Source organism: Lottia gigantea (assembly GCF_000327385.1).
Source record: "Lottia gigantea unplaced genomic scaffold LOTGIsca_139, whole genome shotgun sequence".
NCBI lineage: Eukaryota > Metazoa > Mollusca > Gastropoda > Lottiidae > Lottia > Lottia gigantea.
This window is the reverse complement of record NW_008707601.1, coordinates 185,475-257,563: the sequence shown is the minus strand read 5'-3', so window position 1 is coordinate 257,563 and position 72,089 is coordinate 185,475. Positions and strand designations below refer to the sequence as shown.

At 33.3% G+C, this 72,089-nt stretch overlaps 1 protein-coding gene across 1 annotated transcript; it reads left to right on the top strand.

Moving 5' to 3' along the window:
* Positions 1-30,542: 30,542 nt before the first annotated feature.
* Positions 30,543-71,086, top strand: LOTGIDRAFT_200317 (hypothetical protein; the record flags this gene model as incomplete). The annotated part of the gene is made up of 5 exons (XM_009049561.1): positions 30,543-31,148; positions 36,104-36,170; positions 37,231-37,336; positions 52,924-53,210; positions 70,988-71,086. Coding segments are annotated over exons 1-5 (729 nt in total), but the record flags the coding sequence as incomplete, so codon positions are not given.
* Between the last annotated feature and the right edge of the window lie 1,003 nt (positions 71,087-72,089).

The following is a 72,089-nucleotide window of genomic DNA, read 5'->3' as shown; positions in this document are numbered from 1 at the left end:
TTCCTCGTGTTTTCTGTCGATGACTTGAGCGGTTGGAATCTATACACCCTGTTGGCCGCAGTTGCAGAGATTACACTTTGCATCGCCAGACGCCCTGAGCCTGGGTTCTCCATGTCATGAGATTTGGAAATGAAGATTTATTTTATATTTTTTTTAAATCTCTGAGGCCAGATTCCAGATCGGAGTAGAAAAACATGCTTACAATAACCATGATCAAAAGGTTCTGAATTATATTCTACCGGATAAGTTTTATTCTATACTTTTTCCAATGCGTTTCCCGAATCTAAATCGAAAATAAAACGATTTTCAACCCTAAATACTATCCAGGAACATATTTCCGATGTGTCAAAGTACACTAGGGGGCGTCTTTACCTTCCAGCTAGAGGGCGCTATAGATAATCATAATGATGATAAGACAATACCTAGATAATTTCTTTTCTGAGAAAGATTCGAACTCTTGACACCTTTTATGCTGATATAATTAGGGTCTATCATTAACTTGTTATCTATAATATGTCACACATTGCAAATTGGTTAAATTGAAAGCTAGAAATGTCTGAAGCTAATATTTTACGATGTTGTGGCAGTTTGAAAACATGATTTCAATTTTTAAAGCATTGTACCCCTTTTTCAGTTTTGATTTCTTTTCATTATCCAATATTCTTATTAATGGGAACCACAGTATTTTTGATATAATTACTTTTAATTCATTATTTTACAATTTTAGTGATGGGCAACCAAAATACACAGAAGACCTAAAAGCATCGTCAAATTTGTGTTATTAAATCACAGAAGTGCTGTGCTAATAGAACTCTATCAAATCTCTTTTAATAAAGAAGTCTTCAATTCAGAGCTTGGCCTTCGATCGACAAAATTAATTTTCAAGCACAAAAACATTGACTTCATTCCACCAACGTTGATCCTATGATTCGGGTATAACAATTCCTGTTTTCGCCTGGCGGAATTAACGTCCAATGGTTCATTTTTACGAGGTGAGGATCCCAGTTGATCAAGTTACCAACATTTAAAATCAAATTAAAATTTTACACCTGAATTAATCTCAAGTAGAGAGTGTTATACAGCCGAACCTAACAACCGTGACGTCATAGATTGGTTTGTTTATATTGACAATTGGCTAATAACTACCTTGTAGCGACACCTATTGACAAGAAAACCACGGGATAACAAAATGGCGGCTATTTCTTGACAACGTCTTGACCATACTTGCTTGCCTCCACCCCTCGACAGATCTTTTGTTCGTCTGCTGTATGTTTATTGTTGGGCCCTTCTTGACACGTACCCTCGTTACTCATTCAACCTGTTAGTGTATATCTCGGGGCAAGTAAGGGTGGTTTCTACCTGTTGTGTTCATGTTTGCCCCTAAACCGCCCCTATCCACATGGCATCTCATCCTTCAGTGCCCCTGAACATTACCTCACACCCCACGATATCACATTGCTCCGGGCACCAACAGGGTTTCCTTACCTTCAAAAAATTACGAAAATTTTATCATGAAATATGAAAGTCATGGCCTCTTTTAATCCACGTAGAGTTGTTTTAGTTGTTTTGAATCAATATCTACCATTATCTGATTTGTCTATTTCATTTGAAATTAGACCGATGTTGGAATAAGTGAGTCATCGGAAACAGTAAAGTAAGGCATGGGTATCCCTCGGCGATTCGAATCCTTCGTACTCTTATCGACAAACAGACGACAATCATACCTGGTAGCGAAAAACCATCTACAAATATAATTTTCAATTAAAAACAAACGCCTTTATCTGATACACCACGCAGAATCAAAAACTTGGGAAATATCTGAAACTGTAAGATAGGGTCGATTGTTACGAAGATACGGGTTTATATATTAATGGTTACAGTTATATGCTATGTTCTGACGTTGTGCTCGAGAACGACGGGAGAAACACGTCGAAACATTGTATAAAACTTTAACCAGTAATTGTTGTTCAATAAAGCTGTGCCAATATATCGTACTAACGAATACTAAATGCCATTTCAGGATCGATTGTTTTGAAAGACATGCTGAGACGTTTTACAACCATCTTCAATATATTCTCACCCCCGCCCTACATACACTGACATCATCGCCGTGAGGTACAAACGTCTCGGGTTCGAACCCAACTGCACACAATTCCCTGCCTTCTGACACCCCAACCCAGTCCAGTGACACCCCAACCCCCTTTTTTAATGAGATAAATGAATTAATTGTAGTTCGTTTAATTAAGCGTGAAGAAACTTGAGTCTAATTACCCCCTCGTACTTCTGACAACTCTAAAGACAGGTAAAGAAGTTGAAACATGTTTTTTAGTTGATGTCCCGGAAACAATGCCTATCGTCAGTGATTGTAGCCCTGCAGTAACAATAATGATCTGATCAATTGTGGTAGAGTTCACGTTCAATGATTATAAGCGGTAATTGGAGGTTTAAAATGATCCAATAATTCATAATATTTGACACTTCAGGAGAGAGTAAATAAATAAAGAAATAAATCAAAAAATGAATGCAAAACTTAAATGAACAAAAAAATTCAAAAATCTTTCTGTAAGTCTAATGTTCTGATCTGTATGTATTAAACCGGGACCTGCTTTAATCAGACCAAGTCTACCGGCCAATTTACTCAAATTGCATGAAACCGTTCGTCTCCCTTACCTTACCCCTAATAGTAGAATAAACCCTCCGCCCTCCCTTTCTCTAAACCCCATCAGGAAGTAAAATCTAAAAATCCAATATTATCATTTTTATCATATTTTAACAATAGTAGAACGATATTGCTTTTTCAAAAGGAGATATCGCATCACTTGATGTTGAAGCGGAAAATTGGAAAGTTGTAAATGGATTATTTATGAAATTTTAACCAATTGTGAGATAGGACAGGTACTTTATGGACAAGAATTATTTTTAAAAGGTTTGAATGAAGCTATATCTAGTTACTGGCTGTAATACGACCTTAAGTTTCCGTTTTGTATGACTTATAGACCGAATAGAAACATACAGTTGATAATACTAGGGGCTTAGGGAGGTGTTTGGGCCCGTGATTTTATTATCCACAATAAATAGCGAGGAATATAAAGGTGTAACTTTGTGTAAACAAGCTCATATTTCAAACTGCTTTTAAATTTATTTTGCATCTCCTTTGTCATTTTTTCAAATATTTTTTCATACAAAGTTTTTACAATATTAAAATGTAAATCATTTTTATGTAAAAATGCAATTGAAAAGACACTTTAGAATAATAATTTCGTTTAAAAAATATTAAATATTTTCGAACAGTAGCTCTTTTTAATAAAAAAAAATGCATTTTCAATGGCATATTTTTGTTAACTGAATGGGTATAAAAGATTATTTCGTTTTGGATTTAATTTGAAATTGCAGAGTTTCAAATAACCTTTGATGTTGTAAAAGTTAATTTTTGAATTTGATTTGGAAGATAAAGAATTTTTTGTGTGTGAAATCGTACCAGTATCCATCAAATACATGTACCGACTTATAAATAAATATTACGAAAGAATCTCTCTCCCCATGCATGGACATCTAATTTTTAATAAGTGTCTGTCTCTCACAGATCCTGAAACAGATGTAAACGTGACATTGAATATTTATTGTGGACAGTTATAGCTTCTTCTTACACCATTCTGATTTTCTGTCTTTGTCTGTGATTCAGATACACTTATAGCTAAAAAATTTGGCCAACCTTCAAAGTTTCTTCGTTAGTGTAAAAAACAAATTGCCACCTTTCAAGAAAAAAAATAATAAAAAAATGTCCAGGTTCTCATGAGAAATCGAAAGTTTGACGATAATTTGTGAGTTTTTGAAACCCATCCAAAACGTAACCATACTTCAAATTTGACACCTTATCAAAACAACTGTAGAGATAGGAAGACCCCACACTGTACCCAAACACACGTGTCATCTCATAACAGGGGACACGACAGTCCACAGGGGGCATGAGACCTTAAAAAATGAATTAATTTTGTCCACTTGTCGCCATGGGTCAGACTTATATAATGTTACTATTTTTTATCGCCTAAAATTAGGATTGGATTGTTAAAGAAGTTGAATGGTTGCGCCTAAAATTAGGACATGATTAACCTTGTTAGTCCTATTCGGACTATTATCGCCGAGGTGTTATGCTCAGTGAAATTATTAGGGTAATGGTTTATAGTATGCTGGCGACATGTGAAATTTGGTCAGTAGGTTACTACATGTCTGCCTTTCTACAATGGCCATCTCCTTTTTTGACTATCAATCCTGGCATAGGTCGAGATAATACCTTCGGATTTTTCAACCCGGTTTCCCCCACTGTCAGTGATGCAGGTAAGAGGGGCTGACATGGAAAAAGCGTCGTTCGAAGGCTGTGCACGTTAAAGATCCCTCGACAGTTGGAAATCGAAAAAGCGCAGGCTAATGCCTCTGTCCTGGCAAAATTTCCCTCATTGCACCCTATATGGCGTTGCCCGTCTTCATTAGCCCACATGGTGCAAACAAGTTGGACGTAAAATTCCATTTATTTCATTGCCTTTTTTGAATAAAGATAAGAATCTGGTCACTAGAGAATAAAATGAAAGACAACTATAAATGAAATGAATTTTCAAGTGAACCAAATTAAAATATTCCATGTCAAGTAATTCATGAATTCGGTAGTAAAAAGTCAGTTCACTATAGTTAATAATGTTTATTTAGAAGTTAAATATGTCCAAGAAAATGTTATTTATTTTTCTAAAGTTTGAAATATTAGTTTACAGTTTAACTAGAAAGTTGTAAATTCACGAATTTTGCTGCGAGGTGGATGATTGATCGGACCAAAGATGTTTCACTACAGACTGAGAATCGGAAACCAGAACTGTCGTCTGCTCGTCTAAAAAATAACATGAGTACTGTATCAATTTCAACAATTTACACCAAAAATCCCGCCAAATCCGTTGGTTTTTGGTCATAATTTCTCTTCCTCTGACGTCTGCCACATTCCCAACTTGTTTTGTTTGTTTTCTTTTGAAATAGACTCAACATTCAAAATGGCGATCAATTCGTACTTTTTTTCTGATAAAATCTTACGTTAAATGACTGAAATTTATTGGAATAAAAAAAACTTTTTTTAGAGTTATTGTTTGGGACAAACTTTTACATTTTGAAATATTGGATAAAAAAAGAAAAAAGAAACGCTAAAGATTGTTTACTACAAGTGTAAGATGTGTCGTTGATAAAATTGTGGGAAACCCTGACAAGTGCAACATAAACATATTTTGGTGGGGTCTGATGTTTTTGATGAGATTTTCATTCCAGATCATGACATAGCAATAAAGAACACCACATATGATTTTTGAATAGTAATAAACTGTGTATCTGTGCCATATAAAAACGATTTCATTCGTTCAGTGGCTGGAAAGTTGTGTATGCAACTGAGTTTGGATCTTGGAGAGTCAGTGGCGTTTCTATGGGGGGACATGCCCTATCCCTCCGCACCCCCAGAAACAGGTTGGCTCTGGTCCCTCCAACCCCCCCCCCCCACCCCATTATTAGTTTTTGTATCATTTTACATAGTAATATAATTGCCTGTTCCCCCACCCCCACCCCCTCCCCCTTAGTAAATTTTGTGGTCTCTACTCGGCCCTTTCACCTAATGTTTCCTAAAATCGCCACTGTGAACAGTCTACAAAGCTTATAACGTTTATTTATTTGTTATCTAAATTGCTGACTATGCATAATTTGCGGAGAGTCCTCATTATAGCATATTTTTGGTTTCTCAACCTAAAATCAATTCAAAGAGCCCTGATAGCAAATCAAGTTTATAGTATCACAAGCAAGAACTTTATATATGGTACTCGTAGACTAAAGGCACGCTATAATATAGAATCATATATTACATGGTTCTCGGGGCTATATGTATCTAGAAATAAGATAGAAGATACAGAGTGTGACTTTATAGATATTAAAAATAATATAAGAAATATGGGAAGTAGTAAAGTTGTAAATATAAGTAATGTATTCTGGAATCATCAGACCAAATCGTAATGTCTGTTTTCAGGAGAGGCTGGTGCCAACACTTCACTCGGTATAATATTGAACTAGCTATAACTGAAACACTCGTACCAGATAGATGTAGTAATTCAAAGCTTCTAAAATTCATACAATAAGCAACCACAATTAAACAATCTTACACGTAGTTAATAATGTTATTCAACGTTGACAATTACAAAATTATAACAGCACTTAACATTTCATCAAATCTCTGTGACCTCTCCAAATCCGGAAGTGATGTTGTTTTGTGAGTTTGACAATGGCTATAAGGTGCAATAGCACACTAAAAACACCAAAGGAATTGAATTCTATGTAAAATTAATTAGGATCTCGATTGTATGCAGAGGCGGAGCCAAGTTTACTTCCAAGAGGGGGCGAAGGTGGTCGAGATATCTGAGATTGCCGATACCTTTAACCTAGTTATGAGATTTTTGCCCGAAAAACTTGCTTTCGGGGCTGCTACTGCCCCCCCCCCCCTTTTCGCCACTAATTGTATGTTGTTCTTTCTCAGAACAATCAGCATGTGATGGTCATAAACTTGTTCTTGATTAATTGTTAATCTGACAGGTCAAAGGTTTCTCATTGTGGACACAGTCTCCTGTTTGTTTGTAGGACTGAGTATTCATGTGTATGTGCACATAACATCTAACCGAAAATGATATGATTTAGTTTAAGGTCGAGGTTCTGTGCATGTTAAAACAGAACCAGACAAGATCACAACATTAACGATTGTGTTCAAATGTAAACTGAATAATTTAAGACAAGAGTCTGTGTATTTCCGGTTTTCAACAAAATTTACGACTTCATGAAAGTTTCAGATCAACGTTTTTCTCTTCTTTTCCCTCTTAAAATGGTCACAAATCATGCGATTTTTTCTTATTTTGTTTGCATCATTTAAGTTTATTCTAACGTTCCTTCCTGCTGCATATTTAATATTTTCTTTGATGACTGTAACTGTGTATGAACTGTTGATTTTAACTCTGTTTTACATGCAACTCTTCGTGTACTTTGTTATGTTCGAAATTCAAACTTAGAATAATACAATATTTTCACTGTTAAAATAGTGCTCAATATATCGATTGTAGAGCGGCATAGAATACCACTGTTAAAATAGTGCTCAATACATCATCTGTAGAGCGAAATAGAAATACCACTGTTAAAATAGTGCTCAATACATCAATTGTAGAGCTATATATATATACCACTGTTAAAATAGTGCTCAATACATCAATTGTAGAGCTATATAGAAACACCACTGTTAAAATAGTGCCCATGTATCAATTGTAGAGAGATATAGAAATACCACTGTTAAAATAGTGCCCATGTATCAATTGTAGAGCGATATAGAAACACCACTGTTAAAATAGTGCCCATGTATAAATTGTAGAGAGATATAGAAATACCACTGTTAAAATAGTGCCCATGTATCAATTGTAGAGAGATATAGAAAAACCACTGTTAAAATAGTGCCCATGTATCAATTGTAGAGAGATATAGAAATACCACTGTTAAAATAGTGCTCAATACATCAATTGTAGAGCTATATATATATACCACTGTTAAAATAGTGCTCAATACATCAATTGTAGAGCTATATAGAAACACCACTGTTAAAATAGTGCCCATGTATCAATTGTAGAGAGATATAGAAATACCACTGTTAAAATAGTGCCCATGTATCAATTGTAGAGAGATATAGAAATACCACTGTTAAAATAGTGCTCAATACATCAATTGTAGAACGATAAATTTAACCTAAATATGTTAATTCATATGAATCGAAAATAGAATTGTTTCTTGTTGTTAAATATTCGCTCGATAACCTGCTGGATGTTGAATCCTTCGAAAGGGACAATAAACTCTCTGTGCTAAGAGATTCCTTGAAAGGAGATTTTGCTAATGCTGCTGTCCCGGCAAAATTTCCCACATTGCAGAGTGCATGGCATTTCCCGCCTTCAATTCAATCAGGTGCAGACAAGCAGGACGTAAAGCTCCATTCATTACAATTTTTGTATAAAATATAGTCAATACTAGATATTTCCTTGGTAATTCTCCAGGATAAATTGGAACTAGTAAAAGATTTTGTCGGTGGATTCCTGGGGATATCAAAGAAATTAAAATTCCCAGATTTTCGGAAATCGACAGAGATGAAGATTCATGGCTCTAAGATCCGAAATCGATTCGTCTTCGTTATTTTTCAATTCAAGGAATAATTCCTGACAATCCGAAACCAAGGAAATAACAGGATACTGGGACTAATCTTCTAATTTTCAGACCGTTTCAGGAATCGAATTGGTCCGCAGAATTACTAGAATTGATCCGCGGAGGAAAATTGGCGGATTGGTACTAAATCTTTGTGTAAATCGAACTTGAAATTGGAAGCTCTGAGAGTTAGGAAAGAAAGTTTGATAGTTAGACTTGAGAGTTTTCCCGGAGGCTCATAACACGGTTTAAAGCTAGGATATGTGCCGATGTACTTTGTAGGTTTTGTTTAGTGGCACTTCTAGAAAGCATTAGGTGAGGGGGGTCGAGCGGGGGCCACAAAATTTTCCAGGGGGTTCACAGGCCATACTTTCACTATGCCAAATGATAATTAAATTATTTTTTTAAGAAACGCTACTGGTTTATCGGCACCTCAGTGCCACTGGTTTTGTGTAATCTGTCAATTTATTTTAAGAAAACTATAAATTAAATTAAATTCAAAAGATAAAGATTACTCTCTGTAATTATCAATTGAAATTAAAAAAATTGACTTCACAATTTTAACAAAAGCTATAGGTTGAACATTGGAACACTGGCATATTTTTGGATTTTATCACGTTTCCTGTTTGTTAGAAGCAGTGCCACATACATCCCTGTTATTTCCAGGGTTCATTTAGATTGGAAAATTTGATTAGCCACTGTTCGCCAAATCCCAGTTTAGTTTTATAAAATATAACAAGGGCAATGTCAATATTTCTAGAATCGAAAACAATTTGTAATATTTTTATTTTGGCTTGTCAAAGAAACAATGGATTGCTAAAGTGGTAATTTCGACTACTATACTGCGATGGGATACCGTTTAAGACATCCTGGTTAATACTGTGCAAGCAGGTAGAGTATAATACAAGGTAGTAAAGGTGTATGTTAAAGTAATTAAAAGTAGGAGTTATTAAGGATGATGAACGAGAGGCTGGTCAGTCTGTCAGGTCGTCAGATAACACCGTTCTACTCAACCAACCGTGAGACAGGCCTTAAAACACCAAAATTACCTTTACATTGGTAGTAATAGGTACTTTGAATACTTTACAGGTATTATAAGCTGTAACAATGTTCTCTTTGCAAGACATATAGAAGCAGGAAGGTAAACACAAGAACACAAGTTATATGGATATACTACTTGCGGTCTAAACGAGCAATCGCGTTTGACAGTTGGTCTTTACGATTAGTAGTAACACCATCATGGTGTCATAAAGTGCTGCTAGCCGTAACGGAACTCGTAACGGACAGAGATAAACCCTGTTCTTCAAATTTACAAGAATTTACGAGGGAAAACGTAACATAATAAAATCCGACTGACCCTAATTTTACAAATTTATCACCAGTTTAATGTTTAATTGGGCAGAAAAATGGCGATATTATTTACTGGACTTGTCCATGTTGGACGTACATCACAGAACGTGCACTGAACATATCTTAAATTGACCAGAAAGAACGTACTTGATGTTTTTATGGGAAACATTTAGGGGTTATTCTAAATTATTTAAGGGTTAAAAAGAAAGCGTTTTGGGCTTGGTATCAGACCATTGAGCATTTTGGTGAGAAAGTAAATAAATAAACAAAGTACTAAGATCCGAACCACAAACGAAATCCAAAACAACACAGTGGCGGAGCGAGGTTTACGTCCGAGTGTGTGTGTGTGTGGGGAGGTTGCCCGAATTTCAAACCAAGTTATGATATTTTTGCCCGAAAAACATGCCTTTGGGGCTGCTCCCCTTTGGCTCCGCCACTGCATAGGCAATACATTTATAGCATTGATGAATTAGTGTATCTAATAGGTTTGGTTTTAATGTAACCACTCTAGGGATTGGCTTAGAAGCATTTATGCGGTTTTCATCCAAATGAGAATTCGGTGAAAATTCATTGCAGAAATTTAAACAAGACACACCACCTTCCCTAGACTATTCTTGGCCTTGGTTATATTTTACAACCCTTCCTGTTCCACTGATACATCAAGATAAAGTCAAGCAAGAGATCCCAGAACAGATGTCGTACAGCTAGCAACAGGTTGAACACTTTTTAAAACACAACTTAACTTTTAAAACTAAGTTTCAACTTGATTGACTTTGACACGCTGACTGATTGCAACAATCGCCGTTTGTCTTTTTGTTACCTTTTATATTATATTACCAATGGCAGACTTTAATTCAGATTTTTTCATGTTTTCTTGCGCTCATGATTTTCCCTCAAATGAACACGTTCGAGTTCCGTTTTTGCAATAAATCCGTTTTTTAAATGTCACCTTTTGTGATACTTTGAATTTGTATTAAATTGAGATGCCCACCGATATCTTCGCTGTATGTCTCTAAATTGCAGAATTCAACTGACATTTCATGTGTATTTGTTCATGAAGAAGAGTACCATTATTTTTAAGCAGATTAAATATCTAAAATAAGATATATAAATAATAAAATATTTCGCATTCAATTTCTCAAAAGGATTCTTGTACTGTGGCTATACGAAAAACAATCAAACCCTTGTTCTTGCTCCGCAACCATTGCTCTCGGTCTGATGTTTTCTATCAGCCCCTGTCCTTTATATATTTCTTTCTGGTAGAAAATCTGTCACTTTTCTGCGTATCGGACACAGATGATGAGTGGTCAACCTTGTCTGGCAACAAATTGACAGGATCGTGACCCTGAGTTAACCCTGACCCCCTCAGGTCACGTCTGGATATGGTAAAGCTATAATCAGCTTTTTGGAACATCGTTGGAATGACAGTTTCAGACTACAGACAGTTTGGAAATGGTATCGATTTTATTTGATTTCTACAAAAAATTGTTCTTATTAATTGTCAAATATTAAATCAAATGCACAATTCTTGAAAGCATTCTTTAATATGGGTTCATCCTTTGGAAACAATTTTCATATTGCCTCCCTGCAATAATCAGAATAAAATGATTCCATAGATTTATACTGGTGATGATTTGGAAATTAAACAGAACCTGACTTGTAAGTACCACAGGCAATATTTTGTATCTCAGTCATAAATGTTGATTTTCCCTGAGAATTTATGACGTGTTCTGGAAGTGGCAGAAGAAATATTTTCAGGATTTCGATGCCATTTGAGCACCATAAACTAGTAGTGTATATAAAATGTTTATAATTGGTATCAGGCTAGTAGAGTTATTGAGGTATAAATAACGTTCTGGGTTGTAACAGTGTCAGTACTGACACAGGCTAGAATTTATCTTCATATCCTTATAAATCATCTGAACTTTTCATTCTAGAGCACCCGAGGTCACTTTTTGAATCGGACTGTTTTGGTCGTATTTTAAACTAAATGTATTCTGGATGCTATATATGTTAATATAACACTTAACGAAAGTAAGAGGCTAAAAGTATGATATATGTTACAAGGAGTTTTTAAGTATCTGCCCACTGGCATAACCTCTTGGTATTAATCTTTCCCGGATTATCCTTAACCCATTTACAGACCAAGGTTGAATTGAATATCGAGGAAGATTTAAGGTCATCAGACTGTCCTGTTATTTTAGATAAGCACCATTTGGTCGATTCAATAAATACCAAGTGACGCCAAGATCGCAACCAAATTGAGCTACAACCCATCCCCTTGCTTCTATATAACTGAAACAACGATATAAATAAATGTCACTGGGTTTCACACGAGGATGTACCTCACACTATAAAGTATATATATATATTGATATCCCCGTTTGTTGACAGAAAATATTAAAGTATTGTTTACACGTGTTATATAAGTCACATGTATTACTGACACCATTAAGCCTGTACTCCACTTCAAACTGTCGACTTTATTCACGCGCTATGTCAAATATTCAAACATATCAAAAAGCAAACCTACTAAAAACTGTTGATTTTTTTATATGTCAAATTGTCCAATTCATGTATATCGATATTCGTACTTGAAATTGTCGACTTCTATCACAAAATCTGTCAAATATTCAAATATATCAAAAAGCAAAACGTACTTAAAATTGTTGATTTTCTTATGCGATATGTCAAATTGTCGAATATATCGATAATCGTACTTGAAACTGTCGACTTCTATCACAAAATCTGTCAAATTATTGAATATATCGATAATCGTACTTTACTAAGACAACTTGATACAAACGATCAAATCGTCAAATAGATATATAATCGTACTTGAAATTGTACATATTCAGACTGTCGACTTTATTCATACTCTTTGTCAAATATCTCGATAATCGTACCTCAACCTATCGGCTTTTATTTATACGATCTGTAAAATTGTCAAATTTCTCGATAATCGTACCTCAACCTATCGACTTTTATTTATACGATCTGTAAAATTGTCAAATTTCTCGATAATCGTACCTCAACCTATCGACTTTAATTATACGATCTGTCAAATTGTCAAATTTCTCGATAATCGTACTAGAAACTATCGACTTTATTCAAACACTCTCTAAAATTGTCAAATACATCGATAATTGTACATTAAACTGTCTATTATATTCAAACAATCGTGTAAATGTTATTCTTGATGTCGACATGAGGTGTGTTGCACATATCGATATATTTTCTTCAAATTGTCGACTTGAACTATGGGGTTACTTGAGAGTTGACTGGGACACAAGAACTCTAAAATAAAACACTGCCTTACTTGCAATCTATTTTGTATCAGCGGAGTAAGACGTAATATTTGTGTCATTCATGTCTCTAGTAAAAATATACATTAAGAGAGGTCAGAGAGAATAATAATTTTAACTCTACCATCGAACCATTGAGTATAATGTATGTATATTTTGTCTATGATAAATGTTAATGTACCAATACACCACGGTTCAATCCACATCATAGAGATATTTCATGGATACCGTACACTTTCTCTATCGTTACTGTCAGTACATATTTCTTTTAGGTCACGAAGTAATCTTTTATGAAGTTGGACAATATCGCGTGTGAGAATTCTCGAGCTTGTTGCCAAAACTTTACTTTACGAAGGGCAGTTTGTTTGTTCTTATCAAATCGCTCACCAGAGAACAACCAAATTCGATACAGACTAGGCTCTTACGGCAATTATTTAAATTCGCTACTACGAACATTATAACAACTTGCTCTGCTATAAGTATTTTCTTAAATATTTGTTTTATGGCCCATACATAAGATTTCAGTTATCGTCCACAAATCAAATTTCAAAATTCCGAACGGGCCAGTGAGTGATTTATTATTCTGTACCGCCAAGCAGCATTGACAAATAAAGGACTGAACCGGAAGTTCCCTAAATAATGTCTTATAAGAATTCTTGTTTATCATCAAAATCAGATGAAATTTGTCCTTTTAAAAGATAGAGAATATTGGAAAAAATTTGTAAATGTGTAGGGCTATTTTTTTTCTTGAACGTTTGATAATGGTGGTAAACCCTGGTGAACGGAACAATGTATTGAATGGAAACTCACCCCTGTTTACACGTGCTGCATTATTCTCTCCATTTTGGTGTCCTGCTCAAAACTTAAATTTTATGTTCTTTATTTCCTATAATATAATTTTATTATAGCAACTGATATTCCTTTTTTATATTTGAACTCATCTCTAAAAAACGAAAATAAACTGGAGCAATCGTTACATTTCAGATTGATGAATGAACACATTGCACTTTTACATCACAATCTCATTCTTACCGGAAGTGGCTTATAATATTTCTGTCTACTATGTTCGAGATTGATGTGATTAGATTATCAAGTCTCATCAATCATTAAAGACAAAAGAACTGTTAAAAGCCAGCTAGACTCACATTGTAGTTGGATTCTAGACCTTGAACTATGGTATGGTCTCGGGCCTTGTATCCTCAAAGCATATGGCAAAGGGGGAGAGGGGGCGGTATACGTGATTGACAAAAGACATTTCGTAAGTGTGGTATATAGTCGTTTCAAACGTAAGACATTTGTATGAAATGTATCCACTACGTTAGCACCTTGACTTGCCTTTGATGCTAGTAATCTTCTGGAGATCTTTAAAATATACAGACGCTTGTTCCGAATGACGAATTCGTCAAATTCAGAAAGATAAGCGTCCACTTGACCTGATTGCATCAAACGCGTCACGATATGATATCATATAGAAAGATGAGTGATGGCGAATTGGGCTGATAATTCTTCAATTCTGGTAGAAACTAAGATTGGATGCCGACGTCGGCCCTATCTAAACTGGAATAAGATAAATTAGTGACAGATTACAAATTATAACAATGTTTCTACCCCCAATATCTTAATACAATCAAAATCTCATTTTAAACCTATTCTTTCGTTTCGTATTTGTTCATAAATTGGCTACTGTACAATCTGTAGATTATTATCTGGAACGAAAGAAATTGTGAAAAATGACTGCATGAAGTTAATCTGTTAAAAATAGTGCTGGTACAAGGTTTCTTTATTTTTTATAAATAGTACAAAAGCAAAATCTGTAAACGCCATTATTGTTCATAGTTACATTTTAAGAATCAAACAAGGCTCGTACTGAAATGAAATATTTTTTGTTTGTGAATTTTCAAGCTTTGACTTAATATACTAAAGCCATGATTCCATCAAAATCAGTAAAAATACCGGGTTAAATAACAAATCAGGCCAGAAAATTCGCTTTGTTTTTTCATATCTCATTGAACTTTGTACAAAAGACATAACAATAAAGATTAGCCAACGAAATATTAATCCAAAACAGTAAAACAGTAGTTTGTTGTCCATTGACTGTTAAATTTGTCCACAAGCATTGTGGTGATGTCCATTTGTGAGCCTTTCATCATTGTAAGCAGTGTTTATGGCTCCCCAGAGCACCGTGAAAATTAGGATGACCATACCGGCATAAAAGGACAAAGCCGGGGCCAGTGGTCATTAAATTCCTGGGAATTGTCAGGAGGTCAAATCTTTTATCTCTAAAACCAATTCCATTCATCTAGCAAACTGTCAGTATCAGGCCAGTAACAACACGTGCATCGACGTGCATCTACTCGTCATTTTTGTCAGCATGCGCTCAAGTGTAAACAAAGGGCTCATCTACATATCGAGTAGAATAACATCACGCGCTTCGATACTCCGGGTATTCTTTTATACTCGAGCTGGGAAGAGTTCTATCAAGTTTGATTAGCTTCCAACATCATCAATGTCGCGGCTTTTGAACTCTGCCGAGTTTCAGTTACAGGAACTGGAATAATCTCCGAGTGGGGTCGATAGTCTATTCTAATACAATTCATTGAAACAGATGCTTGGAATATCACAGGCACCGCTTTTATTCATCCATCCAGTCATTCATTCATTCATGCATGTTTTTCATTCGTCGCTTGAAACCGATTTTATTCGTTCATTCATCCATTCATTCGTTTACCGGAGCAACATTTTTTTTCTTCAATTTCTTTCTTTCACTTAACTCTTTCGTTCATTGCAACCACTTTTAATTTCCATCTTCCATTTGTTTCAGATAGATCCATTCATTCGTTCATTTAAATGTAGATGCATTTTATTCATTCTGATTTGTTTTCAACTCATTCATTCATTCATAAAATTTAGTCAATTTCATTCATTTATTCAGAGGTTTTGTTTTCAACTTATTTAACTGGAAATGTATTTGTTTAGATGGTGGTATATTTTTTCTGAATTTTCTTTTTTACTTCATTCATTATTTCTTCATTTCATTCATCCCAAATTCATTCTCCATCAATTTCGCTTCCATTCCTTTATTCCATTAATTCATTCATTTCCGACGATCTAAATAATTCAGTCAGAGACAGAACGATCGAACAGACTCGGCCACCTGCACGTTAGCATCAAATAGGAAAATAAGCACATAACGTGAGTTGAATGACAAGTTATAGTCACGTGATATATAATTATCCCATCATGCCTCAATGTATCCGGTATAATTATTATATTTAAACAACTCAACACTTCACCAACCCGATATTTACATCGTAATAGTCTTTATTTCTTGTTTAACTCCCTTTTAAACAGGAGTAAAGGGGGTTATTATTCATTTAGACGAATTGAAAGGGATTGAAATACTCGGTTTAATATACTCGTATCCTTTTTTAAAAATTAAAATCACTAGTTTGCAATATGCAAAACATTTCGGGTCAGACAGTTCCTTCAAATTTTCCCATATATCTTTTTATTTAAGGTTTAAACCCAGTGGCGGCGCCAGCCTTCCGAGCCTGGGGGTACAAATAAAGGTAGATTTGTTCAAAATAAATTGGGGGTACAATTGGGGGTGCAATCCACTTTTCTAGGTGGGCAAATGCCCCACCCCTCCCCTGTACCCCCACTGGCGCCGCCATTGTTTAAACCTCTTTATTAAAACAAGTATGTGTATTCCTTTAGACCATAAGGTCTCGTACAAGTTGGGTGTCCTAAATTTTTCCCATTTTGACCCTTTCCCGTAGGGCAGCTTTCCATTTCAACCATTTCTTTTATTCACCCCACCCTTTTTCGCCCATGACCCATTTATCTCCGTTCTACTTCGCCTCTTCCTGTTTTACATAATATGATGAGCAGTAACATGGGAATATTGAAAAGGCCGTTTTGAATTCTAAAAACCTCGTCTGAAGTTGTACGGAACCTTGATCCAAAAATACCAAATGATATGAGTTTAAGTTAGGTTTTTCTTTTGACTGTTACAGGACTTCAATTAACAAATCAGAGAGCAAAATGTTTCGATCAGAACATATCATTATAGTATAGTACAAATAATGTATTAAAATCAAACTGGATATTTTATATCGTAAGATAAGCTTAGAAAGTGGATCAAAAATATCTGAAGACCTTCACGGTTAGAGACAAAAATATCGTGATTTTATTTTAAATTTAGGGTCAACGGCAACAATCTATGAGAATTTTGAAAAATCGGACCTGTTATATTTATCAACCTTCACGACTAGAGACAAAGGTCGTGATTTTTCTTCTGTATTTTTAATAGCAGCTGTGAAACACAAATATCGTTTTTAACAATTGGAATTACATAGTTAAAAATACAAATCAATGTAGTAGACATCATCAACCAGACTGTTATTGTCTTAATCTATCAATTAGATTACTGGGTGTTCGAGATCAATATTCAAACAGATGTTTCGTACAAATTAGGTTACAAGTCGACAACAAAACGAAACAAATGACTTATATTTATGATATGTCGAATCAATACAAACGTCGGTAAGGAGCAGATTTTTGAAGCCCAATGAATAAAATAGTAAGAAGGGGTGCGACAGCCGTAAGGCGGGTCGTAGCAGACGGTCAAGGGATATTACATTTAATAATTTCTGCCCGAGTGAAATTGCGAAATATGATTAGTATTTTATTAGTAGTATTATACAATATTAACTATGATTTTTTAAATAAATTATGACTATTGTAATATACAGGTCTATTAAAGTAGAGCACACTGGTGAAATGTGGTAGTAAAAAACGGAACATCGTAAATTCATCTCAATATAGAATACATGCATACTAAACTAGAAGAAGCATCGGTCGTGGTCACACGTATGGAACACTTATTTTCTGACATGTTTTCCTTAAAGGGACAGTTGTGCCATTGAATTCAGAAGTACTAGAAATGTACGAAAATCACATAATTCCTTTAAAAATACTTCAAACTAGGGATTTTACTCACTATTTCTATATATGTCTTTTCTATATATCACATAGTATATTAAAATGACGAGTCGTTATTTTGACATTCCAACGCAGTTAATTCTGGACACTGTGAATACTATTACTGATTAGCTCAGCTAAAATATTCCAGTTTCTGAGACTAAAGTATGATTGGTCCAAAAAAAAATTGCCTACCTGTTTCTTTAAAACTGACATTTTGTCCTGGAATAAAAATCCTCTTTAAATGAAGTCCTGATCTATCTACATAAAATAATTATAACTTTAGATTTGCCCTAACGATTTTTAAATCATTGTTATGATTTTGTTTGGTGATGGATGTTGATCCAGGTTTGAATTTTGAACTTGCAAATCGGTTATATTTACTTATAAATGATATCAAGATGTTCCTATCTTTCGACAATCCAGTATGAAAATTCCGATCTTAATTTTATAATATGATAAAGAAAAACATTAAATTATATATACAAAGTAAGATTTGTACTTACCCCCCAACCCCCATAGAGAGATAAATCATTAAACAATACCCTAGAGATAAAAATATCTCCAGGATGCCGCCTGATAATACTAGAATAGCACACTGGCAGAAAATGGACGTCGTTTCAAAAAGGGCTTTAAATGAGATTTTCCTATCTTGGCATATATATATATATATGAACCAGGAAAGTAAGATTTTAATTGGCACCATTGATGTCTATAATGACATTTGAAATAGCGACGTCGTTTTCTGTTCTTTTTTATTTCTGGAAATATGGGAACTTTGTTTGTCAAAAGGGAAATCGAATGGTTAAAAAGAACCCTCGTGCAACGGCAAGAAATCAGATTGGTTCAAATAGAAGGTTCAAAGGTCAGAAAACCTGGGTCTACTTCGTCATATTACCCAAATTACAATTTAATTCTATTTAATTTAGATAGAAAATGCAAATCTTTTTAGCAGTCATAATTTTAATCTGTCTGTCATTGACCAAGCACCACAAGCGACCACCTCCTGAATCAGACTTATAAATTCATGTCATTGTACCTGGTGTTTCACCACGGGATACCCATAGTCACTTCGCATCACAAATATATATTTTAAGATAAAAAATGAATTAAAATATAAATTTCTATCTCACATGTTGCGTTGATGAAATAGAAACGATGAAAAGGGGGTTAGATTTCGTTTGAACAAAGCATCCATTGTTGGCTGAACAATGAAGGAGAATGGGAGACAACAATACGGCCGGCTCGGATCGTTTATCGCGAGATGTGATCGGAATAAGATGTAGAGGTTTATGACTAATCCGACTACGTTTAACGATTACAGTTGTTCACGTTAAAATGCGGTAACGGCTGGATGATACGGTCCTGTTCTAATTCTGTATGACTTTTATCAATAATATCTCTTTGACATGAGTTGGATAATGATTCGTGTCCTCTGGGATGTTTAAAATGAAATAAGTTTCAATCCCAATATACCTATTGAGTTGTGATTTGATTCTGAGACTTTACAAAAAGGGGATTTTAAACCAGATACATATTCTTCAAAGTTACTTATTACTTATTTTAATTTCATGAAATCTTTGAAGGGGGAGTTCCCCCTCTCCCCACACAACCAGTCAGAACTCTGGCAGCGGTCAACACAGTTTTGGGGCGATATTATATTTAATTAGTTTTTTTGTGACATAAAAGATGGAATTTGGCGGCTAATATGTAGGCTTATATTCTTGAAAAGTACTCTCAATGCCTGTATAAACTAGCTCAAACTAGAGCTGAGAGCAAGGCGTAAAACTTCCATTTCCCTCGTGCCATATTGTCATAATATATTATCTGAACATCTATATTACACGTCATAATAAACCCTGATAACTTCTCTATATATTTATTTTACAGATATTTCTAATATTTTACTGTTTGATTTTAAGATTAGCCGATTATACGCCAATATACATAGTCACGATTATCATACAGGTCTTTTAAAAAATAATATCACCTATTAACGTCATGATAATCGAGTTTTCATAAAAACCAAGATGGCATCTCGTATATTTCGCGCTTCGTCAAGTCTCGTGAGATTTCGAATAAAAGTATCAATTTCATGACGTCATGACAGACGTGTAAAAAATCTGCACCACACCCAAAAGTTGAGACGCCTGAATAATTGTTTTTGTTTGTTTACAACATGAAGAAATCGTATTTGTCAACAAACTTATCGGCAAGTCGAGTGTCTCGTCGCTATGCTGTTGTTTGCATCTGCTTTACAACATGGTGGTCCTTTGATCTAAGACTGTATAATATTAATGCAGCAGGTTGAAGGGTAGCCTATTTGCATAACGAAATAGGGGATGACGAAACCTTATATTCTTACAATCACTTACTAACCAACTAAAGACGAGCAACCATAATTGTGCACATCCGGGTTCGATTGAAAACATAAACATGAAGAATCCGGGATATTTTTTATTTCAAGTCTGCAATTTTTATTTTTTTTAATACTGTTGGTGTTTATGTTCGAAATTAACCCGGATATGCACTAAATACTTTCCTCGACTGTAAATCTATGATATCCTTATTTCTTGTTTTATAATATAGTGAAAGGGATGGGTGATCTGAAAGGAACACTGTAGAAAATAGGGCATAATATCAAGGATCTTATACTGCATCAACAAAAATGTACATGTGTAAAGAAGGGTTGCGTTTGTAAGGAGATAGAGAGGGTAGATTTGTGCTAAGTTGAAAAGCAATGGTGGGTATCAATTGTAAGAATCCGTCGAAATATAAGAACAAAGATCCAGTCATATACTGCACACCATTATTTACTATTAGACTTATCTTTAAACATCGTGTTGATATACCTCAGCCCCGGGGGACAAACACCAAGTAGCCAGTTCTCAGGTAGGGTGCGAGGACCCTTTTTACTCTAATCCAAACCCTTAAACACCACTTAACGTTAATTCCGTCAGTCTTTGATCCACTGTTCTAATGAGATTATACATCTGTAAACAAGTGACTGGATACTTGAGATCTCAAGTGCACAGTGGTCGAGTAATAAGTATATACAATACGAGAGATAAACAGCTTCTCACCAAGTTGCCTCGTGCTAATCAAATTTTCGCTAAGTGGTCGAATTGTTTTCAACTTGTGGCCTTTGTTTACAAATTAAAACCATTTGATGCCCTTGAAGAGTGTTTTTGTTTGTGTTTTCTCACCAGTGTTCTCCGAAAGGCTCATTGGCGACAAATTTGCTACAAAATAAATTGAGTATCTGCTTTTGATTCCAGTTAAAATTTAAAATCATAAATGTATCGCAGCGAATGAGTTATTGCCTTGAAAGCATCTTAATGATGAATTAATAAAAATTATTTTGACAATTTCAACATTTTATAAGATTGTGGTTGGTGTTCTTCGTTTGAGTATAAATTGACAATAGTTATAAACTGAAAAAAGTTCGAAGCACTCTCACAAAATCGTGCAAATCTGAAGCCAAAAAAGAGCAACCCATTAGACTTCTTTAAGAGCTGGATTAAAATCTATTGTTATTATTCCTAATTATATCATCACCTTTCAATTGTTTTAAAATTCAATGGCCTCGAATCGTTCAGAAGGTATTTAAAGTAATGATTTCACAACAAAGACAAGATAAAAGGTCTTCAGTAGACCCTTGACAAATTATCAATGAACTCCTTAAACTTTTGTTTTAGTGATTAAAACAGGTCAGAGTTTAAAACCTCGAGTTCTAAATCTCTCACCTTTTGTTTTAAGAAATTCGCAGACCGTTTAATCTTTGTCGCACTCGCGCTAAAATTGAAATCCCGGATCAAAACACCCGAATTTTATAGAAATAAAAATATTGACTAATTTCAGAAGAAACCGGATTAAAATATTGAATTTAAGGATTGAGATGGTTTTAATTAAAATTTAACCGATGATTTTAGAGTTATGGTGAGAAAACATTCTGATAAAAATAGAAAAAGTTGTTTCTTTTCGTGTTTTTTTTGTTTTCATGTTTTCTATGATCTAACCAAATTCTAAAGTCAAATTGTATCAAACAGCTTCATAATTAAGGTATATGCTAACCAACGAAATTGACTGTTCAAACATCCCAGAATTCTTAACATCAATTATTGAACATAGCATTTCATTGGTTGGATGTACTTATACCAACAAGAACGTGAGATGCATAACAATTTTTATGATCATGGATGGAATGTGGTAAACAGAAAACAAACAACACGAATCATACAGATTTGAATGAATGAATGAATGAATGATATAGTTTGAATGAATGAATGAATGAATGAATGAATGATATAGTTTGAATGAATGAATGAATGAATGAACTGATTGAATGATTGAATGATTGAATGATTGAATGATTGAATGAATGATATAGTTAGAATGAATGAATGAATGAATGATATAGTTCGGATGAATGAATGAATGAATGAATGAATGAATGAATGAATGAATGAATGAATGAATGAATGAATGAATGAATGAATGATATAGTTTGAATGAATAAATGAATGACGTTCCCACCATGATAATTCTAATTAAAAGTAGTGTGTAAGTACTATGTGAAATATGCTGTAGTGACAGACATGTTATCATGCTGAATGTAACTTGAACCAAAAATATCCATTTCAATAGCGATAAGACTCGACAATACCTCCTTCAAACACTCAATATTATTACCACGTGATATGCCGAGAATTTACGATATTTAAGATAAAAGATGGCGACAGGGGTTATTGATGTTACTATGGTACCACGTGCAGTCTAGCTGACGTGATCTACTCTCTATTGTTTATAATTCAGTGGAATTGGATGGAAACCAGAAAAGTTTGGCATCCTGATAGTCGTCTGACTGGAGAGAATATTGTTAGAAAGTTGAAAAGTTGTGTCTATTTTCTACTAAATCTCTTTAGCAATAAGGAATATATTTTATGTTATAATTTTGAAAAATAAAAAGCTTTAAAAAGAAGGTTGAAAAATAAATGCATTTAAAAAATATAGACCGGAAATAGTCACAAATTACAAAACGTCTCTGAAAAACAGTAATTATATCTGGTTATGAAATCATAAGTATTAATATGCCAACAGAAATAACAACCAATTAAAATATGATGACAAAAACTTAAGTAGATATAACCCATTTGAAAATCATTAAACTGTCTAAATTTCTTAAGTGCTGTTACATCCGTTAGATCGGGTCTTTTTAATCAACAGAATGATATTGCTCATCTCATGCAATAAACCGAGGTCCGTGTGCTACAGGCTGTGCACGTTAAAGATACTTCGACAGTTGGAAATCGAAAAAGAGCAGGCTAATGACCCTGTCCTGGCAAAATTTCCCTCATTGCATCCTGCTTGGCGTTGCCCATCTTCATTAGCCGACATGGTGCAGAAAAGTAGGACGTAAAACTCCATTCGTTTCATTTCATTTCCATCAGCAATAAAAAGGCGCTGACAAAATCCGGATGTAGAACTTAATTTATTTTCTTGCATTTATTTACTAATACAATTTGCAAATGTGAACCTCCCAACATATTCAGTCGTCCAACAAAACCAAGATAAACTAAAATATCATTAATAAAGTCAAAGAGAAAGATATATGAATTCTACAAAATCAGATTAGAGTCTGAGAGAAAGACTGAAAACGAGGACACATATATCATGGGAAAACACGGCAAGATAACAGGGCAGTGTTTGTTTAAATCAGACAAAAAATATTATGAGGTGATAATGGCCAAGTTTGTTTAGATGTGGACGGATATGATATTATCGTGTATGTTAAGAAATATTATACGCTTGTATCAGCTGAAAATAAAAGCTAATCAGATACGTCCATATGTTACAGAGTAGAATAACGCTTCTATCAGAACCGGATCACTTTAACACTTTACTATATCATATCTTTGTTTTTATTTCTCCGTGTTGTTTTCGCACGTCATTATTTTATCTGTAGATTATAATAATATATCATTATCATTATTAGATATGACGTCATCACCGAATTGATGACGTCTTGTGACGTGTACACGAAATTCATTTGCAAAAATTGTAGATTTTTATTAAATGCTTTTATAAAAGTGAATTGGGATTTTTCTGAAATTATTGGAGTTGGGAATTTTAAATCAAAATAGTGCACAGATATCTGACGAGGTCGTGAGATAGTTTTTCCACAAAAGAAATTGCGAATATGTCATAGAAGATGTATCTTTTGATTTTCATACTTGCAACAATTGTGATTTTCTCTGAATATATTGAATAATTTAGAATAAAACAGTACACAGATAGATGTCGAGTTAGTGAATTCGTGCAGTTTCTAGAAAGAAATTGTGAATATGCCACAAGTGTCAAGACAACCTGTTGCCAATCCTCAATTTTGTCACAACTAAAACATTTTTAAATGTCACCAACAATTTGAAAACCGAAGTTCACATGTTGTAACTTTCTTTTCAGAAACTAACAAAAGCGTGGATGTCAACAAGTCATGGTGAAAAGACGAGTTGTACAATTGTTACCATCTTGGATTTGAAAACGTAAAGAAAAAATGGCGACAGACGGGCATTAACAAGTACCTGTCAATGTTTACAGACTGGTGTAAACAAACAAACAACACGGTAGTAAACAACAGCTACGTCACGTGTTAATTTGTTTGTCAACAATGTATCAATATCTGCATGACGTAATAACCACTTACTCCTTGCTCTCGAAGTATCGGTATCCTTAAACTTTTACTACACACAGAATGGGTCAGTTTAATAGGCGTCTAAAACAAACTACGACAGAACTTCGTATTAATATCAAAATATTCTGGGTACCTTTCGATCAAGTGAAAATTTGAAAATGCGTATGTAGAATTTGAAAAGAGAAATTTAGAGAATTATGTACGCTGAATTCTAATTAGAAATCAATCATTGATTATCGATTAGGATCTATTACTATTGTTTCTATAGTTGATATGATAGGATGTATTTATCTCCATTGATTTGAAATCGTTTAAATCTGACCTATATACAGTCTAATCTATAATAGATATTACACAATAAACAATGGATATCAACATGGAAATATTCAGATGACAATGTCAAATAGAAACGCCAAGTATAATTGTATAGCTCTGACAGTCTGAAGAAGGATGCAGTTCATCAAATAAAAAACCTTAGCTAGGTGTACTCTTCAAAAAGAATGTCCATTTGACAAACGTATAAACAGAAAGTCATTTACAATTATAATGTGGATATTACCAACTATGTGGACTCTCTTAATGGATGTAGCTGACCAACCAGAATAAGTATTGCTATGTGTAGTCTCCGTAAAGGATATCTAGTTGACAAACGTATAAACAGAAAATCCTTTACTATGTGGACTCTCTGAATGAATATAGTTCGTTATCAACCAAAACATAGCTATGTGAACTCTCACTAAAGGAAATCTAGTTGACAAACGTAAATGCAGAAAAAAACTAAACGGAATATGCAAATGAGCATTACCAGCTATGTGGACTTGCCAAATGAACATATCCAACTATGAAATTTCTGCTAAGGAATATTATTATATTATAGACTCTTATGCATAGGATGTTTAATTGACGTAAGTGAACTGATTTGAACCTGATAGAAACAGTTCGCAGTATTTATTATTATAGAGTTCTAATTAAAAGAATAACTATAGAAGGTGGATGACATGTATTAAGGGTATTATAAATAGATAAAAAAAAGGGGGGTTAGTGTAGGGGAGGGGTTGTATAATGATAATTGTTTGTTTATAAACTCTGTTATCTAACTTTGTATCATAATTATATACTTATAGACTTCAGTTTACATGTCACTTCACAATGATTTTATCTGTCATTTTTTTCAATTTTTGAAATGTTTCTCGTCATGTTAAACGGGTTGAATTAAAGGGATTGTAAAGAGGTTTTCCTAAATTGATTTGTACCGATTTCAATTTGGCAGTCAATCGTCTTTTAGTCTTGTTATTTCAGAATCCCTTTAGGAAAGGGTTCTATGCTAGGTGGCTCTGGCAGTGGTGGTAAGAATTTGTTCTCTCTTGAGATGAAGTCAAAATTCAAATCGGCAGTATGGACCAATTTATAGGTTATATTTTGAAATATTCATATCATATATATATATATCATTGTATTGTCAATTTGTACTTGATGCTGTTGATTTGTATCATGTGATTATACTTGTTACTTTATTCATTGCCTTTGACCAGAATAGTGCAAACGTTGCAAATAAAGATTATAGATAGAAATACTGCTTAATGTCAAAATTCCATCTACTGAACTTAAAGGGACCAATCATACTTTATTAGAAACTGGTATATTTTAGCTGAGCTAATCAATAATAGTGTCCACAACTCACCGTCAAAATTTGAGCCTTCATATCTATGTGTGTCCAGAATTATCTGCGTTTGAATGTTAAATTGACGACTCGTCAATTAAGATACTCAGTGATACAAAGAAAATACATATATAGAAATAGTGTGTAAAATTCCTTCCTTTTAGAAAGAATTATGCGATTTTCGTACATGTCTTACTGTGCTTCTGAAGACTATTTACACATTTTCAAGACTCAAATCAACCATCCAACATGGCGCATCTGTCCCTTTAATAAATGAAAAAATGATTTCAGTCCATTTATTGTTGAACACTGGGAGTATGGATTTAGTAAGAATAGTTTTTTAATCTGGCACTCCCGCTTTAATTTCAGATAATCCGCCTGCCAGATTCGAAGGTGCTAAATTCACTTAAATTAGTATCATCTCCTTGAAATATCATTATTTTATTTGTGAATGCCAAACCACTCCTTTCCACAACATTTTCAGCAAAAGACCTCACGTTACTCAATAATTGTTAGCTCCAAATCACACAGTCTGTTTCTTGTACATGTAAGGTATACGTTTGATTGGGCCAAACGCCCTCACGGCCGGCCTCCAATCCAAGACAAGATTCGAGTGACAATATTTGACAGCGCACATAATTTCCTCCGAATGCTTTTGTTATTTAATTACTAATAATAGGTATGTCATGGAATTTGTAAACATCATAATTTTATTGACAGCACATCAATGGACCAGCACCTTCAATTATTTAGATAAAACCTAATACTCGCCTTCTGAGCTGTCGATATCAACCCCTTTCCGTCACTAGATACACCTTATTTACCATAGTACTAATTTCAGTCCTATATTTCTTTCAGCCCAATTCAGCCCTAATTTACACTTTTACACTTTGTTTACACCTCTAGTTCATGACAGTCCTTCTTTGCCTCACATAATTATTAATTTTATCACACCCTAAACTTAACCTCCTGTTATATTGGGATCCAACCTTTAACTTAATTTGCACCAGTCCAAATTTTAACCCCCCAATTTCTTTAGGCTCAACTGTAACTCCTTACACTTCCTTACTTTAACCCTTCATTTCAATCAGTCAGATTTCAACCCCCAATTTCAATCATCCCCAAATTAACCTCTAAAGACCTGATTATTATCCAATTATTATATGATACCTATCTATTTATCTCCTCTAGGCCCCTCAATTTGACCTCACCTGACACCCTGATATCCCTGTCAGACTGTGTAAATGATTTACTACAGATATCACTATAACTGTTGTTTTATCAATTATTATTACCTGTATATTCGGTTATTATTGAATTAAAATATAATTAACTACCAATTGGAATTTTTAGAATACTTTTCAATATATATGTTAAGTGAATAAAGGGAGCAAGGGAGACAAAAATAGATTGACGCTATTGTGGATATAATTGCTAAATATATTAATTGAATATCATTGCTGTAAATTGGATGATTTCTTTAACTCTGCATTGGTTCAATAGTTTATATCAAGGCCACCCAACCCCAAGAACACAGTCCCCACCCCCTCCCCTCGTGTTGCATGTATTAATCCATCATCACTCTGTTCTCATTATGCTTTTATTATGCTACCATAGTAAGTTATTAACACCTAGAGTGATAATAGCACATCATTTCCTCGACCTGTGTTTACGGTGTTTATAACTCAATTATATCTTTATGGTATTTACCACTTTACCTCTGATACATGATTTGTCATTGCTGAAATTGTCTCATAGAAATGAAACTGTCGACGAAACTTGAATTTAATAATATGAAGCCAAGATATTGTCAACTGCAGGTCTTTTCTTTTAAAATACAAACGTTCACCAAACGAATTTCTAGAAAAGAACATTTTTTTCTTTATTATTCAGTTCTGATCTTGAGGCATATACCAATTTATAGGTCATTCTTGAGATTTCAAGTCACATATTCATTCAACGAATTTATGTTATTGGACTTCACAATTTCTGTGACCAGGGATATGAGCCGAAGACAATGGTCGTGGTCAAAATTGTCCTGTATTTAATAGAGATTTGGGTGGTTGAAAAGAAACCAGTTAATATTGACAAGCAACCAGTCACTATTCAACAGAAGGCACATGCACAGTCTCATTTTACACCTTATGACTACATAATGAATAGTACAGTCGTATATGAAACTTGAATTATGGAACCTTTGTAATAATATTGTCTATATAAAATATACAATGCTTAATAATCTCGAACTATTGCGTGTTGTTGTACATTGAAAAAACCACATGTAGAAATGGATTTCAGTGTAAAATTCAATACTGGAATAGAAAATTGTATAATTCCACAGAGAGGTCTTGTTAACGGCGGTCAAAGCTACAATAAGTTATCATATTTCTAAAGCGCACGGTACCAAAATTACTTTCATATCATATAACGCATCCCGATCGTGTAAATACACACTGAACGTTATATACGCTATATCAGATTTAATACTCGAAGATCTTAGTGCCTTCCTCTGTTCCATCTTAAACAAAACATTGATATTAAATTACCGGATAAAAGGAAACGTAAAGACAATATTATCTTATGTGTTGTATCGGATGTTCCAATGAGCTTATTAAAATCCTATCATATATCGAGGCTGATATAATACCGGTGTATATAGCGGATTAAACTGCGGTTTTGAAACGCTCTGACCAGTCTCAAGTTAGACCAAACAGCCGCAGGGTTTGTTTTTGTTTAAATTTTGATATGATTTCTGAATTCAGAGACGAGGAGAGAGTGCTTCTTAATATGTGTTCTTTTCCTTAAAATTTTAATAAATCTGAAGAACAAAGAACAGAAAAAAACCTTTAGATGTTTTTTCAAAAATCACCAGAAAATAGTTTTGATATTGCTTGATTTTCATGACAGTCCCAAAGTCACAATTTTGTTTTATCAAATATTTGGTTTTGTCCTTCCAGAAGAGTTCCAAAATGAATTTCAAAACAAAGTAATTCAACTTTTCAACAAGTCTTGATTAAATTCAATAAGGAATGATAATAGTGTATTTGTTAGATGACAAAAACCAGAAAAAAACCTGGTTTGTTCAAGGTCCGGTTGGAAGTCTAGTCTATATTGTGTAGGATTCAAGATATATGGTCTTCTAGATTGTACTGCTTAATTTCCAATATGTGTATTAGCAACTTGTTATAGTAATAATAATAATCTGAGTTCTGTTTGTACACAATTTCATACATGTATACAAAAAAGGGGATGATGTGACTTTGATTTAAATATTTTGGATTCATTTACTCAGCGTTCCTTTACGTCATAATTTTATATAAAAAATCAAAAATATAAATAAACGATACAACTAAGGAAAGCATGAAAATTATTTTTAAAGCTTAATTGTGTGGAAAAGGATAAAAACGTCATTCTCGTGGAATATATCAGTTGTGTATGTTAAATAATAGGCACATTTATATACCTGTAGCCATTAAAGGCTTTTCTTCATTATTCCAGAAAATTTGAAACAGTCAGAGTGTTTATGATTCTGTATTTTCCACAGAAAATTGTTCCAATAATGTTATTTCTGCAAATGTAGATTATAAGTATTATATGATCTTGTTTGATTTAGTTCATTGCATATTAGCATCACATTTATTGTAAACATAATTTTCACCCTGTGCCAGTGTTTTATATTGAATAGTAACTTGTTGCTTTTCAATCACCCTAATCACTAAACTTCGGACTTTAAACCATGGGAAAAACAGGTTTTTGAAGCAGATATCTTGAGGGCTGTGTCCCTTTGAAATACAAGAAACTAAGAATATACACAACAAGCTTGTAAAAAATAAACATAACGACAGTTTAAAACAAGTAAAAATTTCAACACCAGAGTAAAGTTTATAATTTATACAAATTTTCTTTCAGATCCAAACAAATCGTTAAAAACTTCTAGCATCTGGCCAAGTTTTCTTGTCGAGAATCAGAGGTGAAAGTTCATTCATTCATTCAAAATGATGGACAACCCCTCGCTTTCACATTCGGGCTATAAAATTAGTTGTACAGCAATTCAACCGTGTTCAAGTGTTTCTTAACTGACTAAAACATTTTTATTGAGTCGAAATCGCCTGGTTTACATGAAAATTCTCCTTCATTGTTACAATAGGATTGACATATCGCCATGGTAATACACGAGATTGACAGATCTTCGCTCCGCCTACTACTTCAATCTGAAGTTGTCACTCGACTAGAACGATAAGCCCCGCCCACAGTTTCGTCTATACACTTCCAAGTCAACATGTGTGCACACAGTACTGTTTACTCTCAACTATGATAGTTAGGACTGAGTGAAACTTGGTGTCTTCGATATTAAATAAACGGAAGGATTCGGATTTGACAACGTGAAATACGGATTTTGTTATTTTCAAGGATTTTGTCATCGGACCAGAAATTTTAATGACGACTCAGGATTCTTAACAGTGTGTTTTAAAACCTTCACGACGTTATAACGCGTTTAAATAACGCGAATTTCACAACGTTTTAGGAACGTGACGTTATATCCGACCACGCAAGGAACTGAACGTTATCGTACACGTTTCCGTAACGTACATGCTGAACGGTGTCGATGTGACATCGACTATTTTTCTTAGTTCGTACCTTAAACAGGCATCATACCAGTTCACGAGAATTTGACCCTCGGGTCTTTCGCCCGACCACCACCCCACCAATACGACTCCTGTGTTGTGAAGAAGGAGCTGGGCCAAGAAGAGATGGTTCACTGTGCTGGATGTGAACGCCCTATATCCGACAGGTTTCTTCTCAATGTTTTAGATCGTGCCTGGCATGCCAAGTGTGTCCAGTGCTTTGACTGTAAAAATAATTTGACGGAAAAGTGTTTTTATCGAGAGGGAAAATTATATTGTCGACTCGATTTTTTCAGGTAAGTTGTCACTTGGTGGTTCTCTCATCTTGAGTTCTCAATTGTTTTATTCTATGCGATTTTTTTTTAATTCTTAACTCGTTTTACGATTCAGAATTAATATTTACATCAATTCTCCGGGATATAACTTGATTCAATATACATGTACATACAATAAATTCATCTCATATACTCTTTGATATTATTTTCAACGTATAAACACAACGTTTCGATATATTACATTTCTTTTTAAAATACACAACGTTTATCTAAAAGAATCCAAGTATTCATATGCAACTTTTAATATTATTATACAAACAAAAAAGCATAAGCTACTCAGGAAATACAGCCTAGGCCAGTGCTTCTATAAAAAAAGATCTATATCGTTATAACACTTACTACAAACAAAACGTTCTAGAAACCAACAAAAAATATTAAAACTTTAAAAAATATAAAAAATATTATAACGGGTTTTAAAGAGAATCGTTCAGGGTATATTTTAAGATAATAATCGTTTAATTGTATTAACAGACCTAGAAAATTTGTAATAGTTGATAACATGCAGTCAGTGGAAATACAACGGAATTAAGAGATTCAGGAACTATAGAGAGGGTTTGAATTTATTTTTGACTTGGGCAGCCTTAAGTGGGTAAGCAAAGCTATCGCTTTCTAATCTATACGATAAGAACCACTTTTATAATAACCGGAATAACTTTTATATTGGCTGATCTTTGCGACATAGGAACCGTTATTTACAGAATTCATCTGAAATATTGAAAAGAAAAGTGCTAAGGAAAGCCAATGCATGATTTGAGGAAATGAATTTTCAAAGAAAAAACTACAGCAGAAAGTTAAGAAGAGTGAAGTTTAGTTTATGATAGAATAAGTTTACCATCCGGAATATTCAGAAGGTGTCGACAGTTTTCTTTCAAATAATAAAATATTTCATACGGTACTATGGTATCATGTATAGGTGGTCTGCGGATTCCTTAATAGAAACATTCAAAAAGTCTGGTGAAAAGACAGAAACTAAAGATTAAGTCCAAAGGATGGAGCTATCTACTTTTCAGAATGTTATCCTCACAGTATTTTGGTATGTCTAATATTGTAAAGATTAAGAATATTAAGTCTACCAAACCTTTTATATTTTCACAAAATTATATATTATAAATTCTAACCTCCACTGTTTTACCAAGATTTATCCGGTTGATTAAAAAAAAAAATTCGAACCCATTACTCCCAGCCTATATCTGACAAACCGAGTTAAAAATTTCGATGGTATCGGGTGATAATTATGCAAATTTTGATTCAAGGCGACGAATTTTTGTCTTGTCTCGAATAACATTTAAACATATCGCGATATTAAATAACAAACAATGTTAGCTTTGTTTAGGATAAAACATTGTTTGTTATCTGATCAAATTCATCACTATTCAATAATATTGAATTTTATTCATTTCATTTATTCAGTCTATATTCATTTATTTATGCATATGATAATGGTGCCTGTTCATTTATTATCAATCGTCAAGTTTATAAGATTTTATTTATTTAATGAGTATAATTAAGAGCCAGTAATCAGAAATGTTTATTTTCATGATGATTACAATGTAAATTGTTGAAACGTTGTGTACAATAAAACCCAGGAGAAGTATTATTAGTATTAGTATTATTAGAATAATGCTGCATATATATTTGATAAGACATATTCAATCTTATTTAATTCATTCATTTATTGAATAATAACGAATTGTATCCATGCGCTTATGATAAGAAACGAGCTATATTAATACAATGTTTTAACAATGATGTACATAATTGATCTATTATCATAACATTTCATCACTTATTCATAATGAAAAACACCGAATAATCTGTATTTGTTTATTGAATAAAAACGCATAAAATGATAGAGAAATGGGTATTCATTATATTGTTTGCATAACAATACGAATAATGACGTTTTGAATAATAACGCAATGATATTCATGCAGTAACTGAATAATGACGTTCGGATAATAACGTCTTCAATTTAAAAACTCTCAATAAAAAGGTTTTAATATTCAAGGTATAAAAAGGATTGCTAAAATGATAAAATCAGCAATCAATTTTTAATCGGAATAAGCTTAATTTGATTTCATATTACAAATCATTAATTTTACGGATGTTCAGGTAAACTACCGTTTGTTACAAATTTCATTCTTTATACCTCTTCAATCTCAATTCGATTTGTAAAAAAATTATCGGAGATTCGTCGGATAATATTCTGAAGAGCATATCAAATCGAGTTATGTGTAAATATAACAAGTACATCCGATAAACATTGAAGATAAAACCACGAGCAACAATATATCAATACATCAGTTGATCTAATTAATAACAATGTATTCATGAATCCATGATACATATTAATTACCATATTATAATATTGTTAGATTTCTCTGTAAAATTAACAGAACAGACTATGGTCTAAACTTTTATCACCAACAAATATAGGACGTAAAACTCCCGTTATCTTGAAATATGAACAGAATAAAAAATGTGGAATTCGGTCCCAAAGTATAAAGCAATAATCCGAAGCAAGCAGGACGTAAAACTCATTGAAAAATGAACAGACAATGAATTTGAAATTTAATGCAAACATATTTAAGCAATAATGTGTTGTAAAGTAAGAAGTAAAACTCCGTTTATTTCATTTTGTAAAAACATAAAACAGATATTCTGTTAATATGATAAACAGATGTATGTAGATTCTGTTGATTTTATACATGATAAATCAAAAATACATAATACGCCTACAACATATCTACTACATACCAGGCCTCTGCGTTAAGGATGCTGAGTTGACAAACTCAATCGCAGAGTGGGATCAATGTAAATTGACGGTAATTTGAGTGAACACTGCTTTAACCTGTGCCAGTACCTTGTGGAGGATAGTAACTCGTTACTTTCAGCCAGTTCCAGTGCTTCCAAAAGTCGGCATTCAAATCTTAACATCTTTAAGATTTCAGGGTTTCAGATTATTACAACAATGTATCGATATAATGTCACAACGTTTTACAGTGTTTCTCGGTAATATTCATAATATCGTTATGTATAAATGAATTCATATTATAGTATATGAATAATGATGAATAACTTATCGACAAATCTTAAACTTCAAAGAAATGTTATAAATTCGTGATTTAATCACAGAAACATCACAACCTTGTATAAATAATACTGATTACCTGTATATCTTATCAACAAGAGCAAATCCATAAAACATATATTGTGGCATAGCGAAAATATGACAAAACATAGTTCTATGTAGGACCACTAACATTTTAAAAATTATTTTTGGTTTAAATTCGGATTCAATATTTCAAACCGAATTTCCAGTCTACGTCTGATTATTCTAAACGACTGCAATATTGTAATAAAGCCAAAAATCCGCGAAACGACATCAGAAATATCTTGAAAACTTGACGTCCTAATTCACATTCACTCCGTAGAATGATTCAAAATGTAGGCATAGTTCTCAAATTCAATCCGACAACTTCACAACAAGAGACGATTTTAAAAAACTTGTCTAGCATTAAGGTTATTCAGGGTGTTTCAATTGAATTATTTTTAAAAATTATCCTTTTTTATTAAACCTATCATCCCATACATTTCATACATGTGATAAACTATAAAAAATTTGTTGTCTAGTTTATATAATACTTGTTGAATCATGCTATCTCAAGTCATCCTTTTATTGCTCCGAATTTCACAAGATTAATGATTTGTAAACCCTAATCGCCAGTCAAAAATATCTCGACGTAAAATTTGCTGAAGCGAATATTCTTGTTTCGGCTTGAAATGTTCAAAAATCTTTTGGAAACCATTCACCCGAAAGAATTTTTTTTTCTGAATTATATTTTATCTGATTTTGATATGTAAAAAATCTGTCGACAGTTTCACTTGAGTGATCGTAGTTTAATGGTTAGATGTTATAGATTCTTTGTTTTATTTTCTATGTGCAGTGATGCTGTAATAGGTCCTATAAAATATTAACTGAGTTTTATTTCAATATTCTTGAATATAACTTTACCAATAGTCAGTATTCAAGTTGGATTCTCGCAAAAATATGTTTAGTTACGTAGCCTATAGTATTTCTTCAAAATTAATTGATGGAAGGTTCAGATGTTTATTTACGTATCAAATGCAGGTTTAGTCTGATGATTTCAGCAATTCCACAAAATCACGTTTAACAATTATTATTGATATTTAACACTTCTTAACCTTTAACTTGTACTTTGTTTTAACATAAATCTTTACTTTGATACCTTGACCAGTGCTTTTATGGGATTATGTTTCACAATCCGATTTAACACTACAGCATCGCGATATCGCTCTACTTTTGACCACAACTAAAAGACTTTTATATTATAAACTATTCTAAAAATGAATATTATAATATTGTTAGCATCACGAAAAGAGAAGGAGTTATTAAATTTGTCTTGCAATAAGTGCTTATCATGATAATGCCTGTCGAGTCCAAAAGTTTTGAAATGGACAAAAATATACATCGTGTTAATGTACTACTCATTTGAACGCATTAACAGCAAAAGAAAAACCTTCTCACAGATCCAGCCACCATATGTTTTCGTTAAGTTGATTGTGGTTTCTATTCTACCTATATTTACCTGAAGTTAGACAAGGCCAAGGTCTCCCAGATTACAGCCAAATAACCTCACGTACAATTAAATTAAATAATTACAATCCTCTACTTTACATTGTCAAATATCCCTATTCTTTCACGAAGCAGGTTTCTTTCTTAAACTTAATCAAGTTTCGTCAAACTGTCTATAATAGTAGCCATGAATCTTGCAGAAAAGTGGGACGTAAAACTCTATTTCATTTTGTTTCGTGTTTCGTTAAGCCACCTACATAAGTCCAACAGATGCAGAAAAGCAAAACGTAAAATTACATTCGTTTTATTTTACTTCAAGCCTTGTCACACCGTCTTCATTAAAACATACTGGACGTTACACTCTGTTAAATTTCGTTTCATGTTTCGTTAAAAAAAATTACAAAACTATGCAATGTTTCAGAATTTGTATCCGAATATCTAACTGAAATCTGGGTACTCTAACTTTATACCGTTCCGCTCAACTACACTAAATTTAATAATAAAATCAATTATTATTGTTTTTTCCTCTTGTAATATATTTATTATTTAAATGTTTTGATTTTTAAATGTAAAAGATAACGATCAAGATAACATTGAAAGTCATAATTGGACTAATCCATGTTTTTCTTTTCAAATATTATTTTTTTATTATTGCAATATCTTGATTTTTATCGATTATATTATTTCTTTTTTTATCAAAACAGAAAATAATAAAAAATCAACTTTGTAATATTTGTAATAATGTACGTGTTATTACATTGAGATTATTTCAATTACATTGTATTTTGTAATACGAATTTGATACAAATATATAATTACATCTATACAAAATGTACATATTGTAGGGTAAAAAGTAATATATAATTTAAAGTCATTATTATCTGAAATTCTGTTCTATTTATATTTTGAAAATATTCAAAATTTGTACATTTGATATACATTAACTCACTTATAAAACAGTGGTACGATACAAGTATTCTTCTGTATATAATACATAATATATTCAGAATGTAAAAATTAAAATACAAAGAAAGAAATCAAAATAATGCTACGATACAATAAAAACTTGTAATGATTAAGAACAAGAAAGGAATTACATGATCTCTACTTCGTCTGTACACGTATGAATTCTAAAATCCAATCAAACAATTTGCTTCAATGTCTTTATATCTACCATATATTCTCATCTTAAATGTGAATTGTGATGTTCTACATTTAACAATGCGAACTGTTCCTATACTATATTTAAAGTCTATTTCGTGATATAATATTTCTGTGTAATATTTTGATGATTATTTATTCATAATTCATTTTTGATATAATTTGTTCGGTACAAATATATTTAATTAAAAATAATTATTATTTCTAACCGTAATATAATTAGAATATTACCTATATATTACCATGTATATTATATATTATGATTTATGGTTCTGTCTGTTTTAGGCTTGTATGGTGTGTAGAAAACAGCTATCAACAGGCGAGGAACTTTATATTTTAGACGAAAATAAATTTATTTGTAAAGAAGATTATATTAACAGTAAATTTGCTGGTAAGTTTTACATTTCTAAATTTTTACATTTTTACATTTTTCATTTGAGCAATGATTATTATATTCCAAATCTGCTTTTCAATTTTTATATTTTCATTTAAACAATTATTAGCATATTCAAATTCTTCTGTATTTTTTCAATTAATTAGATTCACAATATTTAGATATATACTAGTGTATTTGATCACCGACATAACGTATCGCGATTTTAATATCTTTCATTTGTTAACTGAAATGTTTAATACCAAAATTTCAATGTTGTTATGTTTTGAATTCAAATAATAAATCACTCCATAAAACTACAAAACAATTTTCGAAATTAATTAAAATCTATATATAGATTAAAATGAACGTCAGCACGCTAATGTATTTACAAACAAAAAGGGCAAATTATCTTAAGATCGAAAAGGAAATTGGGTTTCTGAAAGGCAAGTTGGAAGTTGGGATAAAACAAAACGAAGACAAAAAAACGAATAATTTTTTTTATCGTGTATATTTAGAAAAAACAATAAAATAAGGTTTTTATTTATTTTTCAAGTATTTATTAAAACTCGTAAAACAATTGTTGGCTTATTATAATACCATTATCTCCTTTCCCGACCATCTCATATCCCTGCTTGAATACAACAAACACTCAAATATACTACAAATATTCTCCTAAAAACATTCAACGTACACAAAAAACTCTTAATATTGTTATGTTTGAACACAAATCGTCAAATTAAAATCTACTCGAAGTGGTTATTATAAACAGATTGAGAAGACTTAGTTTACATTGAGAGAGAAAGTTAGAAATTTTAATGTAAAAATCAGATGGCGGGTGTAAAATATCCGCCGTAAAATAAAATAACACAAAAAGAGAAATAACGTTTTTAAGTTCACATTTTAGAGCAAGGCTCGCTGAAACATAGGTATCGGCTTTTTGACTGAATATATCATGAGAATTGTAGGCGGGTATAATCGATTGTCACTTTTACGAACACCTTATGTACCTCTCGGCTTTGTTATTCAACTATACATCCCTCTATAGTTAATGATGTTGGATTACTATATTTTGAGGATTGTCAACTTCCAGAGAGTCCACAATTAAATCTCGTCAATTTAGAAAGATCTTATTCTAAAATTCTATATTCTGTGTTGTAACTGCGTTTTAGTAGCCTACGTTTAAAAATAGTATCTAGGCCTTGGTGACGTTGTGGTACACGTGGTGCGAGGTGCCAGACGATCTATGACCATGTAAACCACCAATCAACCACTCCAGAACCACTTAAACACCACTCAGCATCACTTGAACACCACCCGATTCAGCGATCCTCCATATCGCTTGTCGTGGAATCAATATCTCTGAAATTACTGTCACTCATCTTGGACATTGAAAACCATCCAAGCGAAGGATTGTTTCCAAACACTTGGCATCGCATGTTCAAGACGCTGTTTTTCTCATGGAAATTCAATAACAGGATCGAAATGGCTTTGACCTCTGTGTTAAAGAGACTCCATAGCATCTTAGGACAAAACCGCATATAAAGAGGATGACGAGATCTTTGGTTTATTCGCATTGCTTTTTACAGTTTTCTTTACAGACAGGATAAGTTAGTGTGGTGACGTTTTAAACACCGTAAGTGATGTAATATAACGTCGACGTCATTGACGTTTTGAAACTAAGTGACGTAATGTAACGTCGACGTCATTGACGTTTTGACCTTTATTTTTATCGTGTTAAATTCATATCCCAGCAAATTTTATTGGGCCAATCTTCCTCTTTGGGATGATCAAAATGATACGAAATCCCCCTTCGACCACACCTTCCCTCCTGCCAGCACAATCAATATTGATGATATGACAAGCTATATTTCCAAGTAGGATTAAATTAAATCGTTCTTCTCCCCGACAATACACCCCGTCTTGTACAATACTGACTGGAGAGATTCGCTTCCTTCCTTTTATTCCCACTTTAATATAGATCGCACCCCCGGGGGTCGGGAAACACTTGAGTTCAACAAAACAATTTCAACTTACATCGTGTCAGATACATCACAATCTGTGTTCTTAAGATAATGTAAAATATATGATACATCGTGACATTGTTAGATATGTAACAATACATTACCTCTCTCATCTCTTCATTTCCATGACATAGTATGAGATGGATGTTTACGTCCTTTATTTCTGCTCCAGAATAGATCAAATGGCGACGAACAACGTATTTTAGTATTGACAAATTTTGCCAAGACAGTGGTATTACCTACCCTTTTTCGATTTTCAAATGTCGATGTGCGCCGCTTTTAGAACACAAGAGCAGTCTTATAAGTTCAATTGAATATCGTTGACTAGGGTAATTCAACTGTAGCCCACCTTCCCCCACCCCTCTACCCCATCTTAAATTCACACATTTCAAACTGGGGAAAAACATTGTGATTGTAATCAATAGAATCAAAATGTAAAAACCCTTCGTAAAAATATACAAGCTATTATCAGAATCTTGAAGCATCTTCAGATTCGACCACCTACCATTCTTGACACTTCCAGGCACTCTGCGTCTCTTATCAACACAATATACAAGAATAACGCTTATACAATACAATATATATATACTGTATTACTCAGTTATATCTCGCAAACATTGTATAACATAATATCATACAATAATTAATTGTAAACAAACTTTAATTATATTTTAAAATCTCAATAATAAACAGTTTCAACAACATTTCATTGTTGCAGGCTAAAATTGACACAAAAGGTACCATTTAAAAATTTCTATACTTGCCTTCTTAAAGGCACACTTCAAAAATTTGAAGTTGAAAATTATGGATCGATCTGCACTTAAGCAGTACATAATCTTTTAAAATCAATTTGTAATTTCACCTGATTCAGAAAATAGTAAAAAAAGAAGTAATTAAAATTCCCAAACAATTAAACGACTTAATTAATTAGTTAATATGTAGTAAAATTTCTGTAAATTTACAAAACACTTTAGTTTCATTAAATGCCATTTTTTTCACAGGATAATCTGTGAACGATGTATTTTAAATTTTAAACTTTGAACTTTGAACAGCACTAGGCTGATACTTTCTGCAATTTAAGTGAGTTCTTATTCGGGGTTGTATTGGGTGTATTTTTGGATTTTGAACTTTGAGTTGTTCTTTACACTGTTGTATTGTGTTCTTCCCTTTATGTTCCAAAAGATCTCTAACTGCCAGTAACTAGAGTTCAGATCAAAGAAGGATTAACAATGACATTATATACTGGTCTGTAAAATTACTTCAAAGACAATTAACTTTCAACTTCAATCTTTACTTGGATATTTTTAAGATTATTTAGTTTTAACCCCGAGTCTTTTACGATCTCTTGAAAAATCGACCTATACCTTCAAAATATCATGTAATTACAATGAAAACAATACACGTATTTTCCAAATCAATATGCAAAGAGTAAATTTGTTTATGCTTATTGTTGTTGGCGACAGCAAGGGGACACTTCGAAATCGTTATGCAAATCACCAGGGAAATCTGACTAACGTATCTCTCCAAATCAAATTTTTTAAAACATTCAAATATCATACTGGACTACAAAGTAAAATATGTTTGACTACATTTGTTTAGTTTACTGCTTATATTTTAAAAAAAATTAGTTTGGGGCAAGATAACGATTCGTGTTGTACAGCTCGCAGACCACACGCGTGTGTGTATGGTAGAGGCCCTGGGGGTAAGGGAGATATATACTCAGCTATCAGCTAATATAAATCTGTTCACACGTGGTCCAAGTAGAATATAAACGCCTAAACTGTTGAGAATGATGTAATTTTAGACGATTTCGTATTAAAGTAACAACATAATGGTTGATAAGACGGTGTTATGGACTTGATAAAAGATTGTGGACATCTTTAAAAAATACATGCTGATACTAAAATACTGTTCAGAAAGATTATAAAATTATTTTCTTTTCAAGGGCAATAACTCAATCATAAACTCTTTGTTCTTGAGATATCCATTGGGTCTATTTTAGAATAGTTATATATTATAAACTTCAGATATCCAAAATATGATTTTTTTGTTTTAAAGAAGTTCTTTGAAAAGCTAATTAGTATTTCCAAATGTCTTATAAAGCCAAGGGCAATAACTCAACTCAAATTCTTTGTCCTTCGTAACATTTCGAAAATTGTTCTTTTTTTTTCTTTTTTTTAGTTGCTTAAATAACCAAATGCATGAAAGGTTTACTTTTTCGTGCGGCTTTCATAATATATGATTAGTTATTCCCAAAGTCAATTACCACTGTCAAGGGCAGTAACTTGTGAACTGGGTTATCTAAAGAGATACATAAAGTTTCACTTTTAAAAAGATTTGAGAATTAATTAGAATCTGATCTCAGAAAGTAGGAAAATACAACCATCTATCTCGTGATATCAAAGACATTTTTAAAAAGATTTTTGGTTTGATCTTAGATTAGATAAGTAAATTCTCGACAAAAAATCAGTCATATCGCATACAGAAAAACATAATTATCATCTTTACTTGCAACATTTTTCACATTTTTATCATCTTGCTACTTTCCTTATCAATTTCCGCTTGTCATACTTTCCTTCTCTTTGAATACATATTAATTTTCACTGTGGAATTTTACTTTTCTTTGCCTACCTTCAACACGAATTACGTCAAGATTGTAAACATGGCGGAGATAAAAGGCAGGCGTGTGGTCAAAATTAACAGACTAAAGCCCCGTTTATAACTTGACTACAGTTTCAAAGGAGGGAGAAATTACATGCAGTGTTAGTTTTGTGTTCAGTGTAATACTGATGATTACGATGTTTTACTTAAAATTGGGAGCCACGTTATTGCACTGGCAAATAAAATGTTGACGTTAAAAGTAAAAATAACTCTCTTTTTGTGGTATAAGAATATAATTTAGTATTGTAATATATTTTGATGAAATGGTGACTTATCTCTCTTAACTTTCGTAAAAAATCTCAACCCTGGTCTAGGCATAGACTGCCATTCTGGTGTTTATCAATGCCCTTCCAGATGTCTTGCTAATATCCATAACAAAGTTCTGTTTGTTTGAAATAAACTGGACCTCACTGCACTAGTTACTTTGGAAATTATGAATTTGAACAAGTTTAACTGTTTCATAATTTCCCTTAAATATTATGTGATAAAGCTTTTTGTTAAGGAAGTTTACGACTGCCCCTAGCAAGGATTTAGTTTTTATGTTTACAAATTTTCCACTGCGTTACTCTTAGCAAGTTTTCACGGTTTAAAGCAAAGCGTTTAAAATTATTTTACGATGTCCCCTGGTCTGAATTTACTCAAACATCTTTATGGTACTTGCGTTTAGTTCTTCAACAGTTCAAAATGGACCCCCAGCAGGGCGGTAAGATCAAAGGGTAGAAGTAAAGTTACTTGCACCCACGACCATGCTTCATAGCGTATTAAAATATTTATGATTTTGTCCAACAGTTGGTCTGTCAGTTGATTTTACAGCCTGGGAAACTTTGCCAACATTTTTCCACCTTGTTTTATTATTTCGTTTCCTTTCATCTTTTTCGAGATTTTTTTCCGGAACGAAACATTACTGAATATGACTAAATGTAAATGTAAACCCTCTCCCACCTCCCCATCTTGCTTTCAGACAAATTTTTGCACAAAAGACGTGACTCGGGTACTTTAAAAAATTCAAAGACCGAATAACACATTTCTTCAATTATATATTAATCCGCGCGCATTTACCATTTATTTTGGTTAATCCCTCCGCATTCATAATTTATTTTTACTTATTTACTCAAGTCGTATGAGGTCGTTGAATTGTATTTTAAGTGAAGGCACGCGTTGTTGGTTGAATAGCTCTATGGAAAATCCTGGAGCTTGAAGGCAGCAAATATCTCCTAATCCTTGCTAATCCCAGGATTAGCACCTCAAAGATACGGACATATTTGCCACGATTTGAAGTCGTTTGAAGTTGTTCTTCTGTAACATTTTTGTTGGTTATTATCAAAATTGGTTACCTTTTTTTGAAAAGGTAGTAATGTTAAATATTAAAATTCTCTTGGAAATTAACTTTTTCTTAACTGGCCAAAACTTTCATAATCAATCTGTAGACGAATGAAAATAATATAACGAAATATTTTTGTTTCAATTCAAAATAAATATTTGAAGAGAAGAGCGAAGAAAACCTGAGCAAAATTATTAGACACTTATTATGTCTCTCAAGATGAAATTTTCACTTTTTAAGCGCTACTCAAAACTCGATGCTTAACCTTTGTAAACACTGCAACAAATCCAAGAGCTTTCTTCACTTCCGGTACGCATGAAACACTAGATTCACTCAGCATCTCGACTTTCTAAAATACACCTATCTTGATTATCAAGATGAAACATGACTGATAGAATGTATATCACATTTAATGACAATTTATAATAAATAATGCTAAAAATACCACTCCATCTGAAATTAGAATACTTTAGACAAAATAACATGTACTAACAAATAAAATTTCTACAAGACAATAGTTATTATATTCTCTTGACTATAGTACGACTAGAAGACAAGCTTATTAAAAAAAAACAATTTATATCTCCATTGTATTTCATTTATTAAAAACCACAGAACGTGTGTCTTTACTTCGACAATTGTCTTAAATACTTGATCTTTCCTTCGTTTTGAAGAAAAGGACATAAATTCTAATGAACGACAGTCGTCAAATTATCTTGTACCGCCTTGTTGATTAAATTACTTCCAAACATCTTCTACAGAACTTCATTAATGCAAATTAAATCGACAAAATAAATGACTGCTCGTCGCTTGACTTATAATTACATGAATTAAAAACGAGTGAAGGTCGTTGGAGGCGGTAATTACCGTAAACAGACCGACTGCAATACGCCAAGTCGCTCTTATTTTCACAATTAAATCATTTTCACTTTTTGATTTCGGTTTCAGTTCAAACAACTCGACTACAAGCAATGTTTTAACATAATTGTTATCCGAATGTTTCCATCATTTTATTGCTCTCAGTTTGATTTTTTCGACCTTGATAGAGATTTTGCCTTCACATTTTTTGCGGATGTTCCTCTTAAAATATCAAGGCCCAAATTGATCTCTCTATGTCAAAATTTATGATCAAAATTAAAGCACAACATAATACTTAATCAAAGTCTTTAGTAAAATCAACAAACTTTCAAATCATTTATGTATAAACGCTTGAAGTTTTATTTTACTTTGTTACTGTGAACCCACAAGACTTGCAAAGATATTTTCAAATATACATATTATATATATATATTTTGCTGTGAATCCGTCTTTATTATCTCAATCACGAGTAGACCAATAGGACGTAAAAGTCCATTTGACTCCATTTAACGCACTATTCAATTTTCAGATATTTCAGAGTTTGAAAACATATGTTATGTTCAAAAATACTAAAATAAAATTGATTAAAAATTATTGCAATGTTATTATTACATTGATTAAAGTGTCGATAATTTCAGTCAAAATTCTTCATCACTTGAATCCGAATCAAAAGCTTTAGTAAAATCAATGAATAAGTACTGTATGATATTTGTAGTGTAATTATATCGATATATTAACTAGAATGAGACTGTTATATATCCCGGCATTATACAGATAGACATTCAATAAAACTCTTAGTTAGAAATCACTTAAACATACAGATACATACACTAGATAAACATCACAATTTAAACTGTATTATTCCCGAAACGTTGTACAAACAACATGAAATATAATAACCATGAAAAATTGTCAAGCTTTGATTGATTTTTCAAAAATCGATTAACATCAACTGGTAACAGTAAGAAGGGTAACATATGGTTTCTCTTGTTTTTTTCAACGATTATGAATTCATGAATGACAGAATTATAGTTAAATTGTAAAATGCAATTCATGGTGAACGTGAACTTGTCGTAGAAACATCGACCAATATGTTTTTTAAATGCACCGAGAAAAACAATTCAAGGTCGAATATTTTAGAAATAAAAGGAGAAAAATGACGCACGTTTATTTGAATTGAAAAGAGAACCGAATCAAAGAAAGGGCAATACTGCTTTCTATTTGGAAACTGGGATACAAAAGGCAGAAGCACAAAATAGTGGTTCTATAATTTCTGATTTGCCAGCCAACCTGACATGCGTAAAGTCCAATTTATTTGGAAATTGAAGCATAATAACCCATATTGTGTTATATATCTTTTTCTAGACGGAAACAAATAGTTTACAGTGAAATATCTTCCTATAATGAATCTTTTTTCTAGAAAACGAGGATTTTCTTTGACCCTGATAAAAATCGGCTTCTCGCAGTCAAAACTTTCAAATCAAACGAATTTTTTCTGGAACATTTTGTCATTAATTATAGTATACTGACTAGACAGACAGACTGGCTGAACGCTGCTGGATGTTTTACTGGAAATTATACTCTGGTTTTTAGGTACACGAGACATTAATAGTTCTGATGATTTCTTTTTTTTTTTTGGAAATATCTAAAGATTGAGACAAAATGGCATATTCGATGTATTTTATAAATCATTGGTTATCTTTGAATTTGTACTGTTCGGCTCAAGAATTAAGGACTCGTGTGAGAACTGTGCCATGGAATTGCATATTAAAATATATAAACATTTTCACCAGATTGTCATAATTCAAAGAAATCGTAAAATTATAAAATGTAGTAAAGTAATTGTCGATAGATCCGATATGAGTATACATATATTTTTCTTTTTTTTATTGAAGGAATAAGGTTTGATTTAGAAACACATGCGTCGTTGTTGACTTAGCATCCTTACTTGTTGTTTACAGAATTAAATTGTCAATTTTTGGTGACTGTAAAATCTGAAATCGATGGTTAGACTATAACCTGATATCTGGTGGTTTGTTAAATACACGCGTGATCGAATGTTATCGTTCTATATTCATGCTAGCCAATGAATTCAGTGATTTATAAAGTTGATTTATTTTGTAAATTCTGAAAAATAGAGATAATTGATCTGTGCCATACAAACTACAAAAAAATGCTAAAAGATAGAATTTAAAAAGTACCCCAAATAAATAATATTAGATATGTGGACACTCCAAACGGGGTGCCGAATTGAAAAACCAAGGCTCAAATTCAGAAGAATAGTATCAAAAATAAGGGTCATCAGCCCTATGGGTTTTTCGTAGGCCGTTAAACACTAATTCGCGATGTTTTGCATAAAATTACAATGTAAGCGTAAATTTTAAATTTCGTTCTGAGATTTTTTATGTAGACAAGACACTTCAGGGGAGAATTTTCATTTCCATGCTGTAAATTTCCGTCAGAGATTCCATGACTTGTCTGTTGGTTATAATAAAGGCTGAAATATTGAGTTAACAAGGCAACCCGGGGGAATTGTCAGAGCAGCCCGAGTGTTGATCAGTTAGCGTGTAGCTGACAAGAATTAACGGTTTTCGCTGGAGATGAGAGCCGATAAACTCCGCTTTTGTCCCTAAATGACTCATCAACCATTGTATTAACCCCCTCGAGACCGTCATAATCTATTGTCTTTAACCCTCCCGAGCCCGGAATTAGATAGAAACTGTCAAAGAGAACAAGATCACGAGAGAAAATGTTGATGTTGATAAACTTTCTGATGAAATTGACAGATTTGAGCATTCCGATTAGAAGTAGACGACCATAAAACTAACAGTGTGATCTAGGATAGAATTGAGAAAATAGCTTCTAACACAAGAACCAGAACTATAAAGAAAAGATTCTTTGATCCAAGATGACTTTTTTCAGATTTGTTTTTATCCATTCACTTTCAAAATTTCATTTAAATTAAATTCATGTACATGTACAATGCAATACAGTTAACTTTACACGGAATATTATCTGTATATACAACTTAAACGAGTGAATAAATTATTCTAAATATAGGTAAAGAATATAGACTGTAGACTCTCAAAAGGGTGATTGTACCATTGGTTCTCGTCATAAGCTTTGTGTCTGATAATTATAGAAAAATGCCCGGCCCCCCAAATCTGTCACAAATGTATGCATTATTTCAGCAAGTGACTGGTTGAACTTCACATAGTTTCGAACATACCAGTTTTTTTGCCCTTCGGGTTTCTGTTCTGATAGAGCCAGATGTAGTTTTAAACAAACAATCGTACCAGAAGCTTAGTTGTAAAAACCATACGTGATGTATGTTGGAGGGAATACACGTGTTCCAACATGTACGTGTATGAATTAAACAGGAATATATAACTGTTGATGTTCAGATCTTAGTTTGTTTATGTAGCGCCTTCAACTAGAACTCTTCAGAACGGTGAAAAGGAGGTGCAAATTGTAGGAAAATCAGATTAGTCGTCAATGGCTGGTTTATTTCTGACACGATCCGAGTTTTTCTCTCTTTTCTGCTTCTCTTTTCACAGATTTAATAAATTTATTATCGAATTATCTCCGACATTTGGTCAAACAATTTCAGCAAGATTTGATTTTCATCGCCGCTTAACACAAGAATAGAAAAACTGGAAGCCATCGTGTTACTAAGTCGACCTCAGTATCAGCTACCCCCCTCGGGGAAATTGTTGTGTTCGATTGACTTGTCTTGTTGAAGACTTCTAACCGAATCACGGTAGCTGTCCCCGGGGTGAACCTCCGGCACAATTTCAACACTCGTCCATCTGTGCAGCTATAAATTCGGTAGAAATCAAACATGGCTAACAATTGTCTCAAGATGGCCGCTGGTAATAAAAATAATTTCTATTCACCATCTTGTCTGATTTTACCATTCTCTTCAGATCGCGCTATTCTTCTCCAGAATGTTCTATTCTTCGTCAAGGTTTTCACTTTCTTACTCTATTTATCGGATTGTTTGTGCTTTTCTTTCCAATATTATCGGTTTGTTTATCTTTTCAATCAAGGTGCTATATGCAGATGTAATACACGGTTGGGTCATGAACGTGTCAAGAGTCTTTTGAATTTTTGAATTTTATCGGTCATTCAAGTGACATATTGGCATTGTGGGGTCGATACATTTGACCACTGAATGAGCATGGCTAAAAACGTCTGGATACTAAACGATAATGCGAAGTTTCTGTTCTTATCTTGTTTCCTACAGTTTCTAATACCAAATTCAATCATTTAGAAAAGGATTTTCTTCTTTGGAAGTCATGTGTTTGTGTGTCATTTTTTTTGTTTCAATTCAGTAAAAACCTCTATCAATTCAAATCTAGCCAAAACCCTTAGCACAGCTCAGCACGTAGTCCAAACTTAAGCGCAGAAACAGAAGTCCCAAGCCAGCGATGTGACGGATTATACGAGAATCAACGACAACCTTGCGATCATAATTTAAAGAGTGAAATCACTTAGCACATTGGTAATAAGATTACAGGGAGTTTGAGGACACGGTTTGCCTGTTAATTTGCTCTAATTTGATAATAGTTGATGAGGTTTAGAGAGCCGGTAATCCAGTTAGTGGCTTCTACCGTCTTGTTTCAGCCGTCACCGTGTTAAATAGTCCATGGAGATATAATTAGGTAAAACCTTGTTAATGAGAGTAAAACAATTAAATACAATATGATAGTCACGTGACACAAACCACAAATTCGATTTTATCGTTTTTCACAAAAAAAAGATTGAGTCGTTTGACAAGATACTGAACTAAATTAAATTTAAACTTTTTTTTTGATATTATTGTCGGATTTTCTCATATCTCGATATATTTTCAATAGTTTCATTTTAAAAAAAGATATTAATATTTAGAAATAGATCCGCATGTCAGTAGATATTCCAAACAATCAAAATTATCTAAACACAATTAATATTTCTGATCATAATCAAATTGAAAACAAAATAACTGGTGTTGCTGATTTTATTAAATCAAAGAATCAAAATGTATAAACAAAGACTTTATTGAATATCGTGACATCTTTAATAATAAAAGATAAAAAATTCGGAAATTTTACGAAATTGTTCCCAAGCTCCTTAAACAATTCAAAATTTACATAATTTCTTACAGAATTTCGAGAAAATTTTGACACTTTTCAGGAAAATATAATAATGTCGTCACTTTTATATAAAAGTGATAGTTTTGGTGACACTTTCAATGAATTTAAAATTTTATTCAAATCATTTCGTTCAGAATTAGCATAATTCGAAATTCAATTTCAACGATTACGACTGAAAGAAGCCAAGCGTTTCGGCTCAACTCAACAAATCTTTCTCGCATTCAATTGGAAATAAAAGCTTACCAATGGTATTTTTGTTGTGAACAATTTCTCAACTGGGTGAAAATGGGAGATTTGGGGATTATGAAAAGCTTGAGAATTTGTTATGATGAAGATTGTATGAGTGTCGGTTGATAGAGCTATTATAAAATAAAGTTAATCTTATTAAATATAATACACAAACACAATACGACGAGTAGGGGCTAATTCTGTACGGGACCAAACAACAATACAACTCGTACAGACCAATTTTGTACGGAGAACTATGAACAATACAGAGGTCATTTCACTGACCACCCATTTGTCCATTTTAAATCTCCTAACTTATTCCAATTCTCATTTCTTATTAAAATATTTTGTGGATTAAGGATTGGACAAATCGATCAATTCTGATGTTTTTGATTGAAATAATGCGATAAGTAAGATATAAGCTTAATGTGGTTTTGTGGTCTATCATCAAGGGTTTGTTAACGAATTAGTTTGGAGATTTTTCAATGGTTTTTATTTAATTTTCTGAATATTTGTTGCTACTGGAAATCCAATGCTCTTGTCTTCAGTTTGTTTGATATTGGTACAGAGACTTCTTCTTGAACAGAGTACCAGATCGTTTGTTTTTCACCTATACACATTACACATTAAGTTGGTATTGGTGCCTAGCTTTAGAGTTTCAGATCGTAAACAAAATCAGTCAGTTTTAACGGAAAAAATCCCATCCAGTATCTGAAGATCTAAGAATTAAACTAATAGACCAAAATCTTTGCCAGATAATCTTCTGTTGCCTTCCATAGAGTCTATTAGTATCGAATAACATCCCCCCTTAAACATCATTAGCCGTGTGGACTCTCTAGAACAGAAGTTGGGTTATCTAGATTAAGAGTCTGTGGCATGGCTCGGATTTAAAGCTGATGAAAACTTAGAAAGAAGAATTCCTGCAATGATTCTAATAGAATCTGACAATTTTCGGGTCCAATTTCTTATTTCATCGATTTCTGCTGGAGATAGTTGGCGCCGAATAGTGCGTGTACCTCACACGTCATTCTCTTATTTCCGTTGATAGTCCCCATCATCCAGACTATAATAAGTGTGTATATGATGTAATGTAACTGGGTGATGGAGTCAACTGGTAGTTGATATTGAATGTTATGATGGGAATAACTGATAAGATCAGGCTGGTCATGAAATATTTATGAAGGAGAAATGGATTGAGTTGTTTCTCAGGTTTAAACTGAGCAGTTGGGAGAGTTGAGATCAAGTTAATGATATTATAAACATATTAATAGGTTTTTATTGATTCTTGGTATCTAACAAGCTGTAACCTATATCTACCCTTGATCATAACCTATACTCCACCTTATACATAACCTATACATAACCTTATACATAACCTATACATAACCTAATATCTTAAACACAACCTTATACATGGGCTATACATAACCTTATATCCTATACATAACCTTATACATAAACTTATACATAACATTTTACATAACCTTATAGCCTATACATAACCTTATATCCTATAACTAACCTTATACATAACCTTATACATAAGCTATACATAACATTATACCCTAAATCTAACCTTATACATAAACTTATAAATAACATTATACATAACCTTATATCCTATAACTAACCTTATACATAACCTTATACATAACCTTATACATAACCTTATACATAAACTTATACATAACCTTATACATAACCTTATACATAACCTTATACATAACCTTATACATAACCTTATACATAAACTTATACATAAACTTATACATAAACTTATACATAACCTTATACATAAACTTATACATAACCTTATACATAACCTTATACATAACCTTATACATAAACTTATACATAACCTTATACATAACCTTATACATAAACTTATACATAACCTTATACATAAACTTATACATAACCTTATACATAACCTTATACATAACCTTATACATAAACTTATACATAACCTTATACATAACCTTATACATAAACTTATACATAACCTTATATCCTATACATAACCTTATACCCTAAATCTAGCCTTATATATAAAACATACAAAAGCTATACATAACTTTATACATAAAATATATATTACCGTATTCCTAACCCTAAACAATATTCATACATAATTACATAGATAATCTTAATTAAATAAGTTAACGTACACACTTAAAATTTGAATATGAACAATTCCGCATATATAGAACGATATTACAATAGATACCAAGAGAATTTTGAAAATCACTTCTGAAGGTATATTGGGTTAAAAGTTAAAATCCAAACTGAATGATTGGTAGCTTCTAAGGTTAGATTTATGTAGGCTATCGGACAATAAAAGTCCCATTCTGAATTGGTAAACTGTAAATCATTAAATTTTATGGTAAAGAATTTGAACCATGAATTTAGGTTTCGCTCTAAAAACATTAAAATTAGACCAGTTCGATAATATAGTTACATTCGGTACATTAGGGGTTAATTTTTGTAATAAAGTGTGGATTTAAGGGTTAAAGTCGAAGGGAAGTCGGTGATTTTATGAGTAAAAAACCAGTAAATTACACGAGTGACTCGACTACGGTTTAAGTTTAAACAATGTATTTGATTGTTGTAAAAATAGCGTGAAACATAACCACAGCGGGATGTCGACCATATAACTTGATAAATTACTTCCCAACTAAAATCTGTGTTAAATAAATCACCCAGATTCTACAATTCACTCATCAACATTGAGCCTACATTAAGATTTAATTTCATTGTGGAATATTTTAACATTAACAATATTTTAATGAAGTGCACAATTTGTTAATTTCGTTTTCTTAACAATTTTAAATGTATTAAGTTTTTAAACAATGTGTTCAAAATATTGAGTCTCTGGATAGATTATATTGGGCCTTCGGAATTCTGTACAAATGAAAAAAATCTTTTTTTCCTAACACTATCAATAATGTCAAACGCAACAATTGTTAAGAATTTTCTCCACAAACTGACTAAATTGTTCTTTAAGCTATTTGAATGTTGAATTATACAATGTTTGGAACTTAATGATATTTTGTATATTTTCAGGGTCGGATGGTGAAGACGATTGTGATTTAGATTCTGGAATTGACACCCAGGGAAATATCTCGGATAAAGACTTCTGTCTAGAGGGCGATAACAGTCGAGAGGGAAAGGACAATATCTTAAATAATTTAACCAATAACAATACGAACTATCTTAATAATAATAACAATAATAATAATATCAACCAATCTACCAACCCTCTCCTCTCCCCCAGTATTCACAGTTCAGTTGACATCAAAGAGGAACCACCTTTATCTCCTGCGAGTTGTGGACCAATCGGGAGTCCGGCGTCTGTGGCATCCAATATGTCGGATTTAGGAACAGGAACCAGGAATTCTGGACAGGACGGTTTAGATTTAAACGCGAATCCACCGAGTAATGACAGTAACGGTAGTGCTAGCCCCTCGGGGAGTGTTAATGGCGATAAGGGCGGGAAAGACTGTGGTGGCGGTACTGTCGGAGCTAAAAGGCGCGGACCACGAACGACGATAAAAGCCAAGCAGTTAGAAGTGTTAAAAGCAGCTTTTAATGCCACACCAAAACCTACACGTCATATCCGTGAACAACTTGCTCAAGAAACCGGACTCAATATGAGAGTGATTCAGGTAAGACAGGCTTCATTTTCCTAAACTTTGTAATGCTATTTCTACGCCATTCCAAATATATTACGACGTCATATTGTTGACGTCGACGCTCATGATTTGTCGTTAACGTCATTGATTTGACGTCAGCCTTTGCTTCACGACGTCAGAAGCAAACGTTGACAAAAAATTGTATTGAGACGTTTCATGGCGTCAGTTTTCTGACAGTCTCTATTCTAGTAAAGAAGTTAAATTTCACGTTCGGGCGTGACGCTAGGATGTTAATAATCTCGATTTCGTTCTCACCTTGGTGTTAAATGCCTCAACTTGGTTCTAATTTTGAAAAGAAGTAAATCTGCTCCATGTTTTTATTGTTAGTATTAAAATAGAGTTGACAGACAATGTTAGAGTGGAGGTAGAATGAAATGAGATGTAGCTTGTTGTGTGAGGGTAAAGTGAATAATTGTATCCTATCCCCACCCCCTGTCGAGTCAACTTGTATCGGTGTATTGTACAGCTAGGGGTACGAGTGTCACACAGCTTTCCGCACGAACGCATTCGTCTTTATCCACACTGAATGGTGACACCCGTAGGCTTGTTTTTCTTCACAAAACAATCATTGAGGATTTGAGTCGAGATGCTTTTTTATTTTCTAACGCCTCGAGGATTATATTTTACCAGTATATTCAGGGGATAAAAAAGATCAGCCATTGTGAAGATCGAGTCGTTTCATATATTCACTTAACCCACACAATACACACGAGTGTCTTACATCTTGAAGAATAGAGGGCGCTTTGTAAGGAGCGATTACTCTCATGTAAAAACTATTGATAAGGAGTTTAGTTATGGTTATTTATCTGTATATTTTAACGTCCTATTCTATTGGCTTAATATTCTATATTTTATCATTTCAATAGCACCACAATTCTAATCATTTCTCTTTTATAACCGAGAATTTTTGAGAAAAAGCGTCTAAGTTGTTTGGCGCCTGTGGTTTCTGTATTTCTATAAGGATTGGTTTCTACATCCCGGAGGCCTTTTTAATGAATTCATATATTTTTTTTCTCTAGTTTTAAACCAATAGTTATTATAGTGATGAGAATGTCAAAACACGACAGGAGTCTCGCTCGGTTTTTTTTCTTGTGTTTTGAGATGAATAAGACATTTGTAGTTTGTCTAGGATCAGTACACTTTGTAGGAAATTGGCGATTAATAAACTAATAGTTAATATTATCAACAAACTTCACATAATTTCTTTCCTTGAAAAAATGAACAATAAAATAAGTAAAGCTATTGTTTGATATCTGTCTTTAAGAAATTGCAAAAATGGAAAATTTAATAAAGCGATTTCCTTTTGAAAAAGCTGGTAAATTATATGAGTGATTTGGTACCAAAAAGATTTTTCTGGACACAATTATGCAATGAATTTCGTTGTTATCTGACCAAAATTCATCTTTTTGTTGAAGTAGGAATGTGCAATATACAATGACAACTTTGGGATGTTAACAAAGTAGTTATTCGAGATAAGCACAGGCCGAGTACATCATTCATATCGCTGGATATTAAATCGGATAGGAGTGTTCGAGACCACAAACTGAGTTAAAATATTGAAATATAAAGTATGTAATATCATATAGATCTAGCCTGGTACAAACCTATACGCTACTAATCGCAACTGGTATCTATGGACCACCATAGAGGCAGTAAATAGGCAAATCCTTTACGATATTTAAACTCCGATACCCCAGCGCCTCGATCAATTTTATCTTTTTTTAGTTGAAAACTAACATGCTAATCAGAACTGATATTACTAGACCACCGTAGAGTAGGAAAATCAGAACAAAATTCTTTGTGTCTTTATGGAATGAAAGAAGTGACCCACAGAAAAAACTGGAACAAAAACTGTGTTTTGATTCAAAATTTAATATAACTTTATTGTCCCATTCTTTAAAACTTGGGGGCTGTTGGTGTTAAAGTTATTTCAGATATCTTGCTCGCCAGAACCGATGTTCTCGGACCACCGTCGAGTCAAACAAGAATAAAGCAAGCACCATGCACCATGATATGATGTTTAATAGCATATAAATGACCCTATATATATCTAAAGTCTGTAGTTTTTAACTGTGTCTATCTAAAACTGTTATAACTGATATTGGGGGACCACCGCTGTATTAAAAAATTAGACCCATCCATCAATCAGCAAAACATGTCATTTTAGTCCCGATTCATGAGTCTGTGCACAGCGCCATATTTTCAGTTGGTATAGTATCTTCTATATTAAAAATAATATACAAAATTCCCAACATCTGGACTTAAACACCAGTACAGCAATATTGTACTGTATGAAATTGAAATTTCAGAATTTTCTCCGTCCACGTTTTCGAATAGTTTGAACTCATAAAGCCCTCTTGTATCACTGGAAATGCGGAAACGCGAACAGAATATGGTGTCAAAAACTTCAGCATTTGGTTCATTTTTACCGGAAATTCTTTCTGTAAATAACTTAAGGCCAAACATTTCATAGAAACTAAAAACATTGGCATAGTTCACTACCATCCTCGCATGATTTAGAACTTATCATCCAAAAACCGCCAAAAAAGATAAATCAAGTCACAGTTGCCGCAGACGACCAAAACGCGGTCAGACGACAGTTGTCCATGACGGTCTGTTAAAATTGGTACGAAACAAACCCGGCCCTTTGATCTTTAACCGAAACAGTCTGTTGAAATTCTTCCCAAATGTTTCCAAGTTTATAACTCATATTTCTAAGTGGTGTATATGATATATCACAGGGGGTGGTACGTAATAACTCAGTAGGAGCTACGATATGACCCAGATGGTGGTACGTTACATCCGAGTACAAACTTTCCTTACTGGCTATCTCTGGTGGAATTTTGGATGAAGACAGAAATGTTACATAAATCAAACTTTATTTATGTTTTGAACTATCAGAACTGAAGAGGATAGGATTGTTTAGAAAGGTCTCTGAGTGCAACGTGTTCAAAACCATTTCCGTTATAACGTTAAATTTTAACTTGAATTATTTTCCCGAAGTGTTATGCCATTCTCTTGGTTGATTTAGAATTACAAATGATTTGCATGTGAAATAAAGAAAATTGTTGAAGAAATATTTCTCAGTGTCCCTAGTGTTTTTATAATTCTGTTGAAAATGCAGAGGACATCTCAAGTTTCCCGCCAAGAAAGAAGTGTGAAAACATTGAATTTTGATTCTGTTAGAGAACGTGACGGAGCACATCCCGATATTTTAATGTGTAAACTGAGTTTGTTTGATTTCTGGTGATAAATCGTGCGCGGGAAACAAGACGTCTGCTAACTAACACGGGTCTAGGAAATAGAGAAGAATAAGAATCTATTTAAGAACGAAATCTCGTGTATGTTCTTCATTTCCTTAGAGGCAGCGCGAGGAGGAAACGTCAACAATTCGATTTAAATGATTTTATTCGTCTGTATTAGAATTTTAACACGTTCTCGGAACAGCTTCAATACGTCATCGTTAGTTAGTCTTCTGCTGGTTTCCGACCAGACGTTGAACCACCAGGCGAGTCTTCAACGTCAGTTCGTCTGCTTTAATTATTTCCAGACAGATTAAGGCTACGTTTGCTAACGATCACGAGCTAGACAGAAGACTGAAGGCACGCGCTGCTCATCAACTACCGGTCATTGTTCATAATGAGGCAATCAATCATTGAAAACTCGTTAAATTCGGCCACCACCATCTGATTACCTCCCCTTTCCATGTCGTCTGGTCTTACTACTGTCCTGTCAGATTTGAAAAATCACCTGAAAGTTTTGTGTTTGTGACGTCGATAACCTGGTGTACTCTTGTCAATTACCCACACTTTTTACCCCACGTGTCACTAAGGAAACAAATTGGCCAATTAAAGTGTTGAAATCCGACAAATGACGCCATTTTGAACAATTGAAAGAATTAAATTGTTGATTTGAGGCGGGAAGTGATTAGAGTAGATGAATTACCGTCAGAAATAAATAGGTTTAGTGCCGCTGTTTAACGGTGATAAGAACTATCTGGTAAAGACTGATAGGGAAGGCTTGAATACAATTATAATCTTGAATGATAGATTCTATTCACTTTTATTGCCTGTATTGAGTAGGACAAATAGTTCTGGATATTGAAAATAACACGGGCTTGCCACATTTTCATTGACAATAACGATAGTATTTAGCACTGAAAAGACTTCCATTTTGTACTGATTCCTTGCATTTAATATTTGTTGTAGTTTCTTATTCTCTGAGCAATTAATCAAATGGCACAAACCAGCAATTATCTTAAATAACTTACTGCTGCAGAAATACAACTTGTTTAACTTTTTAAAAGGTATCTGAAACCTTTCAGATAAAATATATTTAAAGTAAATAGGTAATAGTGTCATAGTTTCCATGACCCCCTCGTTTAGTTCCCTATAACCATGTTACAAGTGGTTATAATTTTACGTAGCATGCTTATCGTATTTTCTCCTTGTGATCGTGTGTTTCTAAGTATCTCGTAACAAGAATGTGTCACTTTTCTCCTTCTGGCCCAAGTTTTGAAAGTGCTTGAATTTTTTTCTCTGGAATCTCCGATCCAATCAGTGGAGTATTTCATTAAGTGGCTTTAAAATTTGTATATATTTCTAAGACTCAGAATTTATACAAAGTTCCACTATCTTAAGTGGTGCTTGGTCTTTAGAGCGAATGTTTCGTTTGTTGGGATGAATTCCATGTTTGTTTGAGATGGGGTCAACAAAACATTTCTTTCGCGAGATTCTGACAGGTTAAAGTAGTGGTACTCGAGAATGGCGAGGATCGGTCTGGATGTTGTGTAGTCTCGGTTATAAAGGTGGTTAATAAACAATGTTGTACAGTGTTAGAGGTTGTGTGTTTATCTGTAAATATAAACAGTCGGTGCCATCCTCTACTTCCTTCACTCATCTACCAGTTTAATCACCGTCAAGAAAATACAACTCCTTCAAATATGGGCACCGCTTTGTAACGTTTCACTGGATTTTGAAATTCTATTAAAATCTTTGTAGTTGTTTAATTCTTGAAAAATATCATGAATTACTGAGAATTGTTTGTGATGCCGCTCAAAAATATTTTGGATATTATACTCGCGATGATGACATACAAAAACATCAGATATAATTTCATTTATATAGATGCACGTGCAAACATGACAATGACCTGTAAACTAATTATAGTATAAACTACAAACAGCATTCTTTGTGAATTCTTGAGGCATAATTAGCAGAAAGATTGCAATTTTGTCATTCCACCAGTCAAAACAAAGACAAATTCTTAAAATGAAGCAACATTTTTATTCAAGAAACAAAGATTGTATGAATTCCAAAAGTCAAAACAAAATGCACGTGAGATCTGGATCCAGTTTAGAGCTATGTAATGTTTTGACTTTTTTCTATAGGAAATATGTATGAACTGAGAAACGAATCTGATGACGGCAAGTTTTTTCTGAGTTTACTGTGAATTATACTTCGATAAGAATATAAAAATCATAAATTTCAAAAATATAGTTTACAATTTTGAATTTTTATGGATGTTCTCTCTTGTCACTTTTGCCCTTATTGCACACTTCATTGTTTTATTGTCTTTATTGATCAATGCGTGCCTGAATGGATGGACGTAAAACTAAATTCAATTTCATTTCAAGATTAGGTCATACTTGTTTAATGTTATAACAAAATGATAACTGAATTCCCAAGAATAAAAAATAAAAAACAGGGCATAGATTATAGCACATTTTGTTCGTTCAGAGAAAAATAAACTAAATTCTGCGCGGAATAATAAGTAAATAACGTCTCTGATAGAAACTAGAGAGAAAATGTAAACAAACCCACGTGCTATATCGTAGAATAAACAAACCAAATTGCTTCATCAGTTAAATTTCTTGATCATCTTTTCTTAACTTTATTCATCGTCTTTTCATAATATTTGTCATTTTTAGATTTGATTTATTTATCTGCTGTATGATTTTCTGAAATATTTTGGAATTGGAGATGATGAAAAATATGATTCAATAACAATGTTAATGGGTTGTAACAATTTGTTTGTTTGGTCGTTTCGTTTTGTTGATTAACAGAGAATTCAGCGTTAATATCAATTTTTCAAAATATAAATCCAAGTTTGGCAATTTCAAAGTAGATACGTTTAGAATGGAATTTTTTTTTATCAAATTGTGTAACAAAACGCCCATCAATAAACACATCAAATTTAAAAAAAAAAAACAAACAAAAAAAAAACAGTGCCATACCCAACATTTTACCTTCAAGGTTTAAACAGTAGTTCATCTATCATGAAAATTAATCGAACATTAAGAGTGCAATCTCTACACCCTATTTTATATAAAGGTCCCTTAGATTGGACAATGCCACTATCCAGGCAAAATTCACCTGATTGTACACAGCATAGCCGATCTTTAATACCAATCCGACCAAACATGGATGTAAAACTCCCTTTCAACTCAATTTATTTGTTCTACCAGGTGTAGGTTTTCTTTGTCCTCGATTGGATTATTAATTTTCTTTTGATCTTTGAACTCTCGTATCAATTACAACATTTCATTGAAATAAAAGTCTTATGTTACAAAGAAGTTACCATTTTTATATCCGCGATATTTGTAAAGACATGTACGCCGAATATTTTCAAAGTATCAATTTCATGAAATTTGTCAATCAGATGAAAATCATGTTCGTTTAAAACATGTACTCGTGTGTGATATAGTGAAACTTTAGTCAGCTATCTATGTCAGTTTATATTCAATTCTGCACATAAATTGCATAATCGAAAATAAAATATATTTACTGATTTTAATATGTTGTGAGCTGAAAATGAATGGTAAATTTGAAAAATAATAACGTTATAAATAAATTTAAATAAAATCCGAACTTAAAAATCGGAAGTTGGAATTTGGAAATATATTGCGGTATATTGTAATTCATTATTACTGATATTCGAGATTTCCATTTATTGCGTTATTTGTGAAAGAACTAATTGCTTGATTCTAGAAATAATTATATTATTTGTTGTCGGTCGAGTTCACTTTCATAAATGAAAACACCAATATTTGATTGATAATTTGTTTAAATAAGAAATGTGACTACTATTATAAAGATAAAAGCATTGTTAGATTTAAAATACATTCTGAATATATTCCTATTATTTAGTTATTAGTGCTTTTAAAAAAAGCAAGGTGATATTGAAGTTTTTAAACCGAACTTTACCAGTATTTAAAGTAATCGATATTAATAATGATAATAATAAAAAGTTTAAACGTGTTACTTATACGCCTGCTGGATGCTAATTGATGCCTAACATTTAATTAATTCAATAATTGATTAAAACTATTTGATGCATGAATAAATTTGAATATTAATGTGAATGTTGGATACCATATATGGTAATTGCGTGATAGTCGTCGATTTTCTCGATTTGATATAGGCCTATATAGATGAATCAGGTGTGTTGTGCATGTCATAACAATTTCATACTGGCAAAATGTATATTATAATATTCTATTATACTAGTACACCTGGGAAAAAGTAGGACGTAAAGCTCCAATTAATTTTCCATATTTGGGAAAAATGTCACTAAATTGTAATATTCACTGTCGCTAACATTTAGTTAATGTGTTTTCCTTGTAGAGAAACAGTCGTCATCCCAACCCAATTTTAGGCCATTTTAGATAAAAGCTTTTAAAAATACCATTTAGTTTAAAAGTTAAAAAAAAACATTTTTTTTTGTTTTTTTAAAATAAACAGTTTAATATGTGTCAGTTTGGTTCTTGTGTTTATTTTACAGTTAAAAACCATCAGAAACATTGAAACGTACAACGTGAAAATTGGCATTTTATTTTTTGTCTACTTTCGTTTTATCTTTCTACTTTTATTTTCGGTTGACATTTGAACATGAGTCGAATGTCATTTGAAAGAATAATGAACATGTTTTCATACTAAATTATTCCACGGCTGGCTAAGAAGCTGAGAACTTTCTAAGACTTGGTTAACAAGACTGTAATTCTGTATTCAAACGTTAAAGGAAATACTGGAAAAGCGAAACTTAACTCTCTAAGAATACGATATCCGCCATGTTTTGATGGGCACATTTTGTTATGCTCACTCAATGAAATAAGAAGAGTTTTTGACAGGCGGTTGATAAATGTACACCATCTGAAGGAAACAAATCACGGTGAAAGTTGACGTTTTAAAGTATTATATAAATAAATTCTGAGGTACTGGTATTTTTGGGGTAGTCCGAACCACGTAAAAATATGTCTACAACTTAAATCGGATATGATTGGTTTTGTAAATGTTATTAAGCCATGTTTACACGGTATAAAATAACCAGAGTTAGTACTTTCTCTGTAAACAATATAGGTTGAGAAAGGCTAGATTTAGAATCTCAATTCTTAAAGTTAATAGTTCTAGTAGAAATGTAGTAATGTAAATTTTGGAATATCTTTTTCAAAAACGCAAATTTGTGAAACGAGTTGCACCGCTCGAAGTCATTGAATCTATAAGGAAAAGCGCTTTTCCAAAATTCAGATCAGAATGGCAAAAGGACCCCCAGAATAATGGTATCTTGGTCTCTAGTTGGATGCTTCTCATTTTTTAGGAGACAAAGTTGAAGTAAATTTTGATTTTCTGTGAGTGGACTATTACACAAGAAATCGTCTTCACAAAACACAAACGAAACAAAAGAGATCTCATGTCATTAACATTCAAAGCACGTGCTTTCGGGAGATGACAGATAATGTAAACAATATGGATTTATAATAGGGTTAGGGTGCTCGCTGACGGCTCAGGGGTGATACGGGTCAATTTTTTATGCAATCACTTTTGTCTTTGACGCATGTCTGTATTTTATCTTGTCGCTATGTGGAAGTTCATAATTCAAAACTTTGGTAACCGACATGAGATTGGAAGTCTTAATGTATCAGCTCATCTCTGTATTTTACAGTCATTGAATATTTCACCAAATATGCAGGAAGAAAAAATACGAAGAAAGTCTTAAGAATTTTAGAAACAGGTAGCTAAACACTTGACTCGCCTAAGATTAAAACTTCACCCCGTATCTCGTCTCCACTCGCGGATTCACACAGAATTAAAAATATTTATTTTTCAATGTTATTGTTTGCTTGAGGATTATGATGGTAGAAGAACATCTGTAACTTGTGTAGTTAATATTACTCCATGTTAACGTCCTATACCAACCATAAATTGAAACTTGTAATTTATAGCGTTACGAGACAAAAGGCATCTCTTTTCAAACGTTATAAGAAGCGGATAACGTCACATGAGCAGGATAACGTCATGCGTGATAACGTTACATGATTGGGATTTACGTCGAAAGGGTAGAATAACGTCACATGGAAAGGATAACGTTACATGTTCTGGATTACGCCGCATGGAAAGGATAACGTCGTATGAGCAGGATAACGTCATGCGTGATAATGTTACATGTTTAGGATTACGTCGCATGGGCAGGATGACGTCACGTGGAAAGATATTCGTAGAGTCATCCAGCGTTACAACTGACTGCATTAACAGTGTTCACAGTTATATTGACTCGTCTTCATTAGCCCACAAGGTGCAGAAGAGTAGGACGTCAAACTCCATTCATTTCATTTTCATTTCACAGTTATATTGAGACTTTTACTCTGCTGGTAACATCTTGGCCTTCTGGAGATGAAGTTTCATTCATTCGCTAGGTGAAATAAATACCGATTGTTCTCGCACGTTGAAAAGACTTGGCTGCATCTGTTTCCCTGAATACAACCACGATATAAACTAAACATTGTCCTATACACCCAACGGATTACCACTGTTTCCGCTCTTTTTACCAGAAACCTGTCGAGAATATGAGCTGATGTGCTGGAGAACACGACCACTTGTCACTGTTTATCAGCTTCAGGCACGTTTTAGGGATTCTCCTTCACTCCTTGATAAAAACTCCGGGCGGCTCATGGTGGCTGGGGCACCCCCTTTCTCTCCATCATAGTACTCAGAAACAAATGGTAGCGCAAGCTGCTCTGGTGTGGCTTTTATTTCCAGCCAGCAGCATACGATGGCGACTTATGTATTGCATTTACATTATTTAGGATAATGCAGCTGTGAATAGTGTCCCAGACTCCTACTTTTGGGTACGATCAATTTGAATCGGATGTTGGTTACAATAGCTTTACAAATCTGGCTCAGACACGTGCTGATAAGAATGAAATATCTTGAATCATACTGGACAATACCAACGTCCATCCTAGAGATACACACCACCTCGGTAATCTCTGGGTATGACCAACTTTCTCAGGAATTTTAAATATTTAAAGATCACAGCACGTTTTAGACAGTAATAAAAGTAATATAGGGAGCAATAGGGAAGCGTACCTCAAAGTAGGGGCCGAGCTAGATAAGTCTACTTTACACACTCGTAAATCTTTTAGCGAATCTGTGGGGAATGCTGTTTATTTCAAAACACCAAGTATCAACTTTTTGAAGATTGTTTATTATGCTTGTATAGTCTTCTTTTGAAACAATGTGACCTTGTGTAACGTCGAAAGGTCAGCGTTTGTCGTACATGAGTCGTAACACGGGGGTGTGAACGCTCAGTGGTAAGTCGTAAGTAAATGTTACGATGAAGACCATAAAGGCAGAATGTAGACGCACAGATCCATTTGACCTAGCCAGGGGATTTGACCAATATAAGTAAAAAGAAGGCGAATTCTTTACGAAGGATTGTCATGGTGATGTATTTTTTCACATTTAAAAGATTTGTTGACATGTTCTGAAATGCACGGTTCGACTTCTTAATTAAATTTAAAGCGACGATAGGAGGACATGTTTTATTCGTTGTTTGTTATTCAATTCGATTTCTACACAAGGATGTCTTTGCTTGCCATCTTCAACACCCCAAACAAAGTCGTGAAGCTTAACTTTATGTTATCTTGTTACTTTGTTTGTCATTAATAACTTACTTTAATTGTTTTGTCATCGAATTCCTGCTTAAAGACAAATTCCTCACCTGCAACAAAAATGAAGAAAAAAAGGATGTAACTCTATTTTTTGGAAAGCGACTCTTTGGAAAGAAGAAACCTACCGTCTTCAATAAAAATCGAAACCCTATCTTTAAGTAACAAGTTGTAACATTTTGACTTACAGTACATAGTGTACCGTATCGTTGTTATTTCTAACTGTTAAAATACGGTGTCGGCGTCTTTGATCTAGTATATAGTAGAGTTTACAGAGTAAACGATGTTATAATAATTAATAAATATTCAACAAGGTCTGATACAGCCGTTATACCCTTGATCCTAGATCTTATACACTATACATGACCGAATGAATAAATAAACCCTGTCCTAACAGTATTTTCACATTTCAGCTTGAGGAAACTTTTCGACTAGGATTAATGTACACACATTTAAGCAAATATAAGTCTTTTGAGATATCGGAGCAGCGTTTGTCATGATTTGCTTCTTTATTAAGGTTTATGACACTTTTGAACAAGACACATTTTCTAAATTCTGTCACTGTTGGATAAAGCCAAAGCAAAAGATGTGCTAATACTAATTGTTAAATATGTTAGAAGGTATATTAGTTTCCCTTATGAATTAAAGAAGTATTTCCCATTATTACCTGTTAATTAAAATTTGGAACCAAAATGTACTGTCTCTTCAGGTGTATTGGGATCTTCTGTTTGAAGTTGAACGTTAAATTCAGGTATGATCATCAGGCGAAGTATCTGTTTGTGTTTATATGTTTATTGAGTCAGGAACACTTGCAGGATGACCTCTAAAGGTGTGTTCAAGGTCAAAGACAATAGAATATGTTAATTAGAAGCGTGGAATTCTGGGTATTCTTCGTAACGAGATTTGCCTCTTGCTTGTCGTCTGCTGAATCATTCAGAATGGTTTGATTCAAAATAATCCACGGTTGACCTTCATATCAAATCAAGGTCAAATTGCTTTACGATCTGGAATTGTCTTCGAGTAATTCCTGGAACTCGATTGTTCTGTATTGTTGAGGCTGATTTATTTAGTTTTAAAGATATGAAAGGGGTTACGTGATCGGTCAGATCATCTGTAGGAATTTTGATCTGACCTTGATCATGTCATTTCAAGGTCATCCTCACGTAGGTCCCTTTCGATCATGGGAACTGATTTTGGAATTGTTTGTCCATCTACAAAAATATTTTGAAGAATGAAATTCAAGTAAAGCAAGGCATGTAATTGTGTAGAATAAGAAGCGGTCATATTTCCATATAAAAATCTGTTTGGACGAAATATCTGGAAAGTAATGCGTCAAATTATGTAGTTCTTTATCTCTATCTGTTCACCCATCGCTTGGATTTGCTGAATGCTGAATTGTGTCAAATAATTAGGTTGTTTTGTCTTTAAAATAAGAAATTCGAAGGCCAAAATCGAACATTTAAACGTGAAAGTTGCATTCAAGGTCAGAAGTTCGTCTGTAAAAATGGTAAAGAAATGGCGGGAATTCTACTCTCGTCTGTCTAATTAAACAACGAGCTGTGGTAAAACGATTGAGTGTATTTATCTCGTGTTTATCAATTATTGTCCAATTTCTAGTAGTAATTAAATCAACATGGTGGTTACAGCATCAAATATTCCATTCCATCTGAGACAGACCCGTCTCTCTATTAAGTTAGGACTTGTTAGCACTCAGGTGGAAAGGTAGGTTATTGCTTTGGAGTGAGGGAAGAAATAAGAACTTGGGAGGATGAATTAAGTCGATAGGGGATGAAGTCTTTTGCGGTTTGGAGTGAGGGATGGAATAATATGACATGGGTGAACAAAATTAGTTTTGGATTTGCTATGAGACTTTTTCACAAGTCTTTCGACTGTTCATAAATGGGAAATACACTGCGAAATACCATACCAAATTCGTAAGATTTTTGGTAAACTGGACCACGATTTCATGGCCAGTGAGCTCTCAAACCATCCACTAACCAACAAACTAGGTCACGACTCGCATCAATCCTGGACTAATTCCATCAAAATAGAACTTCCAGACTTGATTCCTGAAATATGCAACAGGATTAGCGCGGAATTAGGAACCAGGCCAAGATCTCCCAGATAACAATAGAACCGGTCATGAATATTGGAATTTCATGGAATGGCAGTTGGTCCGATTTATGGTTATTCTGAGACTCTTTGAGATGGCTAATCCCCTCCCAGCTGATAACTGAAGGTTGTCGGGTTGTAGAGTCATGATTCGCATCCAATAAATGTCTCAAAAATATTTGAGAATTGAATTGCAAATGAATGGATAATGATGGTATTTGAAGCAAATCTTGACAGAATCTATGAGAGAATTTCGTATCAAGTAAGCAATTTTGATATAACAGTTAAAATTTAAGTAAGAAGTTAAAGTTTTTTTTAAGATCCTTATTTCAAATATCATTTTCTCACCTTCGTATATTTCGATGCAACTTTTCAATATTACTAACAAAATGTGAACGAATTTTACAAACGACAGATTCGAGTTAATTCCACTATAAATAAAGAGAAAGTTTCGATTGTTATCCAGCCTGACAGTCGAGTGAAAGAGGGCTTATCATGCCGAGAATAAAAGATGCGAGGGGTTGAAAATACGATCGTTTGCATAAATTTAAATCTCCCAGCTAGACCCTTTAACGAGCGATTTGGAAGTGAGATACGCTGAACGGAATCTTTACACCGTCTTGAGCTGGGAAGAGTCTTTGTCTTATGGCTATCTCTGCTACATTATGACGTCGTAAAATTGTTCTTTAATGTTGGAATAAGGTTTAATATCCCGCCTGAATCGTAAAATATCACCAAACTCTCGACTATTTTGTGACGTAGAGCAATTTGGTTCTCATCCCTGCCTGGTTTTTATTCGTTTTCTTTCTCATTTCTTATAATTCAAAAATTTTTCATGATTTTAGAATCATAATTTTGATATTTTACTGGAATAAATTATTCCCGACATGCAATATTTCCAATATAACAAGTTTAATGTTTCAAAAGATGATATCTAGTTTTCAGTCCATGGAATTTAAAATATTTTAGAACATGAATATATGAGTAGAGATTTTGACATTAACAGTCAATATATTTTTCCTTCAAATAAAATAATTTTCTGTCAAACTGATTGTACGTTTAAAGTTTGGAATCTCAAAATATATCAACGCTTATTTTTTCAAGAATCAAATATGCATTAAGCTTAAAAACCCTTCGCAATAAGCGATTTAAACGCACTTTGGAAAGAATTCTAACAATTTTATGCATTTAAACTAGTGATATCTGTTTCGGCAAAAAACGTAAGATTTTTAAACCACTGCTGAGTTAAAACAGAGTTGATGATAAAATGATCCCGGTGTCGGCCCGGCTCCTGGGTGGTAACTTCTCATTTTAAAATACAGTCAGTGAGAGACGGGACCCCCATCGTGTTTTAACAAAACATTACTTTAACATAACCCAATATTAGCTGTCAACGTCGCTTAAAACATTTCACCGACATTTCGAAGGATTTAAAGTGGAGAATGTCTAATTTACAAGCAGAAAACGAGTGTACGCCTACCAAAACCGATCTCGTAAAGCATGGATGCAAAGACCTATGGTTTGTAACTATGTTAAACGCAGTTATAGTTTTGCTTGGTTCAAACATATTTTTTTTATCAACTGATTTAAAAAAAAAACTGAAAACATATTATGATAAACAAAGCTTGTTTTTAAGTACCCAAAACATATCCAGGACGCCAATCCGGTAATCTAAACCGAATTTGTCCAAGTAATATGACCAAACAAAATTTTCTAGTTTTACTGTTGCATTGCAAAATTATTCGAAACATCAATTTTTATGTAGAAATGTTGATGTAAACTGATGGTAGAATCGGTTTACATCTGAAAATACAAGAAAAAACTCCCGTAGAAGTTGGTGATTATTTACAAAGTAGGGTGATGATGGCGGGTTTCATTATCCTTCAGTTAAAATTACAGGCCATTGACAGATAGAGTTGGCTTGTTCTTAACTTTACTTCAAATCCTGTCGAAATTCTGAAACCCGACACTAAAATACAAGACAAGAACGTTTGTTCGAGACTTTTGTGAGAAACTGTTGTTATTAGTCGTCAAGACACCGGAACTCGTTCCTTCTGTTTTGGTTTTAAACTATTCAATTTGAATTGTTGAGTATAACGGCCTCTCCAGTTCTCGATATCGCAGGCTGCCTGCTGTTACCCGACCCCCCTTCGTCAGTTACAGATTTGTCAAGGACTTCCCTTAAATTATCAACAAAGAGCTTGTCTGGGTTCCTTTGACGACTCTCAACATCAAAGTGGGATAAAAACCCTGGTGTTGATACGAAACGTCCCACTTTGTCAGCGGTTAAAGAGTTTTGACAACTGAGAAGAGTCGAACACAGTTCTTGAAAATAATATTCAAAGAAAAATTGAATATTTTTGACAGTTTTAAAGGACCTGTGATTCAGTAGAAAACTTTGTAAAAGTAAAAATGATACAGACAATGGATTGAAAACTTTAAAATCTGAATTTCAAGATTTAAAATTTTCTCAGCATTAAAGTGGCAATATGCACCAAATACATTGACTATTTTAAAAGTATATCGTAGTCTAAAAGCAGATGTAAACATGAAAAGTCTACAGAAATTGTTTTTTAAAAATCGGACCGTTTTCATAACATATAACCTTCATTAATAATTACTCCCTCAATTTCTGAAAACGAATAACGTTCAGATAAAATGAACTTTTGGACGAGTGAGCAAGCGTCCAAGTCATACAGCTTTCTGTACTTTAAGCAAACACTAACCAAGTTACTGTGATTGAATATAAAAGTAGTTTGGTTTTAGAAACAAGGAACCTTCAGGCTGTTTTCTGCAGATTGGAGTTTAATATCTCATCAAAGCTAATTATCAAGTGTAATAGACTTGGCCCGGGGGTGGGGGATCGAGAGGTGGGTGAAATTATGTCTCTAATAGTTTCTAAACTCTCAATTATTGTCATGATTTGTTCTCTCCCCCCGGGCTACGTTTAAATATTAAATCAGTGTTGCCGCAAGTTGAAGATAATTGGTCATAAATACAGTTTTGTTTCTAAATCAACTTTTTATTTTACTCAACTGTTATAGATCCATATCTAATCAAATCCTTATTCTTCGATTTTTCCTACTTTCGGTTTAGTTTCTGTGATAGCAATGTTTATTGTTGTTTCACTCAAGGACCATAATCAAGTTTGGACAATTGCGTTTAGTTATTGTTCTTCCTCTGTTCCTATTACATTAAACGGCATAATATGTCCATTTTTTTTCATTCTTTCTGTGACGTCTTTTGTGGTGTAATTGTAACCAAGATTTGGATTTCCTGTTTGGATCGATAATGTGTTGGTGACTGTTTTATGTATGACGAGGGTTCTTTTTATCGGATAAAGTTAGCATTTCCTGCCGTAATATGACAGTAATTTGTAAAACTTACAATTGAACAATCCCTTCTTTTATATCTACCTTTCAACAACTATAACCGAAATATCACAACTAGTCTCGACCAGGCTTTGTTACATTGTCATAGTAAATAGGATATATCCAATGAATGGAATGAATGAATGAATGAATGAATGAATGAATGAATGAATGAATGAACGAATTTTCAAAACTGTATCCACTGATAGTACAGATTCGTTTTAATCTTTCATTTCAATCAGAAAATGTAATCGAACCACTTCCTTCGACCAATTTGAGGGATGTGTGGTCAAAACCTAAGTTGAAAAGGGAGATAAACATTTCATTATCAGATCGTATCAAGATAAGAAAGGCAAAATGACAGACCAAGCAAATTAGAAATTATTAGAAATGACAATTTCCGAACAGTTTGTCTATCCAGTCTTTGAAGGGGTATCAATTTTGGTAAGGAAATCTTCAAGACTGGTTGATAGCGTCTAGACATGGTCGTCTGATTGACAGGGGGCGCAATGGATACTTGACGTCATACCTTCGATATTTGACATGGAGACGTCACGTGATTGAATTCTCGTCTTGTACGAGGCTTCTCAATTACCTGAGGGGTGAAACGCGAGAAGATGAAAATTATCTCCAAATTTACGGCTTGGGCGCCCAATGTTGATAGGAGGAAATCATGAAACGTATCTACCTCTTTCATCTTTCTACCATAAACCAGCACAATATGCAGTTAATTAGCGGGTCAAAGATTTTCAGTCAAAAACGATTCACTGAGGTTAAGTGATGGAGGCCATATTTCAAAAGAACATTCATATTTTAAGATTTTGGGAGTAAATTAAAACGATCATGAGTTAAGTAACCGCGGTTGAATTTCAATGCAGACGACAGTCGGGGATTAACAGACTTGTTTTCAAATCATCAAGTTCTCGCAGACGTGAATGCATGTTGATTGCATGATTTGGGGTTTCTAAGCCGCCATCTTGAAAAAATTGTAACATCGTAGAAGTTAATGTGATTAGTAGTTTATAAAAGAATTGAAATTAAATCACATAGTTAGAGGACAACATGTAATCACATTTAGCTTCATTCAGCCATTTTTATTCCATTTGCTCCGTGACTGCACAGCTTGGAATTATAACTTCCGATTTCTGCAGAACTATTTCAGATGACCAGAAAATTCAATTTGAAGCCACATTTAGTTTAAAAGTACATAGCGCCAAGAGTATATGAACGATTGAAACTATATTTTATTCAAAATTATATTCTTCAAAGTATACCATAAATGTGCCGGAAGTGACATAACATTAATCTCGTTTTAATTCCAGGTTTGGTTCCAAAACAGAAGATCGAAAGAGAGAAGAATGAAGCAGTTAAGTGCGCTGGGAGCAAGGCGGCACTTCTTCAGGAACCCACGGCGTATGAGAGGCCTGCGACCCGGGGAAGATATGGCAGATAGTCCCGATATGATGGGCGGACCACAGTTCGGTTACCTCGGAGGTAAGTCTCGTTTAAGGTCAATTTAACAATTAACATTTGAAAAAAAGGTTTTCAAATCAGTCCTAGAACAACAACTATTTAATGTTTTGAAATTCAAAATCTGCTGTAAATAAAAATGACAACAGCCTAACTAAAATATCAAAAATACCGAAATGCGTATTTGATTGTTGCAGCAACAGTTTTATACTTCAAAGCGATTATTTTATTATAGGAAGGTATTCGAATATTATTGCAATGTTTATTTCATATTTTTTTTTTCTTTCGATTTTGTGGCCTATTTTTTTAAATGACGATTTTAATTCAAAGTCACGTTCCATTTTAACGGCTTTGTTGCAGGTCTGTACAAGATAATCATATTTTTAAAAAAATATTTGATTTCTACCCTTATTGTACGATACGTGAGGGTACAAAGTGACAAAATAGCTGGGCTGTGGTTAATGTGTACTGTATGCCATATAATGATTAATGGATTCTTACTTAACCCTTTCCCCTCCATTCTTCTCAACATATTTATTCTATACCTATTGGGAGGTAGGGGGTTAACTCATTTTTCATCGCTTTAAAGAGACTTTTAAGGAATTTAACCTTTTCAAACTGTACGTAAAACGATTGGTATTAGTTGTATTGGGATTAACGTTTTGGGTATGAAACTGGCGTAAACTAATGAAATAACCAAACTTGTCAACCTTTGTCACATGAGGGTTAAAATATTCCCATATTTTGAACAATACCGTCATGTAGGCCTTTATTTATCTCCGGGTTTGGCAGATGAAAGATTTACATACTCTATCTCTCGGCTTAAAGGGATATTATTATAGTTTTCTACACTTTGTACGGATATTGCAGATACTTGTTCCCCTTTTTGCTTCATTCTGATATAAATTCAGAAGCCCAGAATCTCTTTGAATCACTGTAGGCCTAATTGCCGTG